Here is a 72,089-nt window from a genome sequence, read left to right on the forward strand (position 1 = left end):
TTTTCCTCGAAATGTCCGTCTCCCTGGGCACAGTTCCTATAACTGGAGTCTGGAAGAGGGGCATAGAGGGTGGAGCCAGTTCACACCCATTTAAAGTCTTAAAGTGCCCATGTCTCCTGCGGATCCCATCTATACCCCATGGTTCTTGAAGCATCCCCAGCATCCTCTACGGACTAAGAGAAAAGGATTTACCGGTAGGTATTAAAATCCTATTTTTGTGAAAAGTGGAAACTTGCTACTCAAAAACGGGTTATCACCTGTTATTGAATTCCCCCCTAGATCTAATATACTCTTGGTATAGCTATTAATAAGGTTAGGTCACTATCTTTTATATACTGTTTATAGAGTTGTCACATTCATGATATCGCTAATACCCCTTTCACACTGCACAAATAACCCGGTATCGACCCGGCATATTGCCAGGTCGGCGCAGGTTGGCGTGCAATGTGAAAGGGGCATAGCCGAAATCGCGGGTCGCCTGACCCGGCAATTCAACCCGGAATAAAGCGGTGTTACACCCGGGTTGAATACCGGGTCAGTGGCTGCGTAAATGGGCTCCCGGGTCGATGCGTCCCGGGACCTGTTTACTACAGCAGGGAGAGGCGGCGCGGAGATGATCTCATCTCCCAGCGCCACCTCCACCTCTGCCACCAGCTCTGCCCCCCGCTGCTATGGCAACCTGCACGGCATATTGTCGGGTCGGGGAAGCCTGCAACAGCTGCCAATGCTGGATCCCACCCGGGAAGGACCCGTTTCCAATTCCCTGGTGTGAAAGGGGTATAATATACTCATGTGCTCTTTAGCAGAGAGGTTTCAAATTCATATTTAGGCCCAGATTTATCAAGCCTTGGAGATTGATAAATTGCACTGTGATAAAGTACCAGCCAATCAGCTCCTAACTGCTGTGTTTGAAAAATGACAGATAGAAGCTGTCATTTATCACTAAGCGCCATATTTTTTTTTTTTTTTTTGTCACGTTAACAAGTAGGGTTTCCTTTTGTTTGTTGACTTTCACATTACACTGTTGATATAAGTGATGTGGGGGGGGCAGTTGAGGTAATTGAAGGAAGGCCACACCCCCACACCACTGATCATGCTGCCCACTAGCCACACCCCCTGCAGCGGCACAAAGTAGGCCCTTTGTAAATTTCAGCTCCAGGCCCATGTGGACCTTAATCTGGCACTGGGTTCAGAGATCGTCAACAGCACAATGTGAGTGCTATTTTGTGCTCAGTGGACCCAATTTTAATACCTTTTATATGAGGATTGGCACATGTTCGCGCTGCCAAGTGCTCTATTGTTAAGGCAAAAATAAGGGAGGACAGGGCGCAGCCCTGACGCGTCCCATTAGTAATTGGGAAGGGGGTAGATGATGTCCCATTGTCCAGCACAGTTGCTCTGGAGGAGTCATAAAGAGCAGTCACTCCATGGAGAAACCGATCCAAAACACCTACAGTTTCTAGAGGTCTTTTGGAACATAAAAGTCCATTGAATCTGGTCAAAAGCCTTTTCAGCATCCAACCTCAACACCACGGCCGGCAAATTTTGTGCATGAAGATTGATTGTTCATCTTGTATTATCAAGTGACTGATGCACTGGTATAAAACCCACTTGATCAGGGTGGCCTAACAGGGGAAGCAAAGGGCCCAATCTGTTTGCTAGAAGTTTTGCGTAGATTTCAATTAGAGATGAGCGCCTGAAATTTTTCGGGTTTTGTGTTTTGGTTTTGGGTTCGGTTCCGCGGCCGTGTTTTGGGTTCGAACGCGTTTTGGCAAAACCTCACCGAATTATTTTTGTCGGATTCGGGTGTGTTTTGGATTCGGGTGTTTTTTTCCAAAAACACTAAAAAACAGCTTAAATCATAGAATTTGGGGGTCATTTTGATCCCAAAGTATTATTAACCTCAAAAACCATAATTTACACTCATTTTCAGTCTATTCTGAATACCTCACACCTCACAATATTATTTTTAGTCCTAAAATTTGCACCGAGGTCGCTGTGTGAGTAAGATAAGCGACCCTAGTGGCCGACACAAACACCGGGCCCATCTAGGAGTGGCACTGCAGTGTCACGCAGGATGTCCCTTCCAAAAAACCCTCCCCAAACAGCACATGACGCAAAGAAAAAAAGAGGCGCAATGAGGTAGCTGTGTGAGTAAGATTAGCGACCCTAGTGGCCGACACAAACACCGGGCCCATCTAGGAGTGGCACTGCAGTGTCACGCAGGATGGCCCTTCCAAAAAACCCTCCCCAAACAGCACATGACGCAAAGAAAAAAAGAGGCGCAATGAGGTAGCTGACTGTGTGAGTAAGATTAGCGACCCTAGTGGCCGACACAAACACCGGGCACATCTAGGAGTGGCACTGCAGTGTCACGCAGGATGTCCCTTCCAAAAAACCCTCCCCAAACAGCACATAACGCAAAGAAAAAAAGAGGCGCAATGAGGTAGCTGTGTGAGTAAGATTAGCGACCCTAGTGGCCGACACAAACACCGGGCCCATCTAGGAGTGGCACTGCAGTGTCACGCAGGATGTCCCTTCCAAAAAACCCTCCCCAATCAGCACATGATGCAAAGAAAAAGAAAAGAAAAAAGAGGTGCAAGATGGAATTATCCTTGGGCCCTCCCACCCACCCTTATGTTGTATAAACAAAACAGGACATGCACACTTTAACCAACCCATCATTTCAGTGACAGGGTCTGCCACACGACTGTGACTGATATGACGGGTTGGTTTGGACCCCCCCAAAAAAAGAAGCAATTAATCTCTCCTTGCACAAACTGGCTCTACAGAGGCAAGATGTCCACCTCATCTTCACCCTCCGATATATCACCGTGTACATCCCCCTCCTCACAGATTATCAATTCGTCCCCACTGGAATCCACCATCTCAGCTCCCTGTGTACTTTGTGGAGGCAATTGCTGCTGGTCAATGTCTCCGCGGAGGAATTGATTATAATTCATTTTAATGAACATCATCTTCTCCACATTTTCTGGATGTAACCTCGTACGCCGATTGCTGACAAGGTGAGCGGCGGCACTAAACACTCTTTCGGAGTACACACTTGTGGGAGGGCAACTTAGGTAGAATAAAGCCAGTTTGTGCAAGGGCCTCCAAATTGCCTCTTTTTCCTGCCAGTATAAGTACGGACTGTGTGACGTGCCTACTTGGATGCGGTCACTCATATAATCCTCCACCATTCTATCAATGTTGAGAGAATCATATGCAGTGACAGTAGACGACATGTCCGTAATCGTTGTCAGGTCCTTCAGTCCGGACCAGATGTCAGCATCAGCAGTCGCTCCAGACTGCCCTGCATCACCGCCAGCGGGTGGGCTCGGAATTCTGAGCCTTTTCCTCGCACCCCCAGTTGCGGGAGAATGTGAAGGAGGAGATGTTGACAGGTCGCGTTCCGCTTGACTTGACAATTTTGTCACCAGCAGGTCTTTCAACCCCAGCAGACCTGTGTCTGCCGGAAAGAGAGATCCAAGGTAGGCTTTAAATCTAGGATCGAGCACGGTGGCCAAAATGTAGTGCTCTGATTTCAACAGATTGACCACCCGTGAATCCTTGTTAAGCGAATTAAGGGCTGCATCCACAAGTCCCACATGCCTAGCGGAATCGCTCCGTGTTAGCTCCTTCTTCAATGCCTCCAGCTTCTTCTGCAAAAGCCTGATGAGGGGAATGACCTGACTCAGGCTGGCAGTGTCTGAACTGACTTCACGTGTGGCAAGTTCAAAGGGCATCAGAACCTTGCACAACGTTGAAATCATTCTCCACTGCACTTGAGACAGGTGCATTCCATCTCCTATATCGTGCTCAATTGTATAGGCTTGAATGGCCTTTTGCTGCTCCTCCAACCTCTGAAGCATATAGAGGGTTGAATTCCACCTCGTTACCACTTCTTGCTTCAGATGATGGCAGGGCAGGTTCAGTAGTTTTTGGTGGTGCTCCAGTCTTCTGTACGTGGTGCCTGTACGCCGAAAGTGTCCCGCAATTTTTCTGGCCACCGACAGCATCTCTTGCACGCCCCTGTCGTTTTTTAAAAAATTCTGCACCACCAAATTCAAGGTATGTGCAAAACATGGGACGTGCTGGAATTTGCCCATATTTAATGCACACACAATATTGCTGGCGTTGTCCGATGCCACAAATCCACAGGAGAGTCCAATTGGGGTAAGCCATTCCGCGATGATCTTCCTCAGTTGCCGTAAGAGGTTTTCAGCTGTGTGCGTATTCTGGAAAGCGGTGATACAAAGCGTAGCCTGCCTAGGAAAGAGTTGGCGTTTGCGAGATGCTGCTACTGGTGCCGCCGCTGCTGTTCTTGCGGCGGGAGTCCATACATCTACCCAGTGGGCTGTCACAGTCATATAGTCCTGACCCTGCCCTGCTCCACTTGTCCACATGTCCGTGGTTAAGTGGACATTGGGTACAACTGCATTTTTTAGGACACTGGTGAGTCTTTTTCTGACGTCCGTGTACATTCTCGGTATCGCCTGCCTAGAGAAGTGGAACCTAGATGGTATTTGGTAACGGGGGCACACTGCCTCAATAAATTGTCTAGTTCCCTGTGAACTAACGGCGGATACCGGACGCACGTCTAACACCAACATAGTTGTCAAGGACTCAGTTATCCGCTTTGCAGTAGGATGACTGCTGTGATATTTCATCTTCCTCGCAAAGGACTGTTGAACAGTCAATTGCTTACTGGAAGTAGTACAAGTGGGCTTACGACTTCCCCTCTGGGATGACCATCGACTCCCAGCGGCAACAACAGCAGCGCCAGCAGCAGTAGGCGTTACACGCAAGGATGCATCGGAGGAATCCCAGGCAGGAGAGGACTCGTCAGACTTGCCAGTGACATGGCCTGCAGGACTATTGGCATTCCTGGGGAAGGAGGAAATTGACACTGAGGGAGTTGGTGGGGTGGTTTGCGTGAGCTTGGTTACAAGAGGAAGGGATTTACTGGTCAGTGGACTGCTTCCGCTGTCACCCAAAGTTTTTGAACTTGTCACTGACTTATTATGAATGCGCTGCAGGTGACGTATAAGGGAGGATGTTCCGAGGTGGTTAACGTCCTTACCCCTACTTATTACAGCTTGACAAAGGGAACACACGGCTTGACACCTGTTGTCCGCATTTCTGGTGAAATACCTCCACACCGAAGAGCTGATTTTTTTGGTATTTTCACCTGGCATGTCAACGGCCATATTCCTCCCACGGACAACAGGTGTCTCCCCGGGTGCCTGACTTAAACAAACCACCTCACCATCAGAATCCTTCTGGTCAATTTCCTCCCCAGCGCCAGCAACACCCATATCCTCCTCATCCTGGTGTACTTCAACACTGACATCTTCAATCTGACTATCAGGAACTGGACTGCGGGTGCTCCTTCCAGCACTTGCAGGGGGCATGCAAATAGTGGAAGGCGCATGCTCTTCACGTCCAGTGTTGGGAAGGTCAGGCATCGCAACCGACACAATTGGACTCTCCTTGTGGATTTGGGATTTCAAAGAACGCACAGTTCTTTGCGGTGCTTTTGCCAGCTTGAGTCTTTTCAGTTTTCTAGCGAGAGGCTGAGTGCTTCCATCCTCATGTGAAGCTGAACCACTAGCCATGAACATAGGCCAGGGCCTCAGCCGTTCCTTGCCACTCCGTGTGGTAAATGGCATATTGGCAAGTTTACGCTTCTCCTCCGACAATTTTATTTTAGGTTTTGGAGTCCTTTTTTTTCTGATATTTGGTGTTTTGGATTTGACATGCTCTGTACTATGACATTGGGCATCGGCCTTGGCAGACGACGTTGCTGGCATTTCATCGTCTCGGCCATGACTAGTGGCAGCAGCTTCAGCACGAGGTGGAAGTGGATCTTGATCTTTCCCTAATTTTGGAACCTCAACTTTTTTGTTCTCCATATTTTATAGGCAGAACTAAAAGGCACCTCAGGTAAACAATGGAGATGGATGGATTGGATACTAGTATACAATTATGGACGGACTGCCACGGTTAGGTGGTATAAAAAAACCACGGTTAGGTGGTATATATTGTAATACAATTATGGATGGACGGACTGCCTGCCGAGTTCCGACACAGAGGTAGCCACAGCCGTGAACTACCGCACTGTACACTGGTTGATAAAGAGATAGTAGTATACTCGTAACAACTAGTATGACTGACTATGACGGTATAAAGAATGAAAAAAAAAACACGGTTAGGTGGTATATATTGTAATACAATTATGGATGGACGGACTGCCTGCCGAGTTCCGACACAGAGGTAGCCACAGCCGTGAACTACCGCACTGTACACTGGTTGATAAAGAGATAGTAGTATACTCGTAACAACTAGTATGACTGACTATGACGGTATAAAGAATGAAAAAAAAACCACGGTTAGGTGGTATATATTATAATACAATTATGGATGGACGGACTGCCTGCCGACTGCCGACACAGAGGTAGCCACAGCCGTGAACTACCGCACTGTACACTGGTTGATAAAGAGATAGTAGTATACTCGTAACAGCTAGTATGACACTATGACGGTATAAAGAATGAAAAAAAAACCACGGTTAGGTGGTATATATTATAATACAATTATGGATGGACGGACTGCCTGCCGACTGCCGACACAGAGGTAGCCACAGCCGTGAACTACCGCACTGTACACTGGTTGATAAAGAGATAGTAGTATACTCGTAACAACTAGTATGACACTATGACGGTATAAAGAATGAAAAAAAAACCACGGTTAGGTGGTATATATTATAATACAATTATGGATGGACGGACTGCCTGCCGAGTGCCGACACAGAGGTAGCCACAGCCGTGAACTACCGCACTGTACACTGGTTGATAAAGAGATAGTAGTATACTCGTAACAACTAGTATGACTGACTATGACGGTATAAAGAATGAAAAAAAAACCACGGTTAGGTGGTATATATTATAATACAATTATGGATGGACGGACTGCCTGCCGACTGCCGACACAGAGGTAGCCACAGCCGTGAACTACCGCACTGTACACTGGTTGATAAAGAGATAGTAGTATACTCGTAACAACTAGTATGACACTATGACGGTATAAAGAATGAAAAAAAAACCACGGTTAGGTGGTATATATTATAATACAATTATGGATGGACGGACTGCCTGCCGACTGCCGACACAGAGGTAGCCACAGCCGTGAACTACCGCACTGTACACTGGTTGATAAAGAGATAGTAGTATACTCGTAACAACTAGTATGACACTATGACGGTATAAAGAATGAAAAAAAAACCACGGTTAGGTGGTATATATTATAATAATACAATTATGGATGGACGGACTGCCTGCCGACTGCCGACACAGAGGTAGCCACAGCCGTGAACTACCGCACTGTACACTGGTTGATAAAGAGATAGTAGTATACTCGTAACAACTAGTATGACTATGACGACGGTATAAAGAAAGAAAAAAAAATACCACGGTTAGGTGGTATATAATTATACAATTATGGATGGACGGACTGCCTGCCGAGTGCCGACTGCCGACACAGAGGTAGCCACAGCCGTGAACTACCGCACTGTACTGTGTCTGCTGCTAATATAGACTGGTTGATAAAGAGATAGTATACAACAATATACTACTATACTGGTGGTCAGGCACTGGTCACCACTAGTCACACTGGCAGTGGCACTCCTGCAGCAAAAGTGTGCACTGTTTAATTTTAAATTAATATAATATTATGTACTCCTGGCTCCTGCTATAACAACCTGCAGTGCTCCCCAGTCTCCCCCACAATTATTATAAGCTTTTATACATTGATGTGCAGCACACTGGGCTGAGCTGAGTGCACACAGACTGAGTCACACTGTGTGACTGCTGTGTATCGTTTTTTTCAGGCAGAGAACGGATATAGCAGAGAACGGATATATTAAATAAAAGTTAACTTAACAACAACTGCACTGGTCACTGTGGTAAACTCTGTCTGCACAATCTCTCTCTCTCTCTCTCTCTTCTAATCTATTCTAATGGAGAGGACGCCAGCCACGTCCTCTCCCTATCAATCTCAATGCACGTGTGAAAATGGCGGCGACGCGCGGCTCCTTATATAGAATCCGAGTCTCGCGAGAATCCGACAGCGTCATGATGACGTTCGGGCGCGCTCGGGTTAACCGAGCAAGGCGGGAAGATCCGAGTCGCTCGGACCCGTGAAAAAAAAAGTGAAGTTCGTGCGGGTTCGGATTCAAAGAAACCGAACCCGCTCATCTCTAATTTCAATATCATCATTTAGCAAGGAAATGAGCCTATAATTAGTAACCAGCTCAGAGTCTCGACCTGGCTTTGGTATCACAACTATGCTGGCCAAGGAGGTCAACGGGTCTAAACATACACCATCCATCAAACCATTAAAGAGGGTTTTTAAAAACGAGGTAAAAACGGAAGCAAATTTCTTATAATATTGGGGAGTAAACTCATCAGGGCCGTGGTCTGTGGACGTTTTGAAACCCTTTATGGAAGCAAGGATCTCATCCCTCGTGATGTTTGCATTTATATCCGACACCTGTTGCTCACTAAGACAGGGGAGCAAGTTGTCGGAAAAAAGGCAGACATGGAAGGAAATTCCCAGGGTTCTCTCTGGGGTGAAGTAACGGCTAAATTATACAAATTGTTACAGTAAGTTTGAAATTCTGACATTATCCGCTTGGGGTCATAAGTAGTTGCCCCAGAACGTTGTAATCTAATTTTTTTCAATGAAACCAGACTGTCTTTTTTGTCTAAGTTTGCTTGCTAATACAGAATCCACCTTATCCACTTTATAATTTTTTTGGCCAAGTTTTCTCAAAAAATGAGCCGATCTACGTGATAAGATAACATTAAGCCTGCCTCTAAGGGGATTTATAGGGCCTCCTCCTTTCTTAATACGCCCCTGGAGACAATAACAAGACTGTGAAAGGGACTGTATAAGAGGAGTGAACAGGAGCGGATTGGGATGGAAAACCAGCTCGGAAAATTTATGGAAGCAGTCCTAATGGGGGTGGGCTCTGTTGTGGGGGTGGACTATGTTGAGGGGACGGAATTCATGATTCTCATGATTCTGAGTTGGATGCAGTTGCAGCCTTCCTTGCATCTTTTGCTGCAGTTGCGTCTGTGACTTTATGCTAGTGACGCTACAATGCACTTTCCTGGTGTACATCTGTGTATCCAAATATGTAAGGACTGATATGCCCCCTGTCAGTGTCTACAGATGCTGCAACCATGCTTTGTGCGTCTGACTCTTTAGGCACTACCATTGGCCAGACAATTGAAAATTTCACCAGTCCTATGCTAGAGCAATTCAATGTCTCTATATGCAACCACTATCAGCAACACTCACACACTTCATTACATTTGTGTCCGATAAGCCAACCCCCTGTAACCACCCAGAAATGCCCAACACATTTCTAATACAGTTGCTGGTGCGTGTGTCTGACTCTGTACTGCAACCCTGTACGAACACCAATGCGATGCATGCATATGCCGTGCAGCTCAGATGCAAGCGCACATGAAAACAAGAGAAAAATAAAAAACACATTGGCCCCACAGAAGAAAACAATAAAATTGGCCCCCACAAAAATACAATAAAACAAATTGGTCCCACTGCTGTTTGAAAGGCCCAGTGACACCAAGGGGTTTTATAATTCTTGGCTGTAACATCTATATATTCGGGTATGGGTTATTAGGTCGACCACACTTCGGTCGACCAATATTGGTCGACATGCATTAGGTCGACATGGTCACTAGGTCGACATGGTCATTAGGTTGACATGAACAAGGTTAATATGGAAAAAGGTCGACATGAGTTTTTTTTACTTTTTTGGGTGTAATTTTCTTCATAAAGTGAAGGGAACCCCAATTAGTGTACCGTGTCCCCTCGCATGGCTCGCTTCGCTCTTCATGCTTCAGGCAAGGTGCCCCGCTCTGCTACCGCTGCACTCGGCACAGGTTACTATTCCCAATCGTAGTCCACGTGGATCGTAAAGTATGATAAAGTTTAAAAAATGGTAAAAAAGTGAAAAAACCCACGTCAACCTTTTTCCATGTCGACCTAGTGACCGTGTCGACCAATAGTGGTCGACCTAATGACTGTCAACCTAATTGTGGTCAACCTAATGACCGTATCCCATGTATTAATTTATGTATTAACTTTTATGTAGCACTAGCATATTCCATTGCACTTTAGCTGAGGCACATTTTTGTGATTCTTATCTGACTTCTCCGCTGAAAACTTTTCTCTTAGGCAGCCGTTCCTGAATGGCATGTATTATGAAAAATATCTCATAGTGCTCTTGTTTCGCAGAAAACATTTGGTCAATACATAAAGGCTCCTCCAGGACAGTCTAGTTATTGAAATGTACTTTTCAGCATAATAAATAACCTTTGTGTAAATGATCTGGAAACATGCAGAATTGTATTGCAACTGTTGTTCTTATTGTGAAGTTAGTGCCGTAACTTGACATTTTAGTGCTATGTGTAAGAAACATCATCGGCGCCCCCTCCGCAATGTCATGTTTTGAAATTACTGATTTTAAAACTTGAGGGGGCCAAGTCACTCCCTGGAAAAACGTATTAAATTATATTAATATTAGTGATGTGCACCTGAAATTTTTCAGGTTTTGTGTTTTGGTTTTGGGTTCGGTTCCGTGGCCGTGTTTTGGGTTCGAACGCGTTTTGGCAAAACCTCACCGAATTTTTTTTGTCGGATTCGGGTGTGTTTTGGATTTGGGTGTTTTTTTCAAAAAACCCTAAAAAACAGCTTAAATCATAGAATTTGGGGGTCATTTTGATCCCATAGTATTATTAACCTCAATAACCATAATTTCCACTCATTTTCAGTCTATTCTGAACACCTCACACCTCACAATATTATTTTTAGTCCTAAAATTTGCACCGAGGTCGCTGGATGGCTAAGCTAAGCGACACAAGTGGCCGACACAAACACCTGGCCCATCTAGGAGTGGCACTGCAGTGTCAGACAGGATGGCACTTCAAAAAAATAGTCCCCAAACAGCACATAATGCAAAGAAAAAAAGAGGCGCAATGAGGTAGCTGTGTGACGACTAAGCTAAGCGACCCTAGTGGCCGACACAAACACCTGGCCCATCTAGGAGTGGCACTGCAGTGTCAGACAGGATGGCACTTCAAAAAAATACTCCCCAAACAGCACATGATGCAAAGAAAAATGAAAGAAAAAAGAGGTGCAAGATGGAATTGTCCTTGGGCCCTCCCACCCTTATGTTGTATAAACAGGACATGCACACTTTAACGAACCCATCATTTCAGCGGCAGGGTCTGCCACACGACTGTGACTGAAATGACTGGTGGTTTGGGCCCCCACCAAAAAAGAAGCAATCAATCTCTCCTTGCACAAACTGGCTCTACAGAGGCAAGATGTCCACCTCATCATCATCGTCCGATTCATCACCCCTTTCACTGTGTACATCCCCCTCCTCACAGATTATTAATTCGTCCCCACTGGAATCCACCATCTCAGGTCCCCGTGTACTTTCTGGAGGCAATTGCTGCTGGTGAATGTCTCCATGGAGGAATTGATTATAATTCATTTTAATGAACATCATCTTCTCCACATTTTCTGGAAGTAACCTCGTACGCCGATTGCTGACAAGGTGAGCGGCGGCACTAAACACTCTTTCGGAGTACACACTGGAGGGAGGGCAACTTAGGTAGAATAAAGCCAGTTTGTGCAAGGGCCTCCAAATTGCCTCTTTTTCCTGCCAGTATACATACGGACTGTCTGACGTGCCTACTTGGATGCGGTCACTCATATAATCCTCCACCATTCTTTCAATGGTGAGAGAATCATATGCAGTGACAGTAGACGACATGTCAGTAATCGTTGGCAGGTCCTTCAGTCCGGACCAGATGTCAGCATCAGCAGTCGCTCCAGACTGCCCTGCATCACCGCCAGCGGGTGGGCTCGGAAATTCGTAGCCTTTTCCTCGCACCCCCAGTTGCGGGAGAATGTGAAGGAGGAGATGTTGACGGGTCGCGTTCCGCTTGGCTTGACAATTTTCTCACCAGCAGTTCTTTGAACCTCTGCAGACTTGTATCTGCCGGAAAGAGAGATCCAACGTAGGTTTTAAATCTAGGATCGAGCACAGTGGCCAAAATGTAGTGCTCTGATTTCAACAGATTGACCACCCGTGAATCCTGGTTAAGCGAATGAAGGGCTCCATCCACAAGTCCCACATGCCTAGCGGAATCGTTCTGTTTTAGCTCCTCCTTCAATGCCTCCAGCTTCTTCTGCAAAAGCCTGATGAGGGGAATGACCTGACTCAGGCTGGCAGTGTCTGAACTGACTTCACGTGTGGCAAGTTCAAAAGGTTGCAGAACCTTGCACAACGTTGAAATCATTCTCCACTGCGCTTGAGACAGGTGCATTCCACCTCCTTTGCCTATATCATGGCCAGATGTATAGGCTTGAATGGCCTTTTGCTGCTCCTCCATCCTCTGAAGCATATAGAGGGTTGAATTCCACCTCGTTACCACCTCTTGCTTCAGATGATGGCAGGGCAGGTTCAGGTGTTTTTGGTGGTGCTCCAGTCTTCTGTACGCGGTGCCTGTACGCCGAAAGTGGCCCGCAATTCTTCTGGCCACCGACAGCATCTCTTGCACGCCCCTGTCATTTTTTAAATAATTCTGCACCACCAAATTCAAGGGGATGCGGTCAAGATGCCGCCGGCCAGAATCCCGGCGGTCGAAATACCGACGCCGGAATCCCGACCGCCGGAATCCCGACCGCCGGAATCCCGACATATTCTCCCTCCGTGGGTGTCCACGACACCCATAGAGGGAGAATATAATAGTGTGCCGAGCGTAGCGAGGCACCGTGCCCGCAGCGTGGCGAGCGAAGCGAGCCCGCTAGGGGCTGCGTTCTGCTCACCACCCCTGTCGGGATTGTGTGGTCGGGATTCCGGCGTCGGTATTTCGACCGCCGGGATTCCGACCGGCGGCATTTAGTACTGATCCCAATTCAAGGTATGTGCAAAACATGGGACGTGCTGGAATTTGCCCAGATGTAATGCACGCACAATATTGCTGGCGTTGTCCGATGCCACAAATCCCCAGGAGAGTCCAATTGGGGTAAGCCATTCTGCGATGATCTTCCTCAGTTGCCGTAAGAGGTTTTCAGCTGTGTGCGTATTCTGGAAAGCGGTGATACAAAGCGTAGCCTGCCTAGGAACGAGTTGGCGTTTGCGAGATGCTGCTACTGGTGCCGCCGCTGCTGTTCTTGCAGCGGGAGGCAATACATCTACCCAGTGGGCTGTCACAGTCATGTAGTCCTGAGTCTGCCCTGCTCCACTTGTCCACATGTCCGTGGTTAAGTGGACATTGGGTACAACTGCATTTTTTAGGACACTGGTGAGTCTTTTTCTGACGTCCGTGTACATTCTCGGTATCGCCTGCCTAGAGAAGTGGAACCTAGATGGTATTTGGTAACGGGGGTACACTACCTCAAGCAATTGTCTAGTTCCCTGTGAACTAACGGCGGATACTGGACGCACGTCTAATACCAACATAGTTGTCAAGGCCTCAGTTATCCGCTTTGCAACAGGATGACTGCTGTGATATTTCATCTTCCTCGCAAAGGACTGTTGGACAGTCAATTGCTTACTGGAAGTAGTACAAGTGGTCTTCCGACTTCCCCTCTGGGATGACGATTGACTCCCAGCAGCAACAACAGCAGCGCCAGCAGCAGTAGGCGTTACACTCAAGGATGCATCGGAGGAATCCCAGGCAGGAGAGGACTCGTCAGACTTGCCAGTGACATGGCCTGCAGGACTATTGGCTTTCCTGGGTAAGGAGGAAATTGACACTGAGGGAGTTGGTGGTGTGGTTTGCGCGAGCTTGGTTACAAGAGGAAGGGATTTACTGGTCAGTGGACTGCTTCCGCTGTCGCCCAAAGTTTTTGAACTTGTCACTGACTTATTATGAATGCGCTGCAGGTGACGTATAAGGGAGGATGTTCCGAGGTGGTTAACGTCCTTACCCCTACTTATTACAGCTTGACAAAGGCAACACACGGCTTGACACCAGTTGTCCGCATTTCTGTTGAAATAATTCCACACTGAAGAGCTGATTTTTTTTGTATTTTGACCAGGCATGTCAATGGCCATATTCCTCCCACGGACAACAGGTGTCTCCCCGGGTGCCTGACTTAAACAAACCACCTCACCATCAGAATCCTCCTTGTCAATTTCCTCCCCAGCGCCAGCAACACCCATATCCTCATCCTGGTGTACTTCAACAATGACATCTTCAATTTGACTATCAGGAACTGGACTGCAGGTGCTCCTTCCAGCACTTGCAGGGGGCGTGCAAATGGTGGAAGGCGCAAGCTCTTCCCGTCCAGTGTTGGGAACGTCAGGCATCGCAACCGACACAATTGGACTCTCCTTTGGGATTTGGGATTTCGAAGAACGCACAGTTCTTTGCTGTGCTTTTGCCGCACGTCTTTTCTTTTTTCTAGCGAGAGGATGAGTGCTTCCATCCTCATGTGAAGCTGAACCACTAGCCATGAACATAGGCCAGGGCCTCAGCCGTTCCTTGCCACTCCGTGTCGTAAATGGCATATTGGCAAGTTTACGCTTCTCCTCAGACGCTTTTAATTTTGATTTTTGGGTAATTTTTTTACTGATCTTTTGTGTTTTGGATTTTACATGCTCTGTACTATGACATTGGGCATCGGCCTTGGCAGACGACGTTGATGGCATTTCATCGTCTCGGCCATGACTAGTGGCAGCAGCTTCAGCACGAGGTGGAAGTGGATCTTGATCTTTACCTATTTTTTTAACCTCCACATTTTTGTTCTCCATATTTTAATGCGCACAACTAAAAGCCACCACAGGTATACAATGTAGATGGATGGATAGTATAGTATTATATTACTTATGGAGGACGAGTGCACTGACGACACAGAGGTAGGTACAGCCGTGGCCTACCGTACTGCTTATATATATAACATACTGTATATAACGGACCTGGTGGACACTGTCAGCAGACTGCTAAACTAGTATGAAGAAAAAAAAACCCACCACAGGTAGGTATACAATACAATGTAGATGGATGGATAGTAAGTATAGTATTATATTACTTATGGACGACGAGTGCACCGACGACACAGAGGTAGGTACAGCCGTGGCCTACCGTACTGCTTATATATATAATATACTGTATATAACGGACCTGGTGGACACTGTCAGCAGACTGCTAAACTAGTATGAAGGGAAAAAAAAACACCACAGGTAGGTATACAATACAATGTAGATGGATGGATAGTAAGTATAGTATTATATTACTTATGGACGACGAGTGCACTGACGACACAGAGGTAGGTACAGCCGTGGCCTACCGTACTGCTTATATATATAATATACTGTATATAACGGACCTGGTGGACACTGTCAGCAGACTGCTAAACTAGTATGAAGAAAAAAAAAACCACCACAGGTAGGTATACAATAATGTAGATGGATGGATAGTAAGCAGGGCCGGACTGGCCATCTGGCACTTCTGGCAAATGCCAGAAGGGCCGATGGCCACTTGGGCCGGTCCAGCGGTCACTGAGACACGCTGCCGCTCAGTCCGGCGGCAGCATGTCTCAGCTGTCAGGAGAGGAGAGCGCCCGCCAGCGCGGCTGTGTCTGGTGCTGCGGCGGCTTCGTTCAAACCAGCCGCCGGTTCGTGAGCCAATCAGAGCTCGCAGACCGGCAGCCAATCAGAAGCCGCCGGTCCGCGAGCTCTGATTGGCTCACGAACCGGCGGCTGGTTTGAACGAAGCCGCCGCAGCACCAGACACAGCCGCGCTGGCGGGCGCTCTGCTCTCCTGATTCACCCCCGTCCCTCACAGCCCGGAGGAGCAGCAGCAGCAGTAGCAGTGCAGCAGCGGTAAGTAGCTGCAGCACTGGCTGCTGTGGGGACAATTGTATATCTGGCACTGTGGGGGCAATTGGCTGGCACTGTGGGGCATTTGTATACCTGGCACTGTGGGGGCAATTGTTTACCTGGCACTGTGGGGGCATTTGTATACCTGGCACTGTGGGGGCATTTGTATACCTGGCACTGTGGGGGCAATTGTTTACCTGGCACTGTGAGGGCATTTGTATACCTGGCACTGTGGGGGCAATTGTTTACCTGGCACTGTGGGGGCATTTGTATACCTGGCACTGTGGGGGCATTTGTATACCTGGCACTGTGGGGGCATTTGTATACCTGACACTGTGGGGGCAATTGTGGATCTGGCACTGCACTATTGGGGGCATATAATGTAAATTTCGGCTCATACTGGGTGCTATAATGTAAATTTCGGCTCATACTGGGTGCTATAATGTGAATTTCGGCTCATACTGTGTGGTATAATGTGAAAGAGGCACCAGTACTAGATAGTATAAGGGGTCCTACTATTGTGGTGCATAATGCGTATAAGGGGTGTATGGTGTGATAAACTACACTGAAGGACACGCCCACTTTTGAGTGGCCACGCCCCCTTTTCGGCTTATTTACAAACTTCACATTTACATACCCCCACTTAAAAATTTCCACTTCAACCACAGGTTGTGTGTATTTTAATAGAAAATGATGTACGCTTGTATGTTGTTAGAATATTAATTATATTTGTAAGAGCATAGACTAATAAGTGGGAGGAGTCAGGAATAGTAAGGGGAGGAGTCACAGAGGTGGGCCTGTGTGCTTCAAAAATGCCAGGGCCTATTTTTAGTCCCAGTCCGGCCCTGATAGTAAGTATAGTATTATATTACTTATGGACGACGAGTGCACTGACGACACAGAGGTAGGTACAGCCGTGGCCTACCGTACTGTGTCAAAGTCAGAAAAATGTCTCTATGCACGTTGCCATATTTGCACCGCACACTGGTCCGCGCTGCGCATGCGTACGCTCTCCCGTGAAGGCGCATACCCGCGATAGCGTGCACTCGCAGGCGCGGTATGCGTATTTACGGTAGAGTTTATGTAGTCGTAGCGTGCGACTCATTCGTTACAAATGTTCACAATTAATGTAGTTTGTAGATCATGGTCCCCTTGATAGATTCTGAAAGTTTGGTTAAAATAGAAGGTCCCTGTTTAAAGGAATCCCTCTTTGTATTGTACGAAGGGTCTGACAGGAATCATACAGCAGTGTTTGGTACCCATCGGAAGAGTATTTAATTAGTAATATTCCGGTGTTGGTTTGGAGCGTATTAATCGCTCGTGCGAATAGTTATGGACATAAGAAGTTTATGTCCATTTCTATTATTTACACATACTCAGGTATGCGGCGGGAAACCCAGTTTCCCACCCACCTGAGCTGTTGGAAATCGTCACAGCCCACCTGTATGAATCACCCTATGACCTTTTGTTATGATGCAGGGCCGAATTCCTTCGGCCAATGGACAATGGGATTGTAGGACCATGAGATTGCATTGTGTGTGGGGCATAAATAGGCAGGCCGACCATATCCAACTCTCACTCTCTCTCATCAACGGTTATCTGCTGATAGCCGGGAGCTGGATATCGAGGCGCAGGCGATCATACCCTTTGTGCGTAAGTTTCTCTCCGTAATCATTGTCTTTCTGTGAGCCAATTTCTCTCATCTCTCCCCGTCTCTCTCTCTCTCTCTCCTCTTTTCTCTTATATCTCTCATAGTATTATAGTATTGTATTGTATTGCATTTAGGTCAGTGTAGTATTGTCTTTTTTGTATTTATTGTTTAGTTCTGTGGTTAGGAAGTCTCTGTTATATTGTAGTGTATCATTTGTACTGTTATCCCCTTTTTACAAGTATATTAGATATAATACAGTTAATAGGCTTTGGACCCTAAACCAGTATCTGTGTATTTTCTATAGTATTAAGTGTTCACTTGAGCGTCGGTGACGCTCAAGCAGCCTTGTAGTTAGTCAGGTTACACAAGGTTGCACTTACACCCTGTACTCACATTAAGGTATTCTGTGTATTTCTTTGGTATAAGGTTTATACATAAAGGTATAGCGCTGTGAGCGTCTGCATCGCTGGTGACCTCCTCGTGGTCTCGAGCGTACGCTACGCTACCGCGAATCATTACTCTAGTGATAACCAATAACGTGTCCTGTGATCACTGGGCCGTGAGCGAACGTGACGCTTGAGCGTCTCGCTTACTGCTGAGCGATCGTTACGCAAATAGCGTACCATTACGGTACTTCTTAAGTAAACAGCGTACAGTGTTCTTAGACTTCATAAAGGGTTATAATTACGACAAAAGGAATTTAGCATCGTCAATTGGGGACTCGTCCGATCCTTCTCATATCTGCACTAGGTAGATCAGCAGACATTATCCCTCCAGCAAAGGGTGGGAGGTTGTCTCGCAGTGCTGACGGGATAAGCGTCTGCTTCGCTTAGATAAAGAGTGCTGAAGGAATCCGGGAACCGGAAGTAAGAACAAAACGCTTGTGTCTTTTAAAACTGTTTTATTTCTCTTCTGTCTTGCGTATACACGCACGCATACATTTATCTGCATTTCTTTTTTTTCAATTTCGTATATCACTATTCCTGTTTGCCAATTTTTATAGTTGATAGAAAGTGCTAAAAGAGATTTGCTGTTATTTCATAGTAGAGGTAATAGTTAAAGTATAGAACAACACACGATTTGTCTGAGATACAAGGCAGTCAGTGTGGATTGCGGTAGATGATCAGGGATCATTTACATTGATAAAAGTATATATTGTGTTACGGTGGATCTTTGCATTGCGTACACGTGTCGCTAACAAAGACTAGCGTACGCAATCCAAAGGCAGACGCACGCAGCGTTCACTACGCAACGTAGCGTCCGGTTACGCCCACGTAGCTCAAGTCACGAAAAGTTGAATTAGCGCAAAGCGATAATTAGCGCAAAGCGATAAGTAACGCACAGCGGTAGATAACGCGAAGCGGTAAATAACGCAAATCTATTTTTGGAAAAATCTGAAATTTAGTTTAACAGATCCTGCTCCTAATTGGTAACACTGTTGGACTGAAGACAATTTCTGCGCAGAAATAGATATAGAAACAAAGTGTACATGTGTTGAGTGAGTGTGGTTTTGTATACATAAGTTTATACAACTTTAAGGTGGAACCAAAAGGAAAGCCGGGTACTCGTCAAGGGACATACGTGTAAGTGACATATACGGTGGCTAGGGAGGCATCCCTGGTTAAATAATATTTGAGCATTAGAGTATAGCGGACCATAAGGTAACAAGACCAGGAGGTCATAAGGTAACAAGACCAGGAGGTCGTAAGGTAAAAGGTCCGCTATAAAAGTCCAGTGGCACAACCCCTGGGGGCGTTGGTGCAGAACCCATATAGGCCATACAAGCTCTTGCTGAAGGAATCGCGGCCGGAAACATCGATTCCATTGATCTTTCAGTACATAACAAGTAGTGCTTGTGTACTGAACGATTGGACCACACGTAATTGTGTGCAGTAGTTAGTAATCTGACCTAATACCATTAGAGTAAAGTGGTCACAAACGCTATTTGTACATTCTGACGTGATTTGTGTAATTTTTTATTTTTAAAGGGAAGTTCGCTGGTCACTCAGGAACTATCTAACAACCCCACCTTTACTGGAAAGAGTAAGTGTCCTGCGGGTAACCCTCATATGTTCCAGTAAACTGAAGGTTCCATAGGGGCCCTGTATCGAGTACGCCAGCACCACGTCGGTGTGATCAGGTCGTATTGGTCGAGGTGGGCGAGTGAGTGGGGTACTCGGTAAACCGCCACCGCCGGCCTACTGTGGAGTAATTTGGTTGTCTGAAAAGGCTTGCTGAAAACCTTGATACAGAGATCCAAGGAGGACTAAGCAACACCTGCAGACTATGGGGGCCAGTTGCTCAGGTAGGGGGCGATCAACCCTGGTTCAGGTTGATTCTGTGAACCGACCAGTTGGGTCGGCACGATATGTAATGTGTGAAAAATATGGAAGTCACACCGAATCTTTATGTGATGAATGGGAGAGAATGACTGTACAAGACAGGGACAAATTCCCAAGAATAGGTAGCTTTAGTCCAGAAGTGTTACAAAATTTAAGGAGGAGGATATGTCTCGTAAAATCAGCAAAGAGACGAATTCAGCATCATGATTATTTACAGTTATGGCACCAGGAAGGTGAGATACAGAGAGGTTTGGCTCTGGCGGCAGGATCTGGGGCAGTCAGGAAGCTGATAGCCACAGCTCCTCCTCCACCATACATTGCAGGAGAGAAGTTGATTACGGAGAGAAACGCACTGGGTTATAAAACAAAAACTCTTAGTAACCTTGTAAATGTTAATGATGTTAACCAAATAACTCATGCAAGTATTAACCCGTGCAAGATGTACCCTGTTTTGAACCTTCCTCAGGAGTGTGATCAAGAAGACGATTCAGCAACAATTTCAGCTCTCTCTCTTGCAGCCACCATAGCAGAGACCACAGTAGGCACAGCGACACCCACGAGATTAGTGAAAGCCCCTAGCGGAGGGATAGGTGAGGTCGTGTCAACGGGTAAGTACGGCACCATGCACTACACTGAAACAATTGTACCACAACAAGCTGTAGAATCTACACAGGAAGAGGCTGTTAGAATTGCTCCTGTAAGGGTAATAGCAGTTCCCAATGGAAAAACAGATGTGTCTGGAGCCACTCCCATAAGGAACATTGCCATGTACACTCCATTTTCCAGAATGGAATTAAGAACAATAGTGTCCGAATTTCCTGACCCCAGGAAGGATTTAGTTGCTAGCCAAAAATACATCAGGGATCTAGGTAACACTGTAGAACCCAACAACAAGGATTGGCAGATACTGCTAAGAGCTTGTTTACCTTCCAATGTTGACGCAACTCAATTTTTAGCTGACTGTGCATTGGATAAAGATGTACCGCTTACAGACGTGTACAACAAGGATAATGTAAAAAGGATAAATTTACAGCTAAAGGAGTATTTCCCAGCCGTTGTTAAATGGAATAAAATATTTTCCATTAAGCAAAAGGAGTCCGAAACGGCAACAGAATATTTTCACCGGGCACTATTAGAAATGGCAAAGTACACTGGTATAGAAGACATTAAGACCAACCCAAACCATCGAGAAGTAGCAGTATCTGTACTGATGGATGGTTTGAAAGAAACATTAAAAGCTAGGGTACAGACCACGCAACCATGCTGGCGAGGTCTGTCAGTGTCCACATTGAGAGAGGCTGCTATTGATCACGACAGAAATATCACTAGGCACAGGGAGTCGCAAAGTGATAAGTTGATGTCAGTAAGTATACAGGCGCTGACCACAAGGCAGCCTGCGTATGTACCACCGAATCCTGTGGGTAAGGCAAGTGTAATAACATGTTTTTCTTGTAACAGACCGGGACACTTTGCACGAGAATGTAGAACAAAGAATGTACAAAGATCTTTTCAACCCCCTAGACAACAACACAACACACGACATTGGGAGCAGGGTCCACAGAGGCGGAGTTTTGAGCCACATACAGGGGAAACAAAAAGATACCCCCCGAACAGAGATTGGCATGCCTCTGGTAGTTCCCAGCTAACTCCCTCACAAGTAGTTGCTGCCAGCGGGATTCAGGGAGGTCAGCATACCCAATAGGGGTGTGGCCATACCTGTAATCTGCAGCCAGTTAAGTTGATTGCCAGCCTTGGAAGTGAACCAGAGATTGCAATCAATGTAGCTGGAAAAACTTTAAACTTTCTTGTAGACACAGGGGCGGCCAAGTCAGTGATAAATTCGACAGTGGGCATGAGAACCACTGGTAGGACAATTCCAGCCATGGGAGTAACAGGAGTAGTCCAGCACTACCCTGTTAGCAAACCAGCCGAGATTACAATAGGGCCTTTGCATACCAAGCATTCCTTTTTGCTGGCTGCATCGGCACCAACTAATCTCCTGGGAAGAGACTTACTATGTAAAATGGGTTGCGTCATTTATTGTACTCCTGAAGGTGTATTCTTGGACATCCCTGAGAATCACGCTCAGGAAGTACGAGACATGTTAGACTCCCCATCAAAATTAATGTCACATTCCATTATGACAAATAGGAATCCATCCCAAGTAGAAGAGATGACATCTCAGATACCAGAGTCACTTTGGACAAAAGATGGACAGGACACTGGATTAATGGCAAATGTAGCTCCAGTAGTTGTACAAGTAAAAGATGGTAGGATAGCTCCAAAAATCCCACAGTATCCTCTGAAGCCAGAGGTGGAGTTAGGAGTTTTTCCCGTAATAGAGCGCTTGCTACAACAGGGCATTCTAGTAAGAACGTCCAGCACAGCAAATAGTCCCATCTTCCCTGTTAAAAAGAGTGGGGGGAGGGGTTACAGGCTAGTGCAAGATCTAAGGGGGATTAACAAAATAGTTGAGAGTCAGTTCCCCGTAGTGCCTAATCCAGCTGTCATCCTAATGCAAATTCCTCCCACTGCCAAATTTTTCACTGTTATTGACCTCTGCTCCGCATTCTTTTCGGTACCTCTGCACCCTGACAGCCAATATTTGTTTGCATTCACATACAGAGGAGTCCAATACACGTGGACTCGGTTACCCCAAGGTTTCATAGATAGTCCAAGTATATTTTCCCAGGCTTTGCATGATTGTCTACAGTCTTTCCAACCGGAGAGTGGATCAGTGTTGATACAGTACGTGGATGATCTACTACTGTGTTCTGATTCATTGAAAGCTTCTCTGAAAGATACGAAACAGCTCCTGTTTCATCTTTCAGACACAGGTCACAAGGTTTCCAAAGACAAGTTGCAATTATGCCAAGCTAAGGTAAAATATTTGGGACACTGTCTAACACAAGGACTGAGACACCTGACCGCTGATAGAATCCAAGCCATTAGAGACATGACACTGCCACAAACCCAGCAACAGATCAGGACGTTTCTAGGAATGTGTGGGTATTGCCGTAATTGGATCCCAGGGTTTTCCATATTGGCGCTACCTTTGCAGGAAATGGTCTCTTCAAACAAACCTGATCGGATTTCGCATACAGACGAATCTGAAACAGCATTTGAGAGACTCAAGCAATGCCTAACGCAGGCACCAGCACTAGGTATGCCAGACTATGGGAAACCCTTTGAACTATACGGAACAGAAAGTGCTGGGTGCGCAGCAGGTGTACTAACACAAAAACACGGTGATGCCAGCAGGCCAGTTGCATATTACAGCGCTCAGCTAGATACGGTAGCGCGATCCCTCCCCACATGCTTGCGTAGCGTTGCGGCGATAGCATTGCTAGTGACAAAAAGCGAAGATGTCGTGCTAGGCCACAACCTCACAATCCATACACCGCATGCGGTATCTGCCTTATTGAATTCTGCCCAAACCAGACACGTCTCATCAGCAAGGTTTACGAGATGGGAATTGGCATTAATGGCCCCAGTAAACATCACCATAAGGAGATGCAGCGCATTAAACCCTGCAACATTTCTCCCAGGTGTGCCTGGTCAGGCACAAAGGGTGGAAGGTGAGAGTGATGGGGAAGGAGGATTTAATGCAAAGGAAGATACACATGATTGTATGGAATATTTGACCCAAAATTTTACCGCAAGGCCTGACATCAGTGACAATCCACTGGAAGATGCAGAACTCACGTTCTACACGGACGGTAGTTGTCATAGACAGTCAGACTCGGGAGACTTGTGTACTGGATACGCAGTCGTAGATGACCAAGACACCATAGAAGCGGAACCGCTAGGCCCACCGCACTCAGCCCAGGTTGCTGAACTGGTCGCCCTAAGCAGAGCATGTGAATTGGCTAAGGGTAAGTCTGCCAATATCTACACCGATTCCAGATACGCGTTCGGGGTAGTCCATGATTTCGGAGCCCTATGGCGGCTCAGAAATTTCATGACGGCAGCTGGCACACCGATAGCGCATGCAGCTCATATAAAAAGGCTTCTAACAGCGATACAGGAACCCGACAGAGTGGCTGTTATCAAATGTAAAGCACATACATATAGCCAAGACCCAGTATCCCTTGGTAACAGCCGAGCAGACGAAGCCGCAAGGCTTGCAGCTGCTACCCCCATACAGACAGACACCACACAACTGATGGTATTTAATACCATCAACACACAGAAGTTGTGTGAGATGCAGAATTTGTGTTCCACACAGGAAAGAGCAGTCTGGAAGGCAAAGGGATATGGCCAGGAGTCCTCAGGGCTCTGGACGGATGGACATGGTAAACCGGTGGCCCCCAGGGCATACCTTCCATGTCTGGCTGAAGCAGCTCACGGGCTGACTCATCTAGGCAAGGAGGGGATGTGCAAATTGGTAAGAGCATACTGGTGCGCCCCAGGATTCTCCTCTCATGCGGGTAAAAGAGCAATGTCATGCCTTACCTGTCTGAGAAAGAATATTGGAAAAGCAATACCTACAGAACCATCCCATATCCCACCTGCCGGCGGCCCTTTCCAGGTAATACAAATTGACTTCATTCAATTACCCCCATGTCGAAATTTGAAATATGTACTTGTCTGTATGGATGTTTTCTCGAATTGGGTCGAAGCATTTCCAGCAGCTACAAATACTGCCATGTTTACAGCTAAGAAAATTGTGCAGGAATTTGTATGTAGATATGGTATCCCTAGAATCATCGAAAGTGATAGGGGTACCCATTTTACAGGTGATGTCTTTCAAGGAATGTGTAAATTAATGGGTATTGATAGCAAGCTGCACACTCCGTACCGTCCACAGGCGAGTGCGAAGGTCGAAAGAGTGAACAGCACTATTAAAAACAAATTGAGTAAAGTAATGACAGAGACAGGATTGACGTGGCCAGAAGCTTTACCCATTGTTTTGTATAGCATCAGAACCACTCCCAGGTCCCCTCTTAATCTGTCTCCTTTTGAAATCTTGTTTGGTCGACAACCGCATGTCATGATTAACCCTCAGGATGATTTGAAATGTAACAATGAAGTAACTGTAAAATACTTAATTAACATGAGTAAACAGTTGAGGAATCAAAATGATAATCTGAAGTTGGTGATTCCTGATTTACCAGATAGTAATTGTCATGACATTGAACCTGGGAATTATGTAATGATACGAAATTTTCTACGCTCAGGTTGTCTTATTGATAGATGGGAAGGACCATACCAGGTCTTATTGACCAGCACCACAGCATTGAAGGTTGCTGAGAGAGAGACTTGGGTCCATTCATCCCACTGCAAAAAGGTTGCTGATCCAGAGAAGTCCCGTGATAAGGAACAGACGGTAGAGGTTGTATCACTAGAGTGTCTGTTCCAGGAGGACTGAGGCGGCACCTGAGCCTTGAAGACCGGAAGCAGTTGTCGACTCCCCTCTCCCTTTTATTGTTTTTCTCCACTTCCCAGCCCCTCTCCCTTAAAAAATTTCTTTTTCCCCCTTCTCATTCTTCTCTATTTCCTCCTCAAAGATGGACTTGCCCCAAGAGACTGTGATCCGGATTTTGATGTTAACCATGATGTTGACCAGAGCAGTCTGTTCCGGCGAGAGTACCATAGAGGTCGAGAGAGGTTCTGGAATGGGTTCCGATTATGATGATGGAGGCGTAGTTTTCCAAGATCAACCAAACCAACAAGCAAAGGCGAGTATCAGAAAACGATCCGATAGAAGAAATTGTGATGGATTGTTAGCTGAAGAAAATTGTATCTGTAGGCTCTGTGATAATCTGGTTGAAGATGGATGCATAAAGAAATGCCAATCTAGTTTTAATATCCATATGGACCGGCATCCATTGAGTGACTATCACTCCTTAGTGGGTAACGTGTTAAACCAAACAGATTGTTGGGTATGCTCTCAAGTACCTCAGGGTCACAGCAAATCAGGGCTAGTACCATTTCCTTTAACGTTAGGGGAGGTACTTGAGCTAAGTGGTGGGAGACCGGTGGATCGGAGGTTTAACATCTCCAGCCCTCCTAGTTTGAAGCTCCACCAATACCATGTGGATAGGTCCCTCTTATGTTTTAATATCTCCAATCCCAGAAAACCGGGAAATTGGGAAGTGTCATGGAGCAACCTTACCATGACCTTTTCACACAGAGCAGATAGAATGCCTACAGATACAGAGCTCGTACGCCACATAGCCAGTAGAGGAAAATCTTTCCGGTATCGATATACCTTAGGAAATAGGATTACTAAAGTTGGAGAGGTATCACCAGGATACTGTGCACATATCGTACAAACTGATACGTGCATTAAGCAGATGGAAGAATTAGGGTCAGGAGATTTCACCTGGAAGGTTTGTAACATGGTCATGTCCTTCTCCGTCCCTTATGTTCTCCCCGATGATGCATATTTCATATGCGGGAGAAAGGCGTACAAATGGCTTGCCCCAAACTCTGAAGGATTGTGTTATATTGGAAAAGTATTGCCTGAAGTGATGACTGTTACACATGACAAAATGAAGGACATACACCGTGGTGCCCAAGCTCCTTATACTCACACTCATTACGAGCACCGAGTTAAACGACAACTGTCAGAAAGGTTAGAGCATCCGGCCTCTGATCTTATCCATGAATCCACCGGGATTCAGGTTCTGGTAGCGTTAGATTTCACTCGCACCGCTCGAGGTGTGATGAATTATAGATACATTTCCGCACTCGCCAATTTGTTAGATAATATCACTGAAATGTATGATGACACGTTTAGATACACTGGAAGAGAACTTCAAGCCTACAAAACAGAACTAGTTCAGCATAGGATGGTTCTTAATTATCTTACAGCAGTAACAGGCGGATATTGTGTTACATTGGCAACACAGTACGGCATAAAGTGTTGCACGTACATCACAAATAGCACCGAGGACCCGGTAGAGGTCATAGACCAAAAGATGGACGATATTCTCCAATTGAAGTGGGAATTTCGTCGAAAACACAATCTCACCCTTGCTGCTGTAGGTAATGAGCTGACTGGTTGGGTGTCATGGTTGAACCCGCGAAATTGGTTCTCCGGTTTAGGAGACTGGGCTCAAGGAGTCATAATGGATGTTGGAAAGTTTCTACTATGTATCTTGGGTGTCGTTATATCGATTGGATTGATATTTAGATGCGGGCAGGCTTTAATGAGGTGCAAACAAAGTACAAAAGTGATGAGCTTGAGGAGTGAGGAAACCGTAATTAACCTGGATTTGATTTATGACCCAATGATAGAAACCAGAATGTGATGAAAATGCGATTATACGGTCCGTTTCTTTCACCTGTTTTTCTGCTTTTCTCCCAGATACAAAGACCCCCTTGGACGAGGAAGCTGACGAGACGAGATGTATACAGACAACGGATTGACCAAAGAAGAAGATTTGACAACTTTAAATATGGACACTTGATGAACTTTGCCATGGATCCCCAGTTTCCCTAGTACTTTTAAACTCACGCTAGCCCAACATTTTTTGTAAATCTGATGGCTCAGACAAAGCTATTTGCTCATGCCCAAGGAGCAATACAGCGCAAAGAAGACGACTCTCAACAGATACCGAACACAACTTCAACAACAGATGTACATTTCCCTGACATAGAATATCATTGCATTTTTCGTAAGTGTTCTTTATCTTCATCCCTACAACCCTCAGGTAACGACACACATAGACGATAGGGAATACAGGCACAGATATCAGCAACCACATACCTCCCCCATTCATGTATCATCAACTAAAATGTGCATCCCCATTTTGTTACAACCATAGCCGAAATGAGCTCGGTAGAGTTTGACAGCCCATCCACAGACCTGTACCACAGGATAAGAAGGAATTCAAATGTATACTTCGCAATACCTCGAAGCTTGATTTACCACACGTACGGCACGATGATACATGACCCTCCAAACATGGACTCATACACACATGCTTCTACTTTCTCACTAGGTCATACCCTTTTCACACCTACTCCTCTCTTCTTCCTTACCCCACCATGGAAATCAATTAACCCCTGATTTACATTTTTCTCCTTAAATATTTTAGAAGGTGGCAGTTATTATTGACTGCCAAAGGGTGGACTGTCAAAGTCAGAAAAATGTCTCTATGCACGTTGCCATATTTGCACCGCACACTGGTCCGCGCTGCGCATGCGTACGCTCTCCCGTGAAGGCGCATACCCGCGATAGCGTGCACTCGCAGGCGCGGTATGCGTATTTACGGTAGAGTTTATGTAGTCGTAGCGTGCGACTCATTCGTTACAAATGTTCACAATTAATGTAGTTTGTAGATCATGGTCCCCTTGATAGATTCTGAAAGTTTGGTTAAAATAGAAGGTCCCTGTTTAAAGGAATCCCTCTTTGTATTGTACGAAGGGTCTGACAGGAATCATACAGCAGTGTTTGGTACCCATCGGAAGAGTATTTAATTAGTAATATTCCGGTGTTGGTTTGGAGCGTATTAATCGCTCGTGCGAATAGTTATGGACATAAGAAGTTTATGTCCATTTCTATTATTTACACATACTCAGGTATGCGGCGGGAAACCCAGTTTCCCACCCACCTGAGCTGTTGGAAATCGTCACAGCCCACCTGTATGAATCACCCAATGACCTTTTGTTATGATGCAGGGCCGAATTCCTTCGGCCAATGGACAATGGGATTGTAGGACCATGAGATTGCATTGTGTGTGGGGCATAAATAGGCAGGCCGACCATATCCAACTCTCACTCTCTCTCATCAACGGTTATCTGCTGATAGCCGGGAGCTGGATATCGAGGCGCAGGCGATCATACCCTTTGTGCGTAAGTTTCTCTCCGTAATCATTGTCTTTCTGTGAGCCAATTTCTCTCATCTCTCCCCGTCTCTCTCTCTCTCTCTCCTCTTTTCTCTTATATCTCTCATAGTATTATAGTATTGTATTGTATTGCATTTAGGTCAGTGTAGTATTGTCTTTTTTGTATTTATTGTTTAGTTCTGTGGTTAGGAAGTCTCTGTTATATTGTAGTGTATCATTTGTACTGTTATCCCCTTTTTACAAGTATATTAGATATAATACAGTTAATAGGCTTTGGACCCTAAACCAGTATCTGTGTATTTTCTATAGTATTAAGTGTTCACTTGAGCGTCGGTGACGCTCAAGCAGCCTTGTAGTTAGTCAGGTTACACAAGGTTGCACTTACACCCTGTACTCACATTAAGGTATTCTGTGTATTTCTTTGGTATAAGGTTTATACATAAAGGTATAGCGCTGTGAGCGTCTGCATCGCTGGTGACCTCCTCGTGGTCTCGAGCGTACGCTACGCTACCGCGAATCATTACTCTAGTGATAACCAATAACGTGTCCTGTGATCACTGGGCCGTGAGCGAACGTGACGCTTGAGCGTCTCGCTTACTGCTGAGCGATCGTTACGCAAATAGCGTACCATTACGGTACTTCTTAAGTAAACAGCGTACAGTGTTCTTAGACTTCATAAAGGGTTATAATTACGACAAAAGGAATTTAGCATCGTCACTGCTTATATATATAATATACTGTATATAACGGACCTGGTGGACACTGTCAGCAGACTGCTAAACTAGTATGAAGAAAAAAAAAAACACCACAGGAGTGTTTTTCAGGCAGACAAACGTATACTGGACTGGTGGTCACTGTCAGCAAAACTGTGCACTGTACTCCTGCTATAACTGCTCCCCAGTCCCCACAATTAGGCAGTGTGAGCAGTGCACTCAGCACAGATATATCATGCAGCAGTGCAGCACACTGAGCACAGATATCGTGGAGCGTTTTTTTTAAGGCAGAGAAACAAAGGATTAAACTAACTCACTGGTGGTAAACCCTGCACTGTACTCCCTAACAGCTGCTCCCCGTCCCCAATCCTCCCCACATAACTAAGTCACTCAGTTTACTCTGTTCTTTTCTAATATAACGGAGAGGACGCCAGCCACGTCCTCTCCCTATCAATCTCAATGCACGTGTGAAAATGGCGGCGACGCGCGGCTCCTTATATAGAATCCGAATCTCGCGAGAATCCGACAGCGGGATGATGACGTTCGGGCGCGCTCGGGTTAACCGAGCAAGGCGGGAGGATCCGAGTCGCTCGGACCCGTGTAAAAAAAAGGTGAAGTTCGGGCTGGTCGGATCCCGAGGATCCGAACCCGCTCATCACTAATTAATATACAATATAAATTTTTATTCTGTAAACTACACTCACCACCCTCAAGTTCTGTAACTGAGGGCAGGTGAGGGAAAGGTCACCGGAGGTCTGACTGAACTTGGAGTGATGGCACGCTGCCCTGGGCTCATGCAGTGTGGGCTCAAGCGCACACCGCAAGCAAGTCAGCTGCGCTGAAGCAGCGAGAAGCGTGAGGTGGTGTATGACACTTGAGAGAGCGGCCGGTGCTGCCAGATGGTGCGCCAACAGTGCATATGGCTGTGGGCAAGGCACCATTGGCACACCTAATTATGGCCCTGCGAGTGAACAGCATCTCCTGTAATAATAACACAAACTTAAAAAAATTGTTGTACCAATGAAGCTCTATTTACACAGAGATGTATCTATGGGAATGATTCAGACCTGATTGCTGGGCTGCTAAATTTGTTGTGCTGCGTTCAGATAGTCGCCGCCCAAGGGGAGTGTATATTCGCCATGCAAGTGTGCGATCACATGTGTATGTCGAGCTGCAAAAAAAACAAAAACCTCAGTCAGCGGACAGCTGCAAATCCGTTCACACCTCACTCACCATTGAAAGATTTTTCCAGTGTGTGCAGTCTGTGCGCAGCCCAGGACTTACTCCTACAGTGCAATGAGAACAGGCTGATCGGGTCCGGAGCTGATGTCACATACCCTCCCTGAAAACCCTTGGGAACACCTGCGTTTTACGTGACACTTCCTGAAAACAGTCAGTTACTACCCACAAATAGCCTCTTCCTGTCAATCACCTTGCAAATGGCTGTGGGATTGAAATTTTCACACCAGCCTGTTGCTGTCTGGCGATGCTTTTTGTTGTTTGCCGACGTGCATGCGCATAGGGGATTTTAACTATCCGGATTAAAGGATCAATACTTAACTCAATTAGTCGAGGAGCCAACTAGAGGTAAAACCATTCTGGACCTAGTTATTACCAATAATATTGACATTATATCAAATACTAAAGTTGGGGAGACCTTGGGAAACAGTGACCACTTTATCGACATCAGTTTCAAGAAACATAGCTATAAGGGAGCAACTAAAACATTTAACTTTAGAAAAGGTAACTTCAATATGCTGAGACAGGAACTAAACGACATTGACTGGGAGGTTTTGTTTCATGGTAAAGACAAAACGGAAATGTGGGTAGCTTTTAAAGGGTTGCTTGATAGCAATATTCACAAATTCATTCCCATGAGCAGTAAATGCAGGAGTACTAAACACATGCCAATGTGGCTCAATAAGGAGGTCAAAGAAGCAATGGCTAAAAAGAAGCGTGCTTTCAAAACATTTAAATCTAATAAAGGGGAGGAGGTATTCCAGCATTATAAGGAATGCAATAAAAAATGCAAAAAAGTAATAAGGGCAGCTAAAATTGTAAACGAAAAACAAATCGCTACAGAGAGTAAAACCAATCCTAAAAAGTTTTATAAATACATAAACAGTAAAAAGTTAAAGAAGGAGAACGTATGCTCAGTAAAAGATGAATTGGGAGCTTTGATAAACGATGATAAAATAAAAGCTGAAGTACTGAACAAATTTTTTTCCGCAGTATTCACCAGGGAGGATCAGATGGTGAGAGTAGTGCATAACGATAGTGAAGGTAATGACTCTTGGCTTGATGCTTGTTTAAGTGAGGAAGTAGTCCTGGAGAGACTAAGCAACATAAAGTTTAATAAATCACCAGGCCCGGATGGTTTTCATCCGAGGGTTATTATGGAGCTTAGGTTGCAGCTTGCAAAACCCCTATACATGATTTTCCAAAGTTCAATTACATCAGGCATGGTGCCAAAGGATTGGCGCATAGCTGAGGTCGTGCCTTTATTTAAAAAGGGAACTAAAAATAATCCTGGTAACTATAGACCAGTTAGTTTAACCTCTATAGTGGGTAAAATATTGGAAGGTATCTTGAGGGATAGCATACAGGATTAGCTGCAGGTTAATAAGACTATTAGCAAAAGTCAGCATGGGTTTGTCAGGGACAGATCATGTCAAACTAACTTAATCAGCTTCTACGAGGAAGTGAGCGCAAATCTTGACCAGGGAAAAGCAGTGGATGTGGTGTATTTAGATTTTGCAAAAGCATTCGATACAGTGCCTCACTGGAGACTGATCATCATATTTAGGGAACTTGGTCTAGGATATACTATTTGCACATGGATAGGTAATTGGCTGGATAATAGAGTACAACGAGTAGTGATCAACGGGATGTTCTCCAGCTGGGCACCAGTAGTCAGCAGAATACCACAAGGGTCCGTACTTGTCCCCGCTACTGTTCATTATATTTATCAATGATCTAGAAATAGGCCTGGAAAGCACAGGGTCAATCTTTGCAGATGATACTAAACCATGTAAGGTAATTAATTCAGAAAGCGATGTGGAGTCTCTACAGAATGACTTATTTAAACTTGAAACCTGGGTGTCTAAATGGGGAATGAGGTTCAATATAGAAAAATGCAAAGTTATGCATTTTGGGACAAAAAACACACATGCATCCTACACTCTAAATGTGGAAAATATAGGCGTAACCGTGGTGGAAAAAGATTTGGGGGTGCTCATAGATAATAAGGTTAGTAACCGTACACAATGTCGAAATGAAGCAAAAAAGGCAAATAAAGTGCTTGCGTGCATAAAACGGGGCACTGAGACAAGGGACGAGGATGTAATCCTGCCACTGTACAAATCATTGGTACGTCCACACCTTGAATATTGTGTTCAGTTTTGGGCACCAAATTATGAAAAATATAGCGGGAAACTAGAAAGAGTTCAAAGCGAGCTACTAAATTGATTAAAGGGTTAGAGACACTGGAGTACAAGGAAAGGCTTACTAGGTTAAATATGTATACACTAGAAAAGAGGCATCTAAGAGGAGACATTATTAATATATTCAAATATGTAAAGGGTCATTACAAGGAGTTAGAAGGGGATCTGTTTATTAAAAAAAACTCTATAGGACGTGTGGACACTCGCTGAGGATAGAGGAGAGAAAATTCCGTACACAACGTAGGAAATGGTTCTTCACGGTAAGGGCAATAAAGATTTGGAACTCCCTGACGGAGAAGGTAATAATGGCAGACTCTGTAAATGCATTTAAAAATGGATTGGACACATTTTTAACTGGAAAACGTATCCAGGATTATAGCATTTAACATAGTGACATTAACAGGGCTGCCACCAGAAATTGTGGGGCCCGGGACTGACAAAATAGGCAGCCCCCCCCCCCAGTGCCAGATACAGAAATGCCCCCACAGTGCCTGCCAGATATGCCCCCAGTGCCAGATACAGAAATGCCCCCACAGTGCCTGCCAGATATGCTCCCAGTGCCAGATACAAAATGCCCTTACAGTGCCTGCCAGATATGCCCCCAGTGCCAGATATGCCCCCATTGCCAGATACAGAAATGCCCCCACAGTGCCTGCCAGATATGCCCCCAGTGCTAGATATGCCCCCAGTGCCAGATACATATATGTCCCCAGTGCCAGATACAGAAATGCCCCCACAGTGCCTGCCAGATATGCCCCCAGTGCCAGATATGCCTCCGCAGCCAGATACATATATGTCCGCAGTGCTAGATATGCCCCCAGTTCCAGATACAGAAATGCCCCCACAGTGCCTGCCAGATATGCCCCCAGACACCAGTGCCAGATATGCCCCCACTGCCAGATACATATATGCCCCCAGTGCCAGATACAGAAATGCCCCCACAGTGATTGCCAGATATGCCCCCAGTGCCAGATATGCCCCCAGTGCCAGATACAGAAATGCCCCCACAGTGCCTGCCAGATATGCCCCCAGTGCCAGATACATATATGCCCCCAGTGCCAGATATGCCCCAAGTGCCAGATACAGAAATGCCCGCACAGTGCCTGCCAGATATGCCCCAGACCTCAGTGCCAAATATGCCCCCAGTGCCAGATAAAGAAATGCCCCCACAGTGCCTGCCAGATATGCCCCCCGTGCCAGATATGCCCCCAGTACCAGATACATATATGCCCCCCAGTGCCAGATATGCCCCCAGTGCCAGGTACACGTCCTCACAGTGCCCCCCCTTCAGAGAATAATCCCTTACCTTTTATAATATATTGCCAGCCCCGGGCCCCCTTCTCACAAATACACAGTCACAGACATACTTACCTTTCCAAATCCGTCCTCTCTGCTCTCTCTCTCCCACACTGTCTGCTGCTGGCCTCCTCCTGTCCCTAGCTCTTCAGCACCGCTGCTCCTCTTCACCCGACGTGGTGTGACGTCATGACGTCACGCTGCGTCGCATCCGGATTAAAAAAAAACTTTCTAAAACAGCAAGCTGCTGCTTGCTGTGATCGGCGGCAGACGGCGGGCTATGAAAGGGCAGCCGTGGTTAGTCTCACCGGCGGCCGCCGCCGCCAGGAATAGCCACGGCTGGCTGTTTGTGTAGCCCGGGGCCTCCACTCTGTCAGAGTGGCCGGGCACGGGACAACTGTACACAGGGCACCCCCTTGATGGCGGCCCTGGACATTAATATCTGGGAGTGGTAGAATCATAGTTGTCAATTGGTACTAAACCATTACTTCAGCAGGTGCATTATAATATGAACAGCTTAACACAGAATATAGGTTGAACCCGATGGGCATTTTGCCTCTTTTCAACCTCACTATGTAACTATATATATGCATTGCGGTGCACACACATGTGCAGTCTATTGCTGATAGCCCGCTGTGCGAAAACGCACAGCAGTGATCAGGCTGAATCACCCCCTATATACACTACAGTGCCGTAACTAGACATTTTAGCACTGTGTTCAATAAACAGCATTAACACCCCCCCCCCCCCCCCAAAATATATAAAACAGGACCAGTGGACTCCGTATGCGCGTGACAAAAATATAGGGGCATGGCTTCCTGGGGAAGGGGCGTGACCACAAAATAATACATAATTCATATTACACTGTACAGTACTCTCCATTATTCAAATACAGCCGAACAGTAGTACCACTTACACACATTACATAAGGTGGAGACCCTTTTACACATGCCAGGTAGAGCCCGTCACACATTATGCCAGGTATAGCCCAGCCCATGTCACACATTATGGCAGGTAGAGTCCCCCTTTTAACACATTATGGCAGCAGAGTCCTCCTTTTTACACATTACGTCAGGCAGAGTCCCCCTTTTTACACATTACAGCAGCAGAGTCGCCTTTTAACACATTACAGCAGGCAGAGCCCCCTTTCACACATTACAGCAGATAGAGTCCCCTTTTACACATTACGGCAGGTAAAGCTCCCTTTTACAAATTACGGCAGGTAAAGTTCCCTTTTACAAATTACGGCAGGTAGAGACCCCTTTTACACATTACACCAAGTAGAGTCCCCCTTTTACACATTATAGCAGGTAGATTCCCCCTTTTTACACATTACAGCAGGCAGAGTCCCCCCTTTTAAACATTAAGGCAAGCAAAGTCCCCCTTTTTACACATTACAGCAGGCAGAGTCCCTCTTTTTAAACATTATGGCAGGCAGAGTCCCCCTTTTCACACATTACGGCAGGCAGAGTCCCCCTTTTTACACAATAGGCAAGCAGAGTCCGAGAGAGAGAGAGATTGCCCCACCAATCACTGGATTTACTAAATTATATTTATATACAATTAAAAAAATCTTATTTTACATACCACTCACCACCCTCAAGTGAGGGCAGGTGAGGGAAAGGTCACCTGAGCACCTTTTTGCAGTTTTGCACCACACCCTGTGCCTGTGCTGCGCAAAGGCTGCTGCTGCAGTGTGAGACTGTGAGGCCGAGCTGGACGACATGGAATGCCTCCTCCTCCTCCTCTCCCAACTAAAGCGGCTCCTCACGGTGCAGGGCAGGGCACAGAGCAGTGTGGGAGTCAGCTGGGAGAGACATCATCAGGTCTCTCCCGAGTTCAGAGAGACATCATCAGGTCTCTCCCGAGTTCGAGTGCAGGGGGGCGGATCATCTGATCCTGGCACTGGCAGTCCCAGAAGCTGGCGGCGGCGGTGGCAGTGCTCCCCTGCAGCAGCAGCAGCAGCGGCCGGTGGGAGACGGACGGCAGAGGCGGGAGTGAGTGTACCAAAGATAGTGGCCATGCAGGTGTGCTGCCAGATGGTGCGCCCTCAGTGCATTTGCGCTGTGGGAAGGCACCATTGGCACACACCTAGTTATGGGCCTGATTTCAGTATATACAGTCCATTCAGGTGGCACACACGTTAATCATGCCTTTGGTAAGTACCCCATGTAAGGAGTCCAAATGAACAGTCCAATGTCAGTGGCACCCGGGTAATAAATACAGATTAAACGGGCAGATAAATGCCAATGTTTCAATGCTTAATTCATTATCAGAGTATAAAGCTACAGATGACAGAACTCACCAAAACAGGCGCCCACAAATGATGTCATTTCCAATGTTAGTTACCACAGTAACTAAAAACAAATAGCGCAAGCTGATGGCTACAAAATAAGTAACATAGGAGGTGATTCAGTAAGGATCTGATGTGATCCTTACAGCATTTACCCTGATGGTCAGGATGGCGCACGTGCAGAATGGATCCCGCGATCTCAGTGCAGGAATGCGAATGCCTCCGCTTGATAGAAGGCAGAGGCATTTGCGGAAGCGGTGACTGGCGTTCGGGAATATGGGGGCATTTTCCGGGAGTGACAAGGCCAAGGATTGCATTGCGTGATGCAGGTTCTTGGCCTCAATAGCCACCCTGCAACGAGAAGGCTGAGAAAGCTTAGGCTCACTCAGCCTGCTGTCGCAGATGATCATCGTGAGCGATGGTCGAGATGGGCATCTTAGATGCGATCGCAGATGTAGGGAAGAGGTGGCACCTCCTCCTGCATTGCTAAGGATTGTAATTGCAAAGCTACTGCAAATAGCTTTGCAACTGCAATCCTTAGTGAATTAGGCCCATAGTAAGAGTGTACAATCAGATAATCGTAACACGGCAGATACATAAATGAATTGCTACATGTTAAATATTAACACGGTGTAATAAAATCCATTTGTAAAATCTATTAATAAAATCTATTAACCAAATCCATCAATAGAATACAAAGAAATGCTAACCACAGGCACAGCAAATAGCCATCACACTCATAGATACAGAGCCGGCCCTAGGCATAGGTAAACTAGGCAAATGCCTATGGCATTTGGTATACCTAGGGGCACCAGCAGCTTCTGCTGATTAAAATGATATGTGGCATTCCTATATTCTGTGTGTAGCATTTCGTTTGCAGATACAGCCAGTGTCGCACACAGAATATAGACATGCCGCATATCATTTTAATCAGCAGAAGTTGCTTGTGCATCCTAGCCAAATAGTACACATTTTCATCAAAAAAGGTGCCCGACAATAGCAGAGCTGCCAGTTGACTCACACCAGGTATCTCCTGCTGCATGACGCATTTAGGCAAGATGTCACAGAGTTAACGGCCATGTGAGTGCTGTGTGTCAGTGGGTTGGTTGTGCAATAGCGTTCGGCATATGTGTAAGAGACATTGGGGGTAATTCCAAGTTGATCGCAGCAGGATTTTTTTTAGCAATTGGGCAAAACCATGTGCACTGCAGGGGAGGCAGATATAACATTTGCAGAGAGTGTTAGATTTGGGTGGGTTATTTTGTTTCTGTGCAGGGTAAATACTGGCTGCTTTATTGTTACACTGCAAATTAGATTGCAGATTGAACACACCACACCCAAATCTAACTCTCTCTGCACATGTTATATCTGCCTCCCCTGCAGTGCACATGGTTTTGCCCAACTGCTAAAAAAAATCCTGCTGCAATCAACTTGGAATAACCCTCTTTATGTGTGTCATGTGTATAAATGCATTAATAATGTGCAGCAAATGTATAAGGGGCACTATGTGTGTCATTATGTGTATAAGGGCATTAATAATGTGCGGCACATGTGTGAGGGTCACTATGTGTGTCATTATGTGTATAAGGTCTTCAATAATGTGCGGCATATGTGTAAGGGATATTATGTGTGTCATTATGTGTATAAGGGCATTAATAATGTTATAATTAATAATGTGTGGTAAGGTGCTCTACTGTGTGGCGTAAAGTATAGAAAGGGCACTACTGTGTGGTCTAATGTGACTAAAGAGCAATATGATGTGGTGCAATGTGAATAAAGAGCAATTCAGTGGGATTTAAAGTGTATATAAGGGGCACTACTGTGAGGAGTAATAAGGTAAAGTGGTACTACTGTGTGATGTACTGTGAATAAGGGACACTATCGCATGATAAACTGTGACTAAAGTTGCACTACTGTGTGGCGTAATTTGAATTGGTGGTACTATTGTGTGGCCATAACCCTTGCCAGCAAGAACACGTCCCTTTTTGGGCTGTGCGCCGAATGTGTGTACTGTTCCTATTTAAAATATAATGGGTAGGAACATCAAAATAAGGACTGCTATGGGTGGGGGGTGATGGTGCTGGGAAAGGGCATCATATTGGTTAGGGCCAGCTCTGCATAGATACCAACTATTATATTGAATGCTTAAAAAATAACACTGACTACAGGAAACACTGTAAACCAAGGTTATCATTAAGCACTTTGGGGGTTAATTTCCCTAATACCACTTTCAGATTACGATGCCAGGTCGCACCCGAGATTTGGAAACGGGTACTTCCTGGATGCGACTCGGCATTGGACCCTTTCACACTGACTTCCCGACCCACCAATATGCTGGGTCGGGTTGCCATGGCGGGCGGGGGGCAGAGGCAGCGCTGATGACATCGGGGGTGGGGCAGAGGCGGTGCCTGGAGATCAGATCATCTCGAAGCGCTGCCTCCTCTATAGTGTGAACGGGTCTCAGGTCGCACTGACCCGAGTAACCCTTTCACACCGCACCTGACCCGGTAATGGGCCTAATTCAGATCTGTTCACTCGCTAGCGTTTTTCGCTGTGCAGCGATCAGGTAACTACTGCGCATGCGTATACACCGCAATGCGTAGGCGCGCCGTACGGTTACAAAGCGGATCGTCGCTGAGCGGTGGATTTAACAAAGAATCCATTCTCACAGCCGATCGCAAGGAGATTGACAGGAAGAAGGCGTTTGTGGGTGGCAACTGACCGTTTTCATGGAGCGTCTGGAAAAACGCAGGCATGTCCAAGCGTTTGCAGGGCGGGTGCCTGATGTCAATTTCGGCCTCGAACAGGCTGAAGTGATCGCAAAGGCTGAGTAAGGTCAGACCTACTCAAAAACTGCACAAACTATTTTTGTACAGGGTGGCTGCAAATGCAATCGCATACTTGCACAGCTAAAATACACTCCCCTGTAGGCGGCGACTATCTGATCGCAGCGCTGCAAAAAATAGCTAGCCAGCGAACAGATCTGAATTAGGCCCAATAACCCATGTTAAATCCTTCTTTTAACCTGGGTTCAAATACCGGGTCAGGCGACCTGGGAAATCGGACCTTACCCCTTTCACACCGCACCTCGACGCGCGTCAACCCGGCAATATCCCGGGTTGATACCGGGTTATTTGTGCGATGTGAAAGCATAAGCGATATATCCCCAACTCGTAAAGAGGGGGGAATATGATCAATAACCACATACCGTACTGATGCCATGTTATGCTCTTATCAATGAACAATGCATTGCCATCCTTTCCCTAAGGGTTCTGTCAGTCTTCCCGACATAGCTTAGTCCACATGTGCAAGTAATCAAATACACAATGTATTTGGTAGTGCAGGTCTGTCTATGGCCAATAGCATAGCGCTTGCCATTATATGTATGATTAAAGTTGTCACCAGTAGTCAGGTAATGGCAGGTAAGACAATAAAGACACCTATAACATCCATTCCTACGCTTAAGAATGTGTTCCGACTCGCTACCACCCAAACCATACCCTCCAACATTTTACACATAAAAATCGGTACAAACTAGAAAAGAAGGCGTGACCACGGTTAAAAGGGGGTGTGGTCATGCCCCTTTTCCTATACTTTCATGGAGGTTTGGAGAGCCAAAAATCGGTACAGACCTCAAAAAAAAAGTTATGGTACCTGCTAAAAAGGGTATGCCAAACCTGTAATACCAGATATCACGACCCAGCCGCAAATGCTATGCCCCCGTTTATAGCAGGGCATAATTACTATGGGCCTAATTCAGACCTGATCGTAGCAGCAACTTTGGTAGCGGATGGGTAAAACCATGTGCACTGCAGGGGGGGGGGCAGGTATAACATGTGCAGAGAGACTTAGATGTGGGTGGGTTATATTGTTTCTGTGCACAGTAATTAATGGCTGCAACTGCAACTTAGATTTCAGTTTGAACACACCACACCCAAATCTAACTCTCTCTGTACATGTTATATCTGTACCCCCTGCAGTGCACATTGGGGGGTTAATTAAGAGTTGATCGCAGCAGATTTGTTAGCAGTTGGGCAAAACCATGGGCCTAATTCAGACCCGATTGTAGCCCTGCAAAATTTTGCAGGCACACTGACATGCAGGGGGACGCCCAGCCTCTCTGCAATATTTCACTATTAGCTTGAAGGCCTCATGGACACTATCAGTATTGGTGAATTCATTATCCATTCAGGATTTCAAAATTATAATATCATGTTTCACCGGTCAGGATGCCGGCAGTCGAAATCCCGGCGCCGGAATCCCAACACGCGGGCAGAAGATCAGCTCCGGAATACCGACATTAGCTGGAATCCCAATAGCCAGCATTCCAATCATAATTACGCCAGGGACTGTTAGGGATAGGCTGCAAGAAGAGGGGGGGGGGGGTTAGGTGTAGGCACCACTGGGGAGGGTTGCGGTTAGGCTGCGGGAAGGAGGAATTAGGTGGGTAAGTATACTCATGAACCCCTGTAGAGATTCCCTCCATCGGGATGCTGCTGTCTGTCTTCTGTAAGCGCCAGCATCCCAGACACGCGTATCACACCCAGACATTTATATTAGTAGGCATTTTTTTATTACCAGTCAGTTTCCTTTTATACATAATTTAAAGGAACACAATTCCACATGGATAATAGTATCTAATGCTGTACTGTTTTCTGGAAGGTGTGCAATAATGTATTCTTTCACGTTTCATTCAAGTTTTTAGATGTTCTGCAGTATAATTATTATACGTTTATTAGTATTTTTAATAATAAATCATTATTGTTATATTACTATTTTTGGTATATATTCATTTCTATTAATCAACATGTTATATGTGCTAAGGCTTTTATATGTTATCACACCTAGCGCCAGGGACGTGTCAGTATACACTGTACTAGCTACTGGGCTGGCTAGGTATATAGAGGATCATTCCGAGTTGATCGTAGCTGTGCTAAATTTAGCACAGCTACGATCATTCACACTGACATGCAGGGGGACGCCCAGCACAGGGCTAGTCCGCCCCGCATGTCAGTACCGCCCCCATTGTCTGGCATTGGCCAGACCGCACCCCCTAAACGGCGGCTTAACGCCGCCGTCCAGCCCCCTCCCGCCCAGCAACCACCTCTGCCTCAGAGGCGATCGCTTGGCAATGATGTATGGCATGCGCCGGCGCACTGCAGTGCCGGCGCATGCGCAGTTCCGACCCAATCACTGTGCTGCGAGAAACTGCAGTGAGCGATCGGGTCGGAATGACCCCCATAGGAAGCACAGCTAAGGTCAGGGCCAGACTGGCCATCTGGCACTTCTAGCAAATGGCAGAAAGGCTAACAACCTTTTGGGCCAGTCCAGCCACAGGGAGAGCGGGACAGGGTGACCAGCGCAGCCTCCCGGCTCTCTGTTCTGGCATACAGATAGATGGGGCGGGGCCATAAGACCAGGTTTCCTGGATTGTGGCACGACCCCCTCAGTCGTGTCCAAGCCCCCTGTGTCACGTGCGCATGTACATGGACCCAGTCCGGCCCTGGTAAGGCTAGTGGGAATCACACAACAGTATTTCTGCTGCGGGGTACACTGGGCTCCACAAGGAACTGACAATGGGGTGTAGAGTAGGATCTTGATCCGAGGCACCAACAGGCTCAAAGCTTTGACTGCTCCCAGAATGCACAGCGCCGCCTCCTATATCACCCCGCCTCCCTGCACAGGATCTCAGTTTTGTAGTTGGTGCTGCAGTAGCAGGCAGTTAACAGAGGGGTTGCTCCAGGCAGCCCTAAGAAGAGCTTTTTTTCTGAGGAAAAAAGTGAAGACTTCAAGGGCAGCAGCAGTGTTACATGTCAGTGGACATTCACGGCTGCAGCTCCGGCTCTCCCCAGCGGCGCTGTACACTCCCGAGCCCTGGTTGCCGGGTAACTATAGCAGGAGGCTCCGGTTTTCTTCTTGTCAGGCACACACGACTGGGGCTCTCCGGGATCCCGTGGCCGTGCTTCGGGAGGTGGTAAGTGGGTCCCGCTTGCGGGACCCGCTCTTTATCGTGATCTGGCGCGGTCAGTGGGAGGCGGGCCGCGCGCGCTGGCGGTGGACACTGTGGCAATACAGGCGATCCCACTAGATCACCAGGGCATGGGACAAGTCAGGTTTTCTCTATAAACCGTTTTATTAGAGCCCGCAGTACCCGGTGGTTTTGCCAGCAGGGGGATAGAGCTTGGACCTGAAGCCCCTCCCCCAGCCCCAGGGCGCCATTTTCTGCAAATGTTCCCGCCCTGGCGCTGCATATCTGTCTCTCCCTCACTCCCTGGCAGTGTCTGCGGCGTCAGTATCCCTCAGCTCACTGTTCCTGGGAATGCTTGGGCAAATCCTCCTATGTAAAGTAGAGATGAGCGGGTTCGGTTCCTCGGAATCCGAACCCGCCCGAACTTCAGTTTTTTTTACACGGGGCCGAGCGACTCGGATCTTCCCGCCTTGCTCGGTTAACCCGAGCGCGCCCGAACGTCATCATCCCGCTGTCGGATTCTCGCGAGGCTCGGATTCTATCGCGAGACTCGGATTCTATATAAGGAGCCGCGCGTCGCCGCCATTTTCACACGTGCATTGAGATTGATAGGGAGAGGACGTGGCTGGCGTCCTCTCCGTTTAGAGTGACTAGAGTACTAGAGAGAGACACAAATTTTGGGGAGCATATAGGAGGAGTACTACTTGCTGCTGATAGTGTGACCAGTGACCAGTGCCACCAGTTTAATTAATCCGTTCTCTGCCTGAAAAAAAACGATACACAGTGTGACACAGTCACACATACCATATCTGTGCTCAGCCCAGTGTGCTGCATCATATACTGTATATCATTATCTGACTGCACTTAAGTACAGTGCACACTTTTGCTGCCAGAGTGCCACTGCCAGTGTGACTGACCAGTGACCACTGACCACCAGTATTGTGATTGTCTGCTGACCACCAGTATATTGTGATTGTCTGCCTGAAAAAGTTAAACACTCGTCGTGTGGTGTTTTTATAAACGCATTCTGCAGACAGTGTCCAGCAGGTCCGTCATTACATAATATATACCTGTCCGGCTGCAGTACTAGTGTGATATATATATATATTTTAATTTTATCTCATTATCATCCAGTCTATATTAGCAGCAGACACAGTACGGTAGTCCACGGCTGTAGCTACCTCTGTGTCGGCAGTCGCTCGTCCATCCATAATTGTATACCACCTACCCGTGGTTTTTTTTCTTTCTATCTTCTTGATACTAGTAGCTTACTTTAGGAGTCTGCAGTGCTGAGTCTGACAGACAGTGTCCAGCAGGTCCGTCATTACATAATATATATACCTGTCCGGCTGCAGTACTAGTGTGATATATATATATTTTTTAATTTTATCTCATTATCATCCAGTCTATATTAGCAGCAGACACAGTACGGTAGTCCACGGCTGTAGCTACCTCTGTGTCGGCAGTCGCTCGTCCATCCATAATTGTATACCACCTACCCGTGTTTTTTTTTTTTCTATCTTCTTGATACTAGTAGCTTACTTTAGGAGTCTGCAGTGCTGAGTCTGACAGACAGTGTCCAGCAGGTCCGTCATTACATAATATATACCTGTCCGGCTGCAGTACTAGTGTGATATATATATATATATATATATATATATATATATATATTTTAATTTTATCTCATTATCATCCAGTCTATATTAGCAGCAGACACAGTATGGTAGTCCACGGCTGTAGCTACCTCTGTGTCGGCAGTCGCTCGTCCATCCATAATTGTATACCACCTACCCGTGGTTTTTTTTTTTTCTATCTTCTTGATACTAGTAGCTTACTTTAGGAGTCTGCAGTGCTGAGTCTGACAGACAGTGTCCAGCAGGTCCGTCATTACATAATATATACCTGTCCGGCTGCAGTACTAGTGTGATATATATATATATTTTAATTTTATCTCATTATCATCCAGTCTATATTAGCAGCAGACACAGTACGGTAGTCCACGGCTGTAGCTACCTCTGTGTCGGCAGTCGCTCGTCCATCCATAATTGTATACCACCTACCCGTGGTTTTTTTTTTTTTTATCTTCTTGATACTAGTAGCTTACTTTAGGAGTCTGCAGTGCTGAGTCTGACAGACAGTGTCCAGCAGGTCCGTCATTACATAATATATACCTGTCCGGCTGTAGTACTAGTGTGATATATATATATATTTTAATTTTATCTCATTATCATCCAGTCTATATTAGCAGCAGACACAGTACGGTAGTCCACGGCTGTAGCTACCTCTGTGTCGGCAGTCGCTCGTCCATCCATAAGTATACTAGTATCCATCCATCTCCATTGTTTACCTGAGGTGCCTTTTAGTTGTGCCTATTAAAATATGGAGAACAAAAATGTTGAGGTTCCAAAATTAGTGAAAGATCAAGATCGACTTCCACCTCGTGCTGAAGCTGATGCCACTAGTCATGGCCGAGACGATTAAATGCCAGCAACGTCGTCTGCCAAGGCCGATGCCCAATGTCATAGTACAGAGCATGTAAAATCCAAAACACCAAATATCAGTAAAAAAAGGACTCAAAAATCTAAAATAAAATTGTCGGAGGAGAAGCGTAAACTTGCCAATATGCCATTTACCACACGGAGTGGCAAGGAACGGCTGAGGCCCTGGCCTATGTTCATGGCTAGTGGTTCAGCTTCACATGAGGATGGAAGCACTCAGCCTCACGCTAGAAAAATGAAAAGACTCAAGCTGGCAAATGCACCGCAAAGAACTGTGCGTTCTTCGAAATCCCAAATCCACAAGGAGAGTCCAATTGTGTCGGTTGCGATGCCTGACCTTCCCAACACTGGACGGGAAGAGCATGCGCCTTCCACCATTTGCACGCCCCCTGCAAGTGCTGGAAGGAGCACCCGCAGTCCAGTTCCTGATAGTCAGATTGAAGATGTCAGTGTTGAAGTACACCAGGATGAGGAGGATATGGGTGTTGCTGGCGCTGGGGAGGAAATTGACAAGGAGGATTCTGATGGTGAGGTGGTTTGTTTAAGTCAGGCACCCGGGGAGACACCTGTTGTCCGTGGGAGGAATATGGCCATTGACATGCCTGGTGAAAATACCAAAAAAATCAGCTCTTCGGTGTGGAAGTATTTCAACAGAAATGCGGACAACATTTGTCAAGCCGACAGCGGAAGCAGTCCACTGACCAGTAAATCCCTTCCTCTTGTAACCAAGCTCACGCAAACCACCCCACCAACTCCCTCAGTGTCAATTTCCTCCTTCCCCAGGAATGCCAATAGTCCTGCAGGCCATGTCACTGGCAATTCTGACGAGTCCTCTCCTGCCTGGGATTCCTCCGATGCATCCTTGCATGTAAAGCCTACTGCTGCTGGCGCTGCTGTTGTTGCTGCTGGGAGTCGATGGTCATCCCAGAGGGGAAGTCGTAAGCCCACTTTTACTACTTCCACCAAGCAATTGACTGTCCTACAGTCCTTTGCGAGGAAGATGAAATATCACAGCAGTCATCCTGTTGCAAAGCGGATAACTGAGGCCTTGACAACTATGTTGGTGTTAGACGTGCGTCCGGTATCCGCCGTTAGTTCACAGGGAACTAGACAATTTCTTGAGGTAGTGTGCCCCCGTTACCAAATACCATCTAGGTTCCACTTCTCTAGGCAGGCGATACCGAGAATGTACACGGACGTCAGAAAAAGACTCACCAGTGTCCTAAAAAATGCAGTTGTACCCAATGTCCACTTAACCACGGACATGTGGACAAGTGGAGCAGGGCAGGGTCAGGACTATATGACTGTGACAGCCCACTGGGTAGATGTATGGACTCCCGCCGCAAGAACAGCAGCGGCGGAACCAGTAGCAGCATCTCGCAAACGCCAACTCTTTCCTAGGCAGGCTACGCTTTGTATCACCGGTTTCCAGAATACGCACACAGCTGAAAACCTCTTACGGCAACTGAGGAAGATCATCGCGGAATGGCTTACCCCAATTGGACTCTCCTGTGGATTTGTGGCATCGGACAACGCCAGCAATATTGTGTGTGCATTAAATATGGGCAAATTCCAGCACGTCCCATGTTTTGCACATACCTTGAATTTGGTGGTGCAGAATTTTTTAAAAAACGACAGGGGCGTGCAAGAGATGCTGTCGGTGGCCAGAAGAATTGCGGGACACTTTCGGCGTACAGGCACCACGTACAGAAGACTGGAGCAACACCAAAAACGCCTGAACCTGCCCTGCCATCATCTGAAGCAAGAAGTGGTAACGAGGTGGAATTCAACCCTATATATGCTTCAGAGGTTGGAGGAGCAGCAAAAGGCCATTCAAGCCTATACAATTGAGCACGATATAGGAGGTGGAATGCACCTGTCTCAAGCGCAGTGGAGAATGATTTCAACGTTGTGCAAGGTTCTGCTGCCCTTTGAACTTGCCACACGTGAAGTCAGTTCAGACACTGCCAGCCTGAGTCAGGTCATTCCCCTCATCAGGCTTTTGCAGAAGAAGCTGGAGACATTGAAGGAGGAGCTAACACGGAGCGATTCCGCTAGGCATGTGGGACTTGTGGATGGAGCCCTTAATTCGCTTAACAAGGATTCACGGGTGGTCAATCTATTGAAATCAGATCACTACATTTTGGCCACCGTGCTCGATCCTAGATTTAAAACCTACCTTGGATCTCTCTTTCCGGCAGACACAAGTCTGCTGGGGTTCAAAGACCTGCTGGTGAGAAAATTGTCAAGTCAAGCGGAACGCGACCTGTCAACATCTCCTCCTTCACATTCTCCCGCAACTGGGGGTGCAAGGAAAAGGCTCAGAATTCCGAGCCCACCCGCTGGCGGTGATGCAGGGCAGTCTGGAGCGACTGCTGATGCAGACGGACATGTCGTCTACTGTCACTGCAAATGATTCTCTCCCCATTGAAAGAATGGTGGAGGATTATATGAGTGACCGCATCCAAGTAGGCACGTCAGACAGTCCGTACTTATACTGGCAGGAAAAAGAGGCAATTTGGAGGCCCTTGCACAAACTGGCTTTATTCTACCTAAGTTGCCCTCCCACAAGTGTGTACTCCGAAAGAGTGTTTAGTGCCGCCGCTCACCTTGTCAGCAATCGGCGTACGAGGTTACTTCCAGAAAATGTGGAGAAGATGATGTTCATTAAAATGAATTATAATCAATTCCTCCGTGGAGACATTGACCAGCAGCAATTGCCTCCACAAAGTACACAGGGAGCTAAGATGGTGGATTCCAGTGGGGACGAATTGATAATCTGTGAGGAGGGGGATGTACACGGTGATATATCGGAGGATGATGATGAGGTGGACATCTTGCCTCTGTAGAGCCAGTTTGTGCAAGGAGAGATTAATTGCTTCTTTTTTGGTGGGGGTCCAAACCAACCCGTCATTTCAGTCACAGTCGTGTGGCAGACCCTGTCACTGAAATGATGGGTTGGTTAAAGTGTGCATGTCCTGTTTATACAACATAAGGGTGGGTGGGAGGGCCCAAGGACAATTCCATCTTGCACCTCTTTTTTCTTTCATTTTTCTTTGCGTCATGTGCTGTTTGGGGAGTGTTTTTTGGAAGGGCCATCCTGCGTGACACTGCAGTGCCACTCCTAGATGGGCCAGGTGTTTGTGTCGGCCACTAGGGTCGCTTAGCTTACTCACACAGCTACCTCATTGTGCCTCTTTTTTTCTTTGCGTCATGTGCTGTTTGGGGAGTGTTTTTTGGAAGGGCCATCCTGCGTGACACTGCAGTGCCACTCCTAGATGGGCCAGGTGTTTGTGTCGGCCACTAGGGTCGCTTATCTTACTCACATAGCTACCTCATTGCGCCTCTTTTTTTCTTTGCATCATGTGCTGTTTGGGGAGTGTTTTTTGGAAGGGCCATCCTGCGTGACACTGCAGTGCCACTCCTAGATGGGCCAGGTGTTTGTGTCGGCCACTAGGGTCGCTTAGCTTACTCACACAGCTACCTCATTGCGCCTCTTTTTTTCTTTGCGTCATGTGCTGTTTGGGGAGTGTTTTTTGGTAGGGCCATCCTGCGTGACACTGCAGTGCCACTCCTAGATGGGCCAGGTGTTTGTGTCGGCCACTAGGGTCGCTTATCTTACTCACACAGCTACCTCATTGCGCCTCTTTTTTTCTTTGCGTCATGTGCTGTTTGGGGAGTGTTTTTTGGAAGGGCCATCCTGCGTGACACTGCAGTGCCACTCCTAGATGGGCCAGGTGTTTGTGTCGGCCACTAGGGTCGCTTATCTTACTCACACAGCTACCTCATTGCGCCTCTTTTTTTCTTTGCGTCATGTGCTGTTTGGGGAGTGTTTTTTGAAAGGGCCATCCTGCGTGACACTGCAGTGCCACTCCTAGATGGGCCAGGTGTTTGTGTCGGCCACTAGGGTCGCTTATCTTACTCACACAGCTACCTCATTGCGCCTCTTTTTTTCTTTGCGTCATGTGCTGTTTGGGGGGTGTTTTTTGAAAGGGCCATCCTGCGTGACACTGCAGTGCCACTCCTAGATGGGCCAGGTGTTTGTGTCGGCCACTAGGGTCGCTTAGCTTACTCACACAGCTACCTCATTGCGCCTCTTTTTTTCTTTGCGTCATGTGCTGTTTGGGGAGTGTTTTTTGGAAGGGCCATCCTGCGTGACACTGCAGTGCCACTCCTAGATGGGCCAGGTGTTTGTGTCGGCCACTAGGGTTGCTTATCTTACTCACACAGCTAACTCATTGCGCCTCTTTTTTTCTTTGCGTCATGTGCTGTTTGGGGAGTGTTTTTTTGGAAGGGCCATCCTGCGTGACACTGCAGTGCCACTCCTAGATGGGCCAGGTGTTTGTGTCGGCCACTAGGGTCGCTTAGCTTAGTCATCCAGCGACCTCGGCGCAAATTTTAGGACTAAAAATAATATTGTGAGGTGTGAGGTGTTCAGAATAGACTGAAAATGAGTGGAAATTATGGTTTTTGAGGTTAATAATACTTTGGGATCAAAATGACCCCCAAATTCTATGATTTAAGCTGTTTTTTAGTGTTTTTTTAAAAAAACACCCGAATCCAAAACACACCCGAATCCGACAAAAAAAATTCGGTGAGGTTTTGCCAAAATGCGGTCGAACGCAAAACACGGCCGCGGAACCGAACCCAAAACCAAAACACAAAACCCGAAAAATTTCAAGTGCACATCTCTAATGTAAAGCCGCCTGTTTGTCAGTGCTGTGACTTTACAAGACACTTAAGTATTCTACCTGCCTTTTTTAGTCAGTGTTAGTTAAGAAAGAGTGCATTTAGTCAGGGTTTCCTAGTACAATTACCCTGTGATATACATCCAGTTCTTACTGTGTACTGTTATATCTATTGTTATATAGCTGTGTAAGCTAGTCCAGTGCAGTATTATTGTTAGTAATAACCTCTGCATTGTACAAACTGTGACTATTTGTGTGTGCATTTGATAGCTGAGTGGTGTCCATTTCGTGTCTTTCACTCAACCTGCTATCCCTATATTCCATAACCTGAGGGGGCTTGGTGCGTCAGGTTTTATCTAATATAGGATTTTCACAAAGATATACTGTATTACGTATTTTTCTCTGTGATTTAGTCACCATATCTCTCCTTTATCTCTGCTGGTGCTGACTACACTGCGCAGGGTTTTGGGCTAGAGGTATTGTGCTGCTGACAAATTGTACTGTGTTACCTGATACTGCAAGTTATATCATGTCTGCTTCTGAGGGCAACGGTTCTGGGGCTGAACACACTGCCGATGTTGCTGAAGCCGCAGATACCTATGAGGAGAATATAGCATCTTTGGGCTCCGGTTCTGGGGGCTCCTTGCCCCCCCAGTGGGACGGTGGCAACGGGGGCAAATAATGACCCGCCGTGGGCCACTTTTTCCACGCTTCTGCATACGCTAGTTCATAAACTAACACCCCCTATGGGACCCCCAATGCCGGTACAACCGCTTGTGGTCCCTGCAGCTAACCCGCCGTGAGCGGACGATTTATCTGCTCAAATAAAGAAGTTGAACCAGTCCCTGACTACTAAAAAGTCTGACCGTCGCTCGCCTACGTCCAAGGGGTCCTCTAAGTGAGCGCTTGTCTCCTCACAATCCACTGCTGTCACTGACACCTCGTCGGATGAAGACGGCACTTACACTGACCCAACAGGTTCTGACTCAGATACGGCTGATGGGGAGGGTGGTTCACATGTGGATGTTCCTGGTCTTTTGGAGGCTATTAAGTTAATTTTACAGATTACGGATGATCCCGAGCCATCCATTCCTCCTAAGAAACCAGATAAGTTCAAGCGTCAGAAGGTGATTAAACAAGTTTTACCTCACTCTGACCACCTAATTGATATACGTCATGAACCCTGGGAAAACCCGGGTACGAAGTTTGTGCCTCAAAAGAAGATGCTGGCTCGCTATCCCCTCGCGCCGGAGCTGTCTAAGAATTGGGAAACGCCTCCTCCAGTGGACTCACATGTGGTTAGGATGGTGGTTTACTCAGCTCTGCCGGTCACCACTGCCACGTCTCTAAAAGAGCCTACGGATAAACGTGTGGAGGGTTGTCTGAAAGCGATTTACTTACACCCTCACGGGTGCTGCACAAAGGCCTACTATTGCAGCTACTTGGGCTGCAGAGACCATTGAAGCATGGGCCTTGGAGTTAGATGCTGAAATCTCTTCTGACCATGCTAGACAATGCCTGTCTTATATTGTCACAGCTTCTCGTTATATTAAAGAGGCGGCTTCTGATGCAGGTATCCTGGCAGCCAAGGCCTCTACTACATCAGTCCTGGCTCGCCGGATATTGTGGCTGAGATCCTGGTCTGTGGATCTGGACTCTAGAAAAACACTGGAGGTACTCCCTTATAAGGGAGATATTCTGTTTGGAGAGGATTTAAATAAGATTGTGGCTGACTTGGCTACTGCCAAAACTGCCTGTCTGCCAAGTACTGCTCCTTCTGTGTCGAAGGCTAAAGGTACTTCCTTTCGCCCCTTTCGTCCTTCAGGTAAAGCAAAAGGTCAGGCATACAACAAGCAGGCCAGCACTTCCAAACCTGGTAAGCCTAAGCACAAAAGAGCCTGGGCGGCCCGTCAGCCAGCTTCCAAGACAGCTAAGCCTGCCGCATGACGGGGCGGGCCTCCCTCTGGGGGATCCCAGGATGGGGGCCCGGCTTCTAGGTTATACCCAGGAATGGTTGAAGACCACTTCAGATGCCTGGGTACGGGAAGTCGTCACTCGATGTTACGCCATAGCCTTCAAAAACCGACCCCCTCATCGATTTTGCCAGACAGATGTCCCGTTGGACAAGACAAAGGCAAACACTCTACATTCGGTGGTACAGACCCTCCTGGATACAGGAGTCGTAGTTCAGGTGCCTCTTGCGCAGGGGGGCCGGGGGTACTATTCTCCGCTGTTTCTAGCCCCGAAACCGAATGGGTCCTCCCGGACCATTCTCAACCTCAAGGCATTGAACAGGTTTGTGAAGGTTTCCAAGTTCCGGATGGAAACCCTTCGCTCTATAGTTCTGGCCTTGGAACCTGGGGACTTCATGGTCTCCCTGGATATACAGGATGCTTACCTGCATATTCCTATAGCAGTGTCTCATCAGCAATACCTGAGATTTGCGATTGACAACTGCCATTACCAGTTTTGGGCGTTACCTTTTGGTTTAACAACGGCTCCGCAAGTCTTTACAAAAGTCATGGCGGTGATGACGGTGGTACTCCGCCGTCAAGGGGTCAGGATACTGCCGTATTTGGACGACTTGTTAATCCTTGCAAATTCCCCAGTACTTCTCCTGCGTCATCTAGATGTGACGGCCCGGTTTCTGCAAGCCCACGAGTGGCTCATCAACTGGATGAAGTCATCCCTGATCCCTGCTCAGAGCATGGTACATCTGGGAGCACTATTGGACACTCACAACCAGCGGTTCCTGTCTCAGGAGAAAGTCCTGAAACTTCAGGACAGGATTCGTTGATTCCTTTCTCGTCCGCAAGTGTCGATACATTTGGCGATGCAGGTGCTGGGCCTCATGGTGTCAGCATTCGACATGGTGGAGTACGCTCAATTTCGCCCTCTCCAGAGGCTGATTCTAGCCAAATGGGACGGCCTGCCTCACCGGATCAGGTCTCAAATGATCTCATTGACTCCGGAGGTCCGTCTGTCGCTGCTCTGGTGGCTCCGGGACCAACAACTGTGCAGGGGCCGTCCGTTCTGGATATCCGATTGGGTACTGTTGACGACAGATGCCAGTCTAAGAGGTTGGGGTGCGGTGCTGGAGCAACACTCCCTTCATGGGTGATGGACCAAGGATGAGTCCCTCCTCTCGATTAATATTCTGGAGTTGCGGGCAGTCTTCAGTGCCTTCAACCTAGCCCAGCATTTAATTCAGTATCGTCCTGTTCAAGTACAGTCGGACAACGCCCCACAGTGGCTTACATAAATCATCAAGGCGGCACTCGAAGCCGCCTAGCAATGAAGGAAGTCTCACGGATTCTACAGTGGGCAGAACGCCATCTACCGGCCATATCGGCAATATTCATTCCGGGAGTCCTGAATTGGGAAGCGGACTTTCTCAGTCGTCAGGACGTGCATGCCGGTGAGTGGGGCCTCCATCCAGAAGTGTTTCAACTCCTAGTGGAAAGGTGGGGCCTTCCAGACGTAGATCTGATGGCGTCTCAACACAATCACAAGGTTCCGGTCTTCGGAGCAAGGACAAGGGATCCTCAAGCAGCATTCGTGGATGCGCTGGCGGTACCGTGGAGGTTTCGGCTGCCGTACGTGTTCCCTCCGGTGTCACTCCTGCCCAGGGTCATTCGGAAGTTCAAGCAAGAGAAAGGAATTCTGCTTCTCATAGCTCCAGCGTGGCCCAGACGGCACTGGTTCTCAGACCTGCAAGGCCTATCGTCAGAGCGTCCAGTTCTACTTCCACAACGCCCAGACCTCCTTGTTCAGGGCCCCTGTGTCTACAAGGACCTAGCCCGGCTGTCTTTGACGGCGTGGCTCTTGAAGCTTCCGTCTTAAGAGCTAAAGGGTTTTCTGAGGCGGTCATTCAAACTATGTTGCGGGCCCGGAAACTGGCTTCGGCTCGGATTTACTATAGGGTCTGGCATTCTTACTTTGTTTGGTGCGCATCTAACGATTATGACGCTTCTAAGTTTAGTGTAGCCAAGTTGTTGGCTTTTCTTCAGCAGGGCCTGGACTTAGGCCTACGCCTGGCCTCCCTCAAGGTTCAAATATCTGCCTTGTTGGTGTGGTTTCGGAGAAAAATTGTGACCTTACCTGATGTGCATACCTTTACTCAGGGCGTGTTGCGTATCCAACCTCCCTATGTCCCGCCTGTGGCTTCTTGGGACTTGTCGGTGGTTTTGGAGGCGTTACAAGAGTCTCCGTTTGAACCTCTTGGTTCAGCTGACCTTAAGTGGCTTTCCCTTAAGGTGGTGTTTCTGCTGGCTATTGCTTCAGCTAGAAGAGTGTCGGATTTGGGTGCCTTGTCCTGTAGTTCCCCATATCTGATATTTCACCGTGACCGGGCGGTTCTTAGGACTCGTCCCAGCTATCTACCTAAGGTGGTTTCTTCGTTCCACCTTAATCAGGAGATTGTAGTTCTGGCACTTGTTTCTCCTGATCTGTCTCCCAAAGAGAGGTCTTTGGATGTGGTACGGGCTCCGGCTCTCCATATCTATGTGAAGAGAACTGCTCCTATTAGGAAATCTGATTCTCTTTTTGTTGTGTTTGGGTTTGTCAAAGTCGAAAAATATTGTAATACACGCACCATGTACTAACCACACACACATGCCCGCTGCGCGTGCACTTGTTCCGCCGTGCGTGCACATATCCGTAATTTGCGTATGATCGCTCCCGCAGTCCTGCGCGTGGTATGCGTATTTACGGCGGAGTTTGTGAGCGCATAGAGGGTTATCAAAACATTACATATTTAACCCAAATAGTGCACATTGTACACATAGCTCCCCCGCACCACATCAGCAAGTATCAACAGTTTAAATGATTCCAGGACTAAGGGATTCACCTTTGCATGATAGGAAGGGACAGACTAAGGTTATAAGGTGATGTCTAGTATCCAGCTGTAGGGTATTTTAAGGGTAACATTCCGGTGTTGGTTAGAGGAAAATCGTATGTTCCTGCGTATAGTTATGTGCAGAAGTAGAATATAGGTATAAACTGTATTTACTCTATATTATGTATGCGGCGGGAATCCAGAGGAGACCACCCACAAGAGCAGTTGGGAAAGACATCGCCCACCTTTTCAAATCAACCTATGACCTCTCCTGTAATGTAAAGATGCATCTCTGTGTCCAATGGACAAAGGGATTACAGTATCCATTGTATTGTTTTTGGAAGAAGTGTATAAAAAGCCTGTTGCTGTCTGGCCGGTCAGAAGACTCTGAACGCTATCTACCTGATGAGCGGAGGACTGGTCCAGGTTGCGCAAGCGAATATTTTCACGTATGTACAATTGACTGTAGCCATTTTACTCTGTTGTATTTTGTAGTGTATAAATTGTATTGTTATCCCCTTTCAGATATATACGCTGAGGTTTCGGAGCCCAGTGTTTAACTACAAATCGGTGTTGTGTCCTCTTTTCCCTGCTAGGGGTTAAAGCGTATTATATTACCTAACTGTATAAGGTTTAAGAGTGTATTGATAAGGTGTGTACGCACTGCGGGTACTTTATACCGTCAGCGCTGCATAAGGTTTAAGGTGTAACATCATTGCAGTGCTTTGCTGCATAAGGTTTAAAGTTTAACAAGAGTGTGTGTGCTCGCTGTGTGTACTTTGTACCCCCAGCGCGGCGTTTGTACACTAAGTCCGTACGCGGTACGGGACTCTGTACGCAAATAGCGTACAAAGTACGTAGCGTGGGTATCAAGTGAAGCGGCCGCAGCGGCTCCATTATAAAAGTGTGTTTAAAGGTATAGCTTTATGGTTTAAGATAATATCGACATTATCAGGTTTCACAAACATGGCTGGCCTACTCACAAGCAAACTCTGGCCAGATGGATTAGAATGGTGATTGCACATGCTTATGTGAAGGCTGGTCTCTCTGCTCCTGATCACATTAAGGCCCATTCTACTCGGTCTGTTGGACCTTCTTGGGCGACCCAACTTGGTGCGACCCTTGAACAATTGTGCAAGGCGGCTACGTGGTCCTCTGTGAACATGTTGATAAGGTTCTATGCCTTCGATACTGCCGCTTTCCAGGATGCTTCTTTTGGACGCCGGGTTCTTGTGCCCGCTACAGTGCGTCCCCTCCCATAAGGAACTGATTTAGGACATCCCCATTGTCCATTCCTTGTGGAGCCCAGTGTACCCCGCAGCAGAAAACTAGTTTTATGGTAAGAACTTACCTTTGTTAAAACTCTTTCTGCGAGGTACACTGGGCTCCACAAGGCGCCCACCCTGACGCACTTAGTTTCTTTGGGTTGGTATGGCATTAGCCGCTGACTCGTCTCCTGTCGTGAGAATGCAGTGTTGTGGCTACTAACCGTTGTCGTCTGTTTTCCTGCTACTGCATTGGACTGGTTAACTAAAAACTGAGATCCTGTGCAGGGAGGCGGGGTGATATAGGAGGCGGCGCTGTGCATTCTGGGAACAGTCAAAGCTTTGAGCCTGTTGGTGCCTCGGATCAAGATCCTACTCTACACCCCATTGTCCATTCCTTGTGGAGCCCAGTGTACCTCGCAGAAAGAGTTTTAACAAAGGTAAGTTCTTACCATAAAACTCGTTTTTTTACGAAGTATAAAATATAATGCAACACAGTATTACTATGTAGAAGACAATAGCCTGAGCAATAGCCAGGTGAGACTCCAACCCCTGAGGCAGTGGCTCCCAAATTAAGTGCACTGACAACCTGGGTTGCACTTGCAGGTGTGTTATAGGTTGGTGGTCCACAACCAAATCAAATAATTTATGATCCATGCGATAGGCAAAACCAGTGCTGGTGGCTGCCAATCATAAAATATGTGGACAAAGGTGCTAATTTGATCGCAGTGTGCGATCCAACTGCAAAAATTACAAAAAAAGATGCGGGCGCAAACACAGGGCCTGTCCTGTGCATGCACCCACATTTTCTGCAGGGGGGTCAACAGAAAATGCGATCGCCTCTGCCTGTCAATCAGGCAGAGGCGGTTGCGGGGCGGGGGGCGGCAACGCTCCGTTTCATAGGTGGAAACGGAGCATTGCGGGGGCAGAGGGAATGGGGGGGCAGAGTGGTGCAAGTGGGGAGCGTGGCAGGGGCGTGATCGTGGGAGCTGCGTGGCGTCAAATGCAGCCGCTGTGATCGTAAACATGGTGGCGGGCCTCCTGTCATCCTTAATTTCTGCTAACAACCAATTTCTGCTTGTTGAAGGGGGGGAGGCGGCGGTCAGCATGCTGGGCGGCCTTGCCCTGCGATGGGCGGCCCTCAGCATTCTAACAAAGGATTGCAAATTCACCTAATTAGCAGAATTTGCAATCCTTACTGAATGAGGCCCAAAGGACCTGATTCAGTAAAGATTGCAAATTCTGCTAAGTAGCAAAATTTCCAATCCTTGGGATCGCATGCTGGGGGCCGTCCATTGCGGGGCAAGGCCGCACAGCATGCTAACAGCCACCCCTTGCCCCCTTGATCACCAATTTCAGCGTGCTCACTAAAAATTAGGTAGCCTCCTGCTGGTGCAGCTTTGCTGCTGCCAGTTTTGTGATCTCAGTAGCTGCATGTGATGTCACGCAGCCGCCCCGATCACGCCACCATGCCCCCATCTTGACACCACGCCCCCACAATGCTCTGTCTCCGCCTTGGAGCATTGCCGCCACCCCCCCCTTCCCCCACGCGCATGCCGCCGCATCCTTTTAGCATTTCTTGTGGTTGGATCACGTAATCGCGTATTGCGATCCAACCTGTATTTGGCTTAAACTCAAGCATAACCCTGTCCAACACCACCGCATAACTGAACCTAAGGGTAACATGTACGCACAATTTATTTTAGCTGAATTTCTCAAAAGAAACTTTTGGCCTAGGGGTGCCGTGAAAAAAATGCTGATAATATAGGGCGCCGTGATTCAAGAAAGTTTAGGAACCAATGTCCCAAGGATAACCCCTATCCACATAGTCTTGCTTCTACTCATGAAGAGACAAGTTCCAGTACCAGGAAGATCAAAGTATCACAAACAGGCCAGGCAGAAGTCTGGACTTCAATACAAATCTTTCCAGAAGTTGCCCAGCCCAAGAACACCTCAATACAGGTTGAGTATCCCATATCCAAATATTCCGAAATACGGAATATTCCGAAATACGGACTTTTTTGAGTGAGAGTGAGATAGTGAAACCTTTGTTTTTGATGGCTCAATGTACACAAACTTTGTTTAATGCACAAAGTTATAAAAAATATTGGCTAAAATGACCCTCAGGCTGTGTGTATAAGGTGTAGAGGAAACATAAATGCATTCTGTGCTTAGATTTAGGTCCCATCGCCATGCTATCTCATTATGGTATGCAATTATTCCAAAATACGGAAAAATCCCATATCCAAAATACCTCTGGTCCCAAGCATTTTGGATAAGGGATACTCAACCTGTATTCTCTTTTAACACCACAGATTACCCATAGTTTTGGTTTCTACCAAGGGTGTGTCTTTGGTATTTAAATCAATTGTATGGACATAGATTCAATAAGGTGTTGCTCATACTCAACTACAACTTCCAATGCCCCATGCTGAGTAGATGTCAGTAGATCTGTGTAGGAACCTCCTTATAGAACAAAAGCCACGTGATCATGGTAATGAAGGCCTTGGTTTGCTTGATGAAAGCCTCCATAGGTAACACTTTCCATGATTTCTTAATGCTAATGAAGTCCTTTCTGCTCCCAGTTTACAGCAAATGGAGACAATACTATACAACACCTTAGCTATACTGTAAAATGAATTTACAATTACAATATCAACCAGCATTGGAATATTCATGAAAGAGGAACCCTAACATTGTAACATATAAATCCCATCACTCTATTCTTTATTGTGACTCAATATGATTGATTAATATTAAGGTTCCTCATTCACCGCACCCCAACATAGGGGCTAATTCAGACCTGATCGTAGATGTGCTAAATTTAGCACATCTATGATCAGTCACACTGACATGCGGGGGGACGCCCAGCACAGGGCTAGTCCGTCCCACATGTCATTCCCTGCCCCGTCGCACAAGTACAAAAGCATTGCACAGCGGCAATGCTTTTGTACTTCAGGAGTAGCTCCCAGCCAGTGCAGCTCCTGCACGCTGGCAGGGAGCTACTCATCGCTGCCCGGGTCGCAGCGGCTGCATGTGATGTCACGCAGCCGCTGCAGCCCGTCCCCCCCCCCCAACGGACCGGTAACGCATGCATTGCCTGGACTGCGCCCCCTAAACGGCGGCTAAATTACGCTGGCCCGCCCCCTCTGCGCCAGGTGATCGCATGGCTACATCAGCCGTCGGCTGTCTGCCATGCGCCGGTGCACTGCAGCACCGGCGCATGCGCAGTTCAGACCTGATCGCTGCTGTGCGAAAACAGCAACAATCAAGTCAGAATCAGCCCCATAATACATTTGTGGGGGCCTGATTCAGAACAAAACTAGAAAATACAGCAAAGGAGCAGTTTGGAAGAACGCATGCTGTAACACAAGGGGCTTGATTCAGATGGGGAGGCAGCGCTGATGCTGCATGTAGCTGTCCGATGTTGGAAGTCTGTGCAGGTGTCTGAGTCTCACAGCGCATTAGTCTGCATAGCTACAGCTCAGAGATGCAGCACAGTAAAGGACGCAGGGTCTGTGGATTTTAGTGGGCATACGTGGGAGGTAACAGTGGGGTTGGTTAAGTGGGCATGTGTGCAACTCAGAATCAGCCCCAAGGTGTGCAAATGCGTTTATTTGCCTGAAGAGAGAATAATGCCTGCTTTTGTATATGTCATTTTTCCCCCCATATTTTTTCTACCAGGACCGGCTCAAAGAGCCCGAGGCTGGTTGTGCTTAGGAGGGGGGACCCCACGCAATTTTTTAACAGATTTTTTAAGACTTTAAACAACTTTTTAAGGTACACAATGAAGCCCTGCACGGATCTCACAGATCCGGCCGGGATTCCTTGTTTTTTGTCAGGCAGTGTTTTACTCATCACTCCCGTAAAACACTGCCTGATATTACGAATCACATCGACATCGGAAAAAACGATTGTGCAAAACTCGGCAGCTTAGTGAATAACCGTATCAGGATTCAAAAAGTTGCAGTAAAATGCACCCGATACCATTCGAGTTCAAACACCCTTAAAAACGGCAAAAACACGAATATTAGTAAATAAACCCCCATGCCTGCAAGTGCTCTATCTGACCTGGTCGCACAGGATGTGACCAGTCAGATAGAGTGTTAGCAGTGGCAGGAAAGAGAAACTTTCGTCCGCTGATGCGGTCAGAGGGACCAAAAGGTCCCTCTGCCTCCCTGCACTCTCCCCTACTGATTGCCGTGCTGCCGATCACTGCTGACAATGGCAGCCGCTGGGGAGTGTAAATTGATCCTCCCAAGCCCCCCCCAGACCCCCCCCCCCCCTACCTGTGTACCTGGAGGCTGTCCCGGCTTTCAAAATGAAAGCCGCGATGGTCGCGATGTTCCAGATGTTCCGATGGTCACTATGTTCCCGATCGATGTTTCGATGTTTGTAAAAAGGAGATTTATAGTAAGACTTACCATTGTTAAATCTCTTTCTACGATGTACACTGGATTCCACAGGGAATAACATCGGGGGTGTAGAGTTGGATCTTGATCCGAGGCACCAACAGGCTAAAGCTTTGACTGTTCCCAGGATGCACCTCACTGCCTCCTCTATATCCCCGCCTCCAGGCACTGGAGCTCAGTTTTGTTAACCAGTCCAATGCAGCAGCAGGTAAAAGAGACGACAGTAGTTAGTAGCCACAGACAACCACATTCTCATGATAGGAGAAAGTACCAGCGGCTAATGCTATACAAACCCAAAGAATTTAAGTGCGTCAGGGTGGGCGCCCCGTGGAATCCAGTGTACCTCGCAGAAAGAGATTTAACAATGGTAAGTCTTACCATAAATCTCCATTTTTGCAGCAGGGAACCCTGGTATTCCACAGGGAATAACATTGGGGATGTCCTAAAGCAGTTCCTCATGGGAGGGGATGCACTGTAGCAGGCACAAGAACCCGGCGTCCAAAAGAAGCATCCTGGGAGGCGGAAGTATCAAAGGCATAGAACCCGATGAACATGTTCACTGAGGACCACGTAGCCGCTCTGCACAATTGTTCTAGGGACGCGCCACGGCGAGCCACCCAAGAAGGTCCAACAGACCGAGTAGAATGGGCCTTTATACAGCAGGAGTTGGAAGTCCAGCCTGTAAATAAGCTTGTGCAATCACCATTCTAATCCATATGACCATGGTCTGCTTATTTGCATGCCAGCCATGTTTGTGAAAACCAGAAAGGACAAAGAGAGGTGGTTCTCTTCACATATATACGGAGAGCCCATACCACATCCAAAGACTGTTCTTTGGAGGACAAACCAGGAGAGATGAAGGCCGGAACCACAATCTCATGGTTAAGGTGGAAAGACGACACCACCTTAGGCAGATAACCAGGGCGAGTTCTAAGAACCGCATGGTCATGGTGAAAAATCAGAAAGGGTGACCGACAGGATAAGGCACCCAAGTCTGAAACCTTTCTAGCAGAGGCAATAGCCAGCAAAAATAAGACCTTAAGTGTAAGCCATTTAAGGTCCACAGACTCAAGAGGTTCAAACGGAGACTCTTGTAGGGGATCCAGAACAACCAACAAATCCCAAGGAGCCACAGGAGGGACATAGGGAGGTTGAATCCATAAAACGCTCTGGGTGAACGTCAGGCAGAGTTGCAATTTTACTCTGAAACCATACCGACAAGGCTGAAATATGAACCTTGAGGGAGGCCTGAACTTGTACGCATCATAATTCTTCACACCATGTGAAGTAAAAATTCCAGACCCTAAAATAAACCCAAGCCGAAGCCGGTTTACAGGCTTTCAACATAGTTTGAATGACTGCCTCAGAAAATTCCTTGGCCCTCACAACTGAAGCTTCAAGAGCCACGCTGTCAAAGCCAGTTGGGCCAGATCCTGATAGACACAAGGGCCCTGAACGAGGAGGTCTGGGCGTTGCGGAAGTACAAGAGGACGCTCTATCGAGAGACCCTGCAGGTCTGAGAACCAATGCCGTCTTGGCCACGCTGTAGCGATTAGAAGTAGTAATCCTCCTTCTTGCTTGAACTTCCTTATTACCCTGGGCAGGAGTGACACTGGAGGGAACACGTATGGCAGCCGAAAGTTCCATGGAACAGCCAGGGCGTCCACGAACGTTGCTTGAGGATCCCTTATCCTTGCTCCGAAGACCGGAACCTTGTGATTGTGTCGAGACGCCATCAGGTCTACATCTGGTAGGTCCTACTTGTCCGCTAGGAGTTGATAGACTTCCGGATGAAGGCTCCACTCTCTAGCGTGTACGTCCTGATGACTGGGGAAGTCCGCTTCCCAGTTGAGGACCCCCGGAATGAACACTGCCGATATGGCTGGCAGATGGCGTTACGCCCATAGAAGAATCTTTGACACTTCCATCATTGCCATGCGGCTTCGAGTGCCGCCTTGATGATTTATGTACGCCACCATGGTGGTGTAGTCCAACTGTACTTGAACAGGCTGTTCTGTGCCAGAGGCAGGGCCAGTTTCAGAACATTGAACACTGCCAGCAACTCCAGAATGTTTATCGGAAGGAGAGATTCCTCCCAGGACCACCAAACCCTGAAGAGAGTGTTGCTCCAACACCGCGCCCCAACCTCACAGACTGGCATCTGTTGTTAGGAAGACCCAGTTGGAGATCCAGAAGGGACGACCCCTGCTCAATTGTTGGTCCTGGAGCCACCAGCTCAGAGACAGACGAACTTCCGGAGTCAAGGAAATCATGTGAGACCTGATCCGGTGAGGTAGGCCGTCCCACTTGGAAAGGATTAACCGCAGCAGAGGGCGAGAATGAAATTGAGCGTACTCTACCATGTCGAAAGCCGACACCATGAGGCCTAGTACTTGCATCGCCGAGTGCATCAACACACGAGGGCGAGAGAGGAAGCATTGTATCCTGTCCTGAAGTTTCAGGACCTTCTCCGGAGACAAGAACAACCGTTGTTTGTGTGTGTCCAGTAACGCCCCCAGGTGTACCATGCTTTGAGCAGGAACCAGCGAGGATTTCTTCCAGTTGATGAGCCACCCGTGGGCTTGCAGGAATTGGACAGTCAGTTCCAGATGACGGAGGAGAACCTCTGGGGAGCTCGCCAGGATCAACAAGTCATCCAGATACGGCAGGATCCTGATACCTTGACGGCAGAGAAGGGCCATCATGACCGCCATGACCGCCATGACCTTGGTGAAGATTTGTGGAGCCGTGGTTAGTCCAAAAGGCAAGGCCTGGCATTGATAATGTAGGTTGCCAATAGCAAACCGCAGATATTGCTGATGTGACTTGGCAATAGGTATATGTAGGTAAGCATCCTGTATGTCCAGGGATACCATATAGTCCTTGGGCTCCAAGGCCAGAACCATAGAACGAAGAATTTCCATACGGAATTTGGATACCTTCACAAATTTGTTCAAAGACTTAAGGTTGAGAATGGGCCTTGAGGATCCATTCGGTTTCGGAACTAGGAACAGCGTTGAATAGTACCCCCTGCCTCTGTGAGCCAGAGGCACCGGCACTATCACTCCTGTGTCCAGGAGGAATTGTACCACCAATTGTAGAGTTTTTGCTTTCAACGGATCCGAAGGGATATTTGTCGAGCAAAACTGGTGAGGGGGACGTTTCTTGAAAGAGATGGCGTATCCGTGAGAGACGACTTCCCTCACCGAGGCATCTTAAGTGGTCTGTAACCATATCTGGGCGAACCGCAGAAGTCGGCCTCCCACCCTGGGGTCCCCCAGGGGGAGGCCCCCCCCCCCCGTCATGCAGCAGGCTTGTCTGGTTTGGAAGCAAGCTGACGGGCAGCCCAGGAACATTTAGGTTTGGGCTTAGAGGTTTTGGAAGTGCAAGCCTGTTTCGGGTACGCCTGACCCTTTGCTTTACTTGGAGGTCGAAAGGAATGAAAGGTGGTAATTTTAGCCTTCGGAGCCGAAGGATTAGTACTCGGTAGACATGCAGTTTTAGCAGACGCTAAGTCAGCAACAATCTTGTTCAGATCTTCCCCAAAAAGGATGTATCCCTTAAAAGGGATCACCTCCAAGGTCTTTTTAGAGTCCAGATCCACAGACCAGGACCGCAACCACAGAATCCGGCGAGCCAGAATGGACGTAATAGACGCTGTGGCTGCCAGCACACTGGCATCAGAGGCCGCCTCCTGAATGTAATGAGAGGCTGTGGTAATATATGAAAGACACGGTCTGGCATTATCAGAAAAATTAGGAGGTAGCTCCGCTTCAACTTCTTGAACCTAGGCTTCAATAGCTTTTGCAGCCCAAGAAGCCGCTATAGTAGGTCTATGCACAGCACCCGCAGGAGTGTAAACAGACTTCAAGCAACCCTCCACATGCTTATCCGTTGGTTCCTTCAGAGAGGTGACGGTAGTGACAGGCAGAGTAGAAGACACCACCAGACGTGCAACATGTGAGTGCACCAGCAGCGGTGTTTCACAATTTTTACTTAACTCTGCAGTGAGGGGATAACGAGCAAGCATCTTTTTAGACAGGGAGAATTTCTTTCCTGGAGACTCCCAGGATTCCTGACGTATGTCAACTAAATGGTCAGAATGTGGCAAAACTAATTTAGTAACCTTCTGACGTTTGAACTTATGAGGTTTCTTAGATGTACAGTATCTGGAGGTTCAGTTTCATCATCGATCTGAAGAATCAGTTTGATTGCCTCCAAGAGGTTAGGAATATCCACCTGTGTTGTAGATTCCACATCAGAAGCATCTGCATCAGTGTCTGATGGGTCAGTATATACGCCATCTTCATCAGATGAAGTATCCAAAACATGTGTGGCTTGTGAGGAAGAAATGGCCCGCTTAGATGACCCTTCGGTCCTAGGGGGGCGAGGGTCAGGCTTTTGTTTAACCAAGGACTGATTTAACTGCTGTAACTGAGTCGACAGAGAATCCACCCATGGTGGATTTACAACAGGGACAATGGAGGTCATTCCGAGTTGTTCGCTCGGTAAAAATCTTCGCATCGCAGCGATTTTCCACTTAATGCGCATGCGCAATGTCCGCACTGCGACTGCGCCAAGTAAATTTGCTATGCAGTTAGGATTTTTACTCACGGCTTTTTCATCGTTCTGGCGATCGTAATGTGATTGACAGGAAATGGGTGTTACTGGGCGGAAACAGGCCGTTTTATGGGCGTGTGGGGAAAAACGCTACCGTTTCCGGAAAAAACGCAGGAGTGGCCGGAGAAACGGAGGAGTGTCTGGGCGAACGCTGGGTGTGTTTGTGACGTCCAACCAGGGACGACAAGCACTGAACTGATCGCAGATGCCGAGTAAGTATCGAGCTACTCAGAAACTGCTACGAGGTGTGTAATCGCAATATTGCGAATACATCGTTCGCATTTTTAAGAAGCTAAGATTCACTCCCAGTAGGCGGCGGCTTAGCATGAGCAAATCTGCTAAAATCCGCTTGCGAGCGAACAACTCGGAATGAGGGCCAATATGTGGCTGTAATGGCACAGGAAGTCCCACAGGGGGCGCAAGTCTCGTTACTAGCGTAGTCAGTAAATTAGAAAAAGCAGCCCAAGGTGGGTCTTGGTGTGCCACCGGTGCTGCAGGCTGGCCGAGGGGCACAGAACCCCCTATACCTGGACCCTCAGCTGGAAAATTTTCCACAGATAAATCCACGGCGTCAGCACTGCATGACGCAGGATCAGCCACAGATCTCCCGCCCATACATTATTGGAAAATGTAGCTTTAGGGCGTAACAGTACAATATAGCCTGACAAATAAAACCTGTGGAGTGTGATTGCAATGCAGATCACAAACAGAGGATTTAAGTGGTATAAGGTGACTGAAATACACAGAGAAAAATACCAAACAGTATATCCTGTGGAACACTATATATACACTGCTCAAAAAAATAAAGGGAACACTAAAATAACACATTCTAGATCTGAATGAATAAAATATTCTTATTAAATACTTTGTTCTTTACATAGTTGAATGTGCTGACAACAAAATCACACAAAAATTATCAATGGAAATCAAATTTATTAACCCATGGAGGTCTGGATTTGGAGTCACCCTCAAAATTAAAGTGGAAAAACACACTACAGGCTGATCCAACTTTAATGTAATGTCCTTAAAACAAGTCAAAATGAGGCTCAGTAGTGTGTGTGGCGGGAGTATACAGCGCTGCTGGTGGAGGTGATGGAGCCGCAGCACGATATGTCAGTATGACATATAGCACCAAGTGCCTGTGCTGCGGCCCTTGAAGTCTTCTTTCTTGTCAGAAAAGCTCTTTTCAGGGCTGTCTAGTGCAGCCCTCCCTGTTAGCTGCCTGCACTGCAGGCACCAACTTACAAACTGAGCTCCAGTGCCTGGAGGCGGGGATATAGAGGAGGCGGTACAGTGCATCCAGGGAACAGTCAAAGCTTTAGCCTGTAGGTGCCTCGGATCAAGATCCAACTCTACACCCCCAATGTTATTCCCTGTGGAATACCAGTGTACCCCACTGCAGAATAAAATATAAAAAATAAATACATTTAAAAAATATATTTTTTTTCTTTTAACCAAAATCATTTGGGATAGGGTTAAATTCATGTTCTTCACCTAATTCGCTCATAAAAAAACCCTGATATTTTCGGAGCGGTTTTTGGCTAAATAAATCGTCAATTAAGTGGTTAAATCTGACAAAAGTGCATATCAGTGATGGATCCGGGGCGGATCGCCGACAGTTATCTCCTGCCTGCAGCTGCCGGGCCGGCTCTAGCGGCAGAGAGTGGGTCTGTACCATGCGGTACATTAGGGCAGGGCCCAGCACACTCTATTAGGGGAATTCAGTTGTGCACAAGGTTTTACAGTAAAAAAAAAACCTTGCAAACATCACGCCCAGTTTTGGATTACCACAGGTATGCACACTTCCGATACCCATGGTATCCTTGAAAAAAAAAAAAGAATTTACTTACCGATAATTCTATTTCTCGTAGTCCGTAGTGGATGCTGGGGACTCCGTAAGGACCATGGGGAATAGCGGCTCCGCAGGAGACTGGGCACAAAAGTAAAGCTTTAGAACTACCTGGTGTGCACTGGCTCCTCCCCCTATGACCCTCCTCCAAGCCTCAGTTAGGATACTGTGCCCGGACGAGCGTACACAATAAGGAAGGATTTTGAATCCCGGGTAAGACTCATACCAGCCACACCAATCACACCATATAACTTGTGATCTAAACCCAGTTAACAGCATGATAACAGAGGAGCCTCTAGTAAAGATGGCTCACTACAGCAATAACCCGATTTTTTGGTAACAATAACTATGTACCAGTATTGCAGACAATCCGCACTTGGGATGGGCGCCCAGCATCCACTACGGACTACGAGAAATAGAATTATCGGTAAGTAAATTCTTATTTTCTCTGACGTCCTAGTGGATGCTGGGGACTCCGTAAGGACCATGGGGATTATACCAAAGCTCCCAAACGGGCGGGAGAGTGCGGATGACTCTGCAGCACCAAATGAGAGAACTCCAGGTCCTCCTCAGCCAGGGTATCAAATTTGTAGAATTTTACAAACGTATTTGCTCCTGACCAAGTAGCTGCTCGGCAAAGTTGTAAAGCCGAGACCCCTCGGGCAGCCGCCCAAGATGAGCCCACCTTCCTTGTGGAATGGGCTTTTACAGATTTTGGCTGTGGCAGGCCTGCCACAGAATGTGCAAGCTGAATTGTACTACAAATCCAACGAGCAATAGTCTGCTTAGAAGCAGGAGCACCCAGCTTGTTGGGTGCATACAGAATAAACAACGAGTCAGATTTTCTGACTCCAGCCGTCCTGGAAACCTATATTTCCAGGGCCCTGACAACGTCTAGCAACTTGGAGTCCTCCAAGTCCCTAGTAGCCACAGGCACCACAATAGGTTGATTCAGGCGCTGAAAACCACCTTAGGGAGAAACTGAGGACAAGTCCTCAATTCCGCCCTGTCCGAATGGAAAATCAGATGAGGGCTTTTACAGGATAAAGCCACCAATTCTGACACGCACCTGGCCCAGGCCAGGGCCAACAGCATGACCACTTTCCATGTGAGATATTTTAACTCCACATATTTAAGTGGTTCAAACCAATGTGACTTTTGGAACCCAAAAACTACATTTAGATCCCAAGGTGCCACTGGAGGCACAAAAGGAGGCTGTATATACAGTACCCCTTTCACAAACGTCTGAACTTCAGGGACTGAAGCTAGTTCTTTTTGGAAGAAAATTGACAGGGCCGAAATTTGAACCTTAATGGACCCCCATTTCAGGCCCATAGACACTCCTGTTTGCAGGAAATGTAGGAATCGACATAGTTGAAAATTCCTCCTTCGGGGCCTTACTGGCCTCGCACCACGCAACATATTTTCGCCAAATGCGGTGATAATGTTTTTCGGTTATATCTTTCCTGGCTTTGATCAGGATAGGAATGACTTCATCCGGAATGCCTTTCTCCTTCAGGATCCGGCGTTCAACCGCCATGCCGTCAAACGCAGCCGCGGTAAGTCTTGGAACAGACAGGGTCCTTGCTGGAGCAGGTCCCTTCTTAGAGGTAGAGGCCACGGATCCTCCGTGAGCATCTCTTGAAGTTCCGGTTACCAAGTCCTTCTTGGCCAATCCGGAGCCACGAATATAGTGCTTACTCCTCTCCATCTTATCAATCTCAGTACCTTGGGTATGAGAGGCAGAGGAGGGAACACATACACTGACTGGTACACCCACTGTGTTACCAGAGCGTCTACAGCTATTGCCTGAGGGTCCCTTGACCTGGCGCAATACTTGTCGAGTTTTATAAACATGTGGAAGACTTCTGGGTGAAGTCCCCACTCTCCCGGGTGGGGGTCGTGTCTGCTGAGGAAGTCTGCTTCCCAGTTGTCCACTCCCGGAATGAATACTGCTGACAGTGCTATCACATGATTTTCCGCCCAGCGAAGAATCCTTGCAGCTTCTGCTTTGCCCTCCTGCTTCTTGTGTCACCCTGTCTGTTTACGTGGGTGACTGCCGTGATGTTGTCCGAATGGATCAACTACGGGTGACCTTGAAGCAGAGGTCTTGCTGAGCTTAGAGCATTGTAAATGGCCCTTAGCTTCAGGATATTTATGTGAAGTGATGTCTCCAGGCTTGACCATAAGCTCTGGAAATTCCTTCCCTGTGTGACTGCTCCCCAGCCTCGCAGGCTGGCATCCGTGGTCACCAGGACCCAGTCCTGAATGTCGAATCTGCGGCCCTCTAGAAGATGAGCACTCTGCAACCACCACAGGAGAGACACCCTTGTGCTTGGTGACAGGGTTATCCGCTGATGCATCTGAAGATGCGACCCGGACCATTTGTCCAGCAGGTCCCACTGGAAAGTTCTTGCGTGGAATCTGCCGAATGGGATTGCTTCGTAGGAAGCCACCATTTTTCCCAGAACCCTTTCATTGATGTACTGAGACTTGGCTCGGTTATAGGAGGTTCCCGACTAGCTCGGATAACTCCCTGACTTTCTCCTCTGGGAGAAACACCTTTTTCTGGACTGTGTCCAGGATCATCCCTAGGAACAGAAGACGAGTCGTCGGAATCAGCTGCGATTTTGGAATATTGAGAATCCAATCGTGCTGCCGCAACACTACCTGAGATAGTGCTACACCGACCTCCAACTGTTCCCTGGATCTTACCCTTATCAGGGAATCGTCCAAGTAAGGGATAACTAAAATTCCCTTCCTTCGAAAGAGTATCATCATTTCGGCCATTACCTTGGTAAAGACCCGGGGTGCCGTGGACAATCCATACGGCAGCGTCTGAAACTGATAGTGACAGTTCTGTACCACAAACCTGAGGTACCCTTGGTGAGAAGGGTAAATTGGGACATGAAGGTAAGCATCCTTGATGTCCCGAGACATCATGTAGTCCCCTTCTTCCAGGTTCGCAATCACTGCTCTGAGTGACTCAATCTTGAATTTGAACCTCCGTATGTAAGTGTTCAAGATTTTAGATTTAGAATCGGTCTCACCGAGCCGTCCGGCTTCGGTACCACAACAGTGTGGAATAATACCCCGTTCCCTGTTGCAGGAGGGGTACCTTGATTATCACCTGCTGGGAATACAGCTTGTGAATGGCTTCCAAAACTGCCTCCCTGTCAGAGGGAGACATCGGTAAAGCCGACTTTAGGAAACGGCGAGGGGGAGACGTCTCGAATTCCAATTTGTACCCCTGAGATATCACCTGAAGGATCCAGGGGTCTAATTGCGAGTGAGCCCACTGCGCGCTGAAATTCATTGAGACGGGCCCCCACCGTGCCTGATTCTGCTTGTAAAGCCCCAGCGTCATACTGAGGGCTTGGCAGAGGCGGGAGAGGGCTTCTGTTCCTGGGAACTGGCTGATTTCTGCAGCCTTTTTCCTCTCCCTCTGTCACGGGGCAGAAATGAGGAACCTTTTGCCCGCTTGCCCACGAAAGGACTGCGCCTGATAATACGGCGTCTTCTTATGTTGAGAGGCGACCTGGGGTACAAACGTGGATTTCCCAGCTGTTGCCGTGGCCACCAGGTCTGAAAGACCGACCCCAAATAACTCCTCCCCTTAATAAGGCAATACTTCCAAATGCCGTTTGGAATCCGCATCACCTGACCACTGTCGTGTCCATAACCCTCTACTGGCAGAAATGGACAACGCACTTAGACTTGATGCCAGTCGGCAAATATTCCGCTGTGCATCACGCATATATAGAAATGCATCTTTTAAATGCTCTATAGGCAATAATATACTGTCCCTATCTAGGGTATCAATATTTTCAGTCAGGGAATCCGACCACGCCAACCCAGCACTGCACATCCAGGCTGAGGCGATTGCTGGTCGCAGTATAACACCAGTATGTGTGTAAATACATTTTAGGATACCCTCCTGCTTTCTATCAGCAGGATCCTTAAGGGCGGCCATCTCAGGAGAGGGTAGAGCCCTTGTTCTTACAAGCGTGTGAGCGCTTTATCCACCCTAGGGGGTGTTTCCCAACGCACCCTAACCTCTGGCGGGAAAGGATATAATGCCAATAACATTTTAGAAATTATCAGTTGTTATCGGGGGAAACCCACGCATCATCACACACCTCATTTAATTTCTCAGATTCAGGAAAACAACAGGTAGTTTTTCCTCACCGAACATAATACCCCTTTTTGGTGGTACTCGTATTATCAGAAATGTGTAAAACATTTTTCATTGCCTCAATCATGTAACGTGTGGTCCTACTGGAAGTCACATTTGTCTCTTCACCGTCGACACTGGAGTCAGTATCCGTGTCGGCGTCTATATCTGCCATCTGAGGTAACGGGCGCTTTAGTGCCCCTGACGGCCTATGAGACGTCTGGACAGGCACAAGCTGAGTAGCCGGCTGTCTCATGTCAACCACTGTCTTTTATACAGAGCTGACACTGTCACGTAATTCCTTCCAACAGTTCATGCACTCAGGTGTCGACCCCCTAGGGGGTGACATCACTATTACAGGCAATCTGCTCCGTCTCCACATCATTTTTCTCCTCATACATGTCGACACAAACGTACCGACACACAGCACACACACAGGGAATGCTCTGATAGAGGACAGGACCCCACTAGCCCTTTGGGGAGACAGAGGGAGAGTTTGCCAGCACACACCAGAGCGCTATATATATACAGGGATAACCTTATATAAGTGTTTTTCCCCTTATAGCTGCTGTATTTTTAATACTGTGCGTAATTAGTGCCCCCCTCTCTTTTTTAACCCTTTCTGTAGTGTAGTGACTGCAGGGGAGAGCCAGGGAGCTTCCCTCCAACGGAGCTGTGAGGGTAAATGGCGCCAGTGTGCTGAGGAGATAGGCTCCGCCCCCTTCTCGGCGGCCTTATCTCCCGTTTTTCTGTGTATTCTGGCAGGGGTTAAATTCATCCATATAGCCCAGGAGCTATATGTGATGCATTTTTTTTGCCATCCAAGGTGTTTTTTATTGCGTCTCAGGGCGCCCCCCCCCCAGCGCCCTGCACCCTCAGTGACCGGAGTGTGAAGTGTGCTGAGAGCAATGGCGCACAGCTGCAGTGCTGTGCGCTACCTTGTTGAAGACAGGACGTCTTCTGCCGCCGATTTTCCGGACCTCTCTGGCTCTGTAAGGGGGCCGGCGGCGCGGCTCTGGGACCTATCCATGGCTGGGCCTGTGATCGGTCCCTCTGGAGCTAATGTCCAGTAGCCTAAGAAGCCCAATCCACTCTGCACGCAGGTGAGTTCGCTTCTTCTCCCCTTAGTCCCTCGATGCAGTGAGCCTGTTGCCAGCAGGTCTCACTGAACATAAAAAACCTAAAACTAAACTTTTCACTAAGCAGCTCAGGAGAGCCACCTAGTGTGCACCCTTCTCGTTCGGGCACAAAAATCTAACTGAGGCTTGGAGGAGGGTCATAGGGGGAGGAGCCAGTGCACACCAGGTAGTT

The sequence above is a fragment of the Pseudophryne corroboree genome, chromosome 6 (genome assembly GCF_028390025.1).
Source record: "Pseudophryne corroboree isolate aPseCor3 chromosome 6, aPseCor3.hap2, whole genome shotgun sequence".
Classification (NCBI taxonomy): Eukaryota; Metazoa; Chordata; class Amphibia; order Anura; family Myobatrachidae; genus Pseudophryne; species Pseudophryne corroboree.